The sequence below is a fragment of the Mesoplodon bidens genome (assembly GCF_964165515.1).
Source record: "Mesoplodon bidens genome assembly, chromosome: X".
NCBI classification, from domain to species: Eukaryota; Metazoa; Chordata; class Mammalia; order Artiodactyla; family Ziphiidae; genus Mesoplodon; species Mesoplodon bidens.
Genome location: NC_138163.1, coordinates 27,486,634 through 27,558,722, shown reverse-complemented (window position 1 = coordinate 27,558,722; position 72,089 = coordinate 27,486,634). Strand labels below are relative to the sequence as shown.

Genomic DNA, 72,089 nt, shown 5'->3' with positions numbered 1-72,089 from the left:
TGGAAATGACAGACATGTAAACAAAGCAGTGGAACTGAAACACGATAAATGCAACAAAAGGACTCTGTATAACATGTAGATGTAGCACAGAGAAAGGAGTTGTGGGATGGGGGAAATAGAAACAGTGAAGGTCCATTGAAGGACCTGCCGTTTGTTTGAGGATTTTTTGGTTTATTTGCTTCCAAAGCACTTTTTCATCTATCATTTCATTAATCTTTATAATGCATTGGGTTTTGAAGGATGAATAGAAGTCTTTTGAGCCAATAAGTGGGTGGAGTTTCAGTCAGAGGGAATAGCATGTGCCAGTAAAGAGTGACAGTAGAGAAGGCTGGAGAAGGAGGCAGACACAGAAGATGGTGGGCCCTGTACACCATCTTAAACAGTGTGGAGTTTATCCTGAGGTCAATGAGAAGGGTTTTTAAATAGGGAAGTGGCGTACTCATGTTTGTGTTTTAGAAAAGCTATATACTTTGGGTGGATATGCAAATAAACTAGAGTCAAAGGAGGAGACTCAAGACAGGAAGTCCAATGAAGAGGCTGTTACTTCAATTCACGAAAGAATGATGGTTATTGGAAAAGGAGAGGAGGCAATGGCTTCAGGCAGTAGTAACATCACTGTCTTTATCACTAAGACCATCTTGTCCCTTCATCATTATTCAACTTTATCAAAAGTAATTTGTGGAAGAAAATAATTTTTCTGAGTATTTGCAAACATATGAATGGATCATAACCCTGAAGTTCACGTGTGACTTAGTTATTTGGTGTCAACTCACATTTCCCATAGAAACAACAGCAGTCCTAAATCTCTGGCCATCCCAGAGAAATCGATTTAAAGTACAAAGTACTTGAAAAGCTTTATGTTTGCAGTGAAGTATAGTTGTTCTCTAATAACATTTGTCACATGAATAAACGAAAGAATGAAGGAATAAATGTATTAATATAATTTACTAACACAGGCAAAAATCTGTATTAGGTATTATCAGAGATGCAAAGATGTCTCAGATGTAGCTCTTGGCCGTGAGGGAAATGAAAAAAATGGTTCAGTTGGACAGCTCACCAAAGTGACACCTCCTCTCTAATGGCCAGCATGCTCATCGCTAAGGCTCAGCACGAAGTTTTATTAAAAGAAAATTCAATAAATGTTACGTAATCTTCAATACACAAAGAGTACTAACCTAAGAATCACACAAGGTGTCAGGTCTTTGATTTTAAGCTCATGAATTTTTCAAAAATGAAGTTTAATGAACAATACATAATTTGCACATGGTGAATAATTAAAACAGTATAACTAATCCTCCCTCCAATTCCAGACCAACAGTCCCTCTCTCCAGAGGCAACTATTGTAAGTTGTGGGTGCTTCAAGAAACTTTATGTGCTTATACCAGCATTTATATACATTTACATTTTTTCATATTTATACAAAAGTGATTGCACAATCCATAATAATTTCACAGAGCTTTTTAATTTAATATATTTTGGAGATCTTTCTGTATCTGCATGCATAGATCAATCTCATTCATTTTAACATTTACATTCTGCCTTGGCATATGAATAAGCCATTATTTATTTATTTTTGTTACAGAGCTTGTTTTCTAAGAAATAAAAACATTATAGATATGATGAAAATTCTTTTTGTCCCCAATCCCATTTCTCATGAGCTCCAGAGGCATCCACTGTGCTAAAGTTGCTGTGTGTCCTACATGTTCATGTTTTTATCCTACTATATATGAATGTATCTATAAATAATACATGATAATATTTTGTATATTTTAAATTTCACACAACTGGCATAACATTTTGCAACTTGCTTCCCCCCAACCCCCGCCACTTCACATTTGTTTCTTCAGACCTATCCTTGTTGATAGTTGTAGTTTTCGTTCACTCATTGTTGATTTATCTTGCTCCTAGTTATACTGAATACTGTGGGTTTGTTGGCTATCCCTTGTAGGCTATAAATAAAAGTCCTACAGTTGGAATTATTTTTCTCAAATCCTTGCTTTGACTTTGAACTGGATAGATTAATAAAAGGATGGAAGATTCTTATAAATTGAAAACCTGGAAACTTTTTGGTCTAGAAAAGGATGGACATTTATGTTAATAAATTTTAGCCAGTACAAACAATAAATATTCTTGAATATGTTGTTTTGTATTTCTTTAAGGTACCTGGGAGTTGAATTGCAGGCTCGGAGTATATTCATATTTTCATATTTACTAGGTATGACCAAATTGCTCTCTAAAGTGGATGTGCAAATACTTATTCCCACAGGTAGCATAAACAGTTATGTTTCCTCACATTCTTGCCTGCATTTGGTATTAGCAGATATTTTTATTTGTGGTAATCTGACGTAATAGTATCTCTGTGCTAATTTAATTTGCATTTCCCTGATTATTAGTGAGGATAAAAGAATGTTTTCATCTTTTTACTGGCCATTCAGGTTTTCTCTTTTGTGCATTGTCCAATAATATTTTGTCCATTGTTAATTTGGATTGTTGTTTAATAAATGTAGTCCTTTATGGAATCCATATCTGTCTGTTATATATTTGTTGCAAATATCTTCTCCAAGTCTGTCACTTGCCTATTAACTTTGTTTACTGCAATGTCTTATAGCATAGAAAGATGGAAGGTTTTATTTTTTTTGATATGGTTAAATTTATCAGTCATTTACAATTTGTACTTTTCATGCCTTATTCAAAAAATCCTTTCCTACCCCAATATCATTAGTATATTATTCTAAATTTCTTTAAAATTTTAAAAGTGTTTTAAAAAACATTGTTATTGAGTCCATCTTGAATTTATTTCTATATATGATGAAATATAGGAAATTAATTTTATTTGTTCCAATAGGAATAAGCAATTGTTTCTACACCACTTATTGAATAGTCCCTCATTTCCTCTCATGATCTACAATGTCAATTCTGTCACATACCAAGGTCCCTTATACAGCTGACCCTTGAACAACATGGGTCTGAATTGCACAGGTCTACTTATATGTGGATTTTTTCCAACAGTAAATACTACAGTACTACATTATCCGTGGTTGAATCCACAGATGTGGAACCAGGGATACGAAGGAACTGTGTGTATATGAAGGGTCAACTGTAAATTATACATGGATTTTCGACTGCAAGAAGGGTTGATGTCCCTAACCCATGCATTGTTCAAAGGTCAATTGTATTCTCAGCTTTGTGTCTGGGTCTCTCTTTTCTCCAACTGACCTGTTTGCCTCTCTCTATGCAAATACTACGCTATTTTAATTACTATAGTTTCTAAGTCTTGATATCTGTAGGATAAGTACTTCCTATTTATTCTTCTTCATAATTGTCTTGGATATTCTTTGTTAATTTTTCATATGAATTTTAGAATCAACTTGTTAAGTTTCATGGAAAATCCTGTTGGAAATTTGTTTGGAATTGCCTTGAACTGATAGATTAATTTTTGGAATTGTGGACATCTTTAAGTTAATGAATTGTTGTATATAGAAAAATGGTATATATCTCCTCTGATTAAAGTCTTCTTTTAAGTCCTTCAGTAGTGCTTACAATATTTTCCTAAAGAAAATGGGCATCTTTTGTTAGAGTTATACTTAGGTTAATAGTGTTGCTTGTTATTATGAATGGTAGCTTTATTTTAACTAGTTTTATATTTTATTTTTTTTAATTTTATTATTTATTTTTTTAAACATCTTTATTGGAGTATAATTGCTTTACAATGGTGTGTTAATTTCTGCTTTACACAAAGTGAATCAGTTACACATATACATATGTTCCCATATATCTTCCCTCTTGCATCTCCCTACCTCCCACCCTCCCTATCCCACCCCTCTAGGTGGTCACAAAGCACTGAGCTGATCTCCCTGTGCTATGCAGCTGCTGCCCACTAGCCATCTATTTTATGTTTGGTAGTGTACATATGTCCATGCCTCTCTCACTTTGTCACAGCTTACCCTTCCCCTTCCCCATATCCTCAAGTCCATTCTCTAGTAGGTCTGTGTCTTTATTCCCATCTTGCCCCTAGGTTCTTCATGACCTTTTTTTTTTCCTTAGATTCCATACATATGTGTTAGTGTACGGTATTTGTTTTTCTCTTTCTGACTTACTTCACTCTGTATGACAGACTCTGGGTCCATCCACCTCACTACAAATAACTCAATTTCGTTTCTTTTTATGGCTGAGTAATATTCCATTGTATATATGTGCCGCATCTTCTTTATCCATTCATCGGTTGATGGACAGTTAGGTTGCTTCCATGTCCTGGCTATTGTAAATAGAACTTCAATGAACATTTTGGTACATGACTCTTTTTGAATTATGGTTTTCTCAGGGTATATGCGCAGTAGTGGGAGAGATTACTACAAGCAACTCTATGCCAATAAAATGGACAACCTGGGAGAAATGGACAAATTCTTAGAAATGCACAACCTTCCAAGACTGAACCAGGAAGAAATGGAAAATATAAACACACTAATCACAAGCACTGAAATTGAGACTGTGATTAAGAATCTTCCAACAAACAAAAGCCCAGGACCAGATGGCTTCACATGCGAATTCTATCAAACATTTAGAGAAGAGCTAACACCTATCCTTCTCAAACTCTTCCAAAATATGGCAGAGGGAGAAACACACCCAAACTCATTCTACGAGTCCACCATCACCCTGATACCAAAACCAGACAAAGATGTCACAAAGAAAGAAAACTACAGGCCAACATCACTGATGAACATAGATGCAAAAATCCTCAACAAACTACTAGCAAACAGGATCCAACAGCACATTAAAAGGATCATACACCATGATCAAGTGGGGTTTATCCCAGGAATGCAAGGATTCTTCAATATACACAAATCAATCAATGTGATACACTATATTAACAAATGGAAGGAGAAAAACCATATGATCATCTCAATTGATCCACAGAAAGCTTTTTTTTTTTTTTTTTGCGGTACCCGGGCCTCTCACTGCTGCGGCCTCTCCCGCTGCAGAGCACAGGCTTCGGACGTGGAGGCTCAGCGGCCATGGCCCACAGGCCCAGCCGCTCCATGGCATGCGGGATGCTCCCAGACAGGGGCATAAACCCGCATCCCCCGCACCGGCACGTGGACTCTCAACAACTGTGCCACCAGGGAAGCCCCACAGAAAGCTTTTGACAAAATTCAACACCCATTTATGATAAAAACCCTGCAGAAAGTAGGCATAGAGGGAACTTTCCTCAACATAATCAAGGCCATATATGACAAACCCACAGCCAACATCGTCCTCAATGGTGAAAAACTGAAACCATTTCCACTAAGATCAGGAAGAAGACAAGGTGGCCCACTCTCACCACTACTATTCAACATAGTTTTGGAAGTTTTAGCCACAGCAATCAGAGAAGAAAAGGAAATAAAAGGAATCCAAATTGGAAAAGAAGAAGTAAAGCTGTCACTGTTTGCAGATGACATGATACTATACATAGAGAATCCTAAAGATGCTACCAGAAAACTACTAGAGCTAATCATTGAATTTGGTAAAGTAGCAGGATACAACATTAATGCACAGAAATCTCTGGCATTCCTATACACTAATGATGAAAAATCTGAAAGTGAAATTAAGAAAACAGTCCCATTTACCATTGCAACAAAAAGAATAAAATATCTAGGAATAAACTTACCAAAGGAGACAAAAGACCTGTATGCAGAAAATTATAAGACACTGATGACAGAAATTAAAGATGATACAAATAGATGGAGAGATATACCATGTTCTTAGATCGGAAGAATCAACGTTGTGAAAATGACTCTACTACTGAAAGCAATCTACAGATTCAGTGCAATCTCTATCAAACTACCACTGGCATTTTTCACAGAACTAGAACAAAAAATTTCACAATTTATATGGAAACACAAAAGGCCCCGAATAGCCAAAGCAATCTTGAAAATGAAAAACGGAGCTGGAGGAATCAGGCTCCCTGACTTCAGACTGTACTACAAAGCTACAGTAATCAAGACAGTATGGTACTGGCACAAAAACAGAAATATAGATCAATGGAAGAGGATAGAAAGCCCAGAGATAAACCCATGCACATATGGTCACCTTATCTTTGATAAAGGAGGCAAGAATATATAGTGGAGAAAAGACAGCCTCTTCAATAAGTGGTGCTGGGAAAACTGGACAGGTACATGTAATAGTATAAGATTAGAACACTCCCTAACACCATACACAAAAATAAACTCAAAATGGATTAAAGACCTAAATGTAAGGCCAGGCACTGTAAAACTCTTAGAGGAAAACATAGGCAGAACACTCTATGACATAAATCACAGCAAGATCCTTTTTGATCCACCTCCTAGAGAAATGGAAATAAAAACAAAAATAAACAAAAGGGACCTAATGAAACTTAAAAGCTTTTGCACAGCAAAGGAAACCATAAACAAGACCAAAAGACAACCCTCAGAGTGGGATAAAATATTTGCAAATAAAGCAACTGAGAAAGGATTAACCTCCAAAATTTACAAGCAGCTCATGCAGCTCAATATCAAAAAAGCAAACAACCCAATCCAAAAATGGGCTGAAGACCTAAATAGACATTTCTCCTAAGAAGATATACAGATTGCCAACAAACACATGAAAGAATGCTCAACGTCTTTAATCATTAGAGAAATGCAAATCAAAATTACAAGGAGATATCATCTCACAACGGTCAGAATGGCCATCATCAGAAAATCTAGAAACAATAAATGCTGGAGAGGTTGTGGAGAAAAGGGAACCCTCTTGCACTGTTGGTGAGAATGTAAATTGATACAGCCACTATGGAGAACAGTATGGAGGTTCCTTAAAATTCTAAAAATAGAACTACCATACAACTTAACTAGTTTTATTGGGGCATAATTTACAAACAGTAAAATTCACCAATTATGTGATGAATTTTGGCAAATGTATACAGTTGTGCAATGGTGACTATAATCAAGATGTGGAACATTTCCCTCACTCAAAAAAGTTTCCTCATGCCCTTTGAAGTGAATCTCCTCCACTCACACTGGGTCCTTGGCTACTGCTAATATATTTCTTTTCACAATAGTTTGTCTTTTTCTAGAATTTTATATAAGTGGAATTATTATATATGGTATATAGGCCTTTGTGCCTGACTTCTTTTACCCAGCATAATGTTTTTCAGATTCACCCATGTTTTTGTTTATATCAGTAGTTTCCTTTTTATTGCTGAGTAGTATTCTATTGTATGGATGTACCACAGCATATCCATTCACCAGCTCATGTTTGTGTCCATCTTTTGGCTATAATGAATAAAGCTATTATAAACATTCAGATGACAAGTCTTTGTGTGGACGTGTTCTCATTTCTCTTGGATAAATTCCTAGGGTGAGGTTGTTGGGTCATATAATACGTGTATGTTTAACTTCATAAAAATTGCCAATCTGTTTTATAAAATGGCTATACCATTTTTGCATTTCCACCAACAGTATATGCAAAGTTCTTAGAGTTGTCCCCCATCCTTAACAACACTTGATGTTATCAGTTTTCTTCATTTTAGCCAGTGAATGGTAACTATTAAAAAATTCTATTTTCTAATTGTTTTTGCTACTGTATAAGATTATTATTGAGTTTCTAAAAATATCTTCTTTGCAACAATATTTATGAATTCCCTTAATAGTTAAAATAATTTGTCTGAAAATTCTCTTTGGTTTTCTATGTAACCAATCAGGTAGTCTATGAATAATGATACTTTCTCCCATTCCAGTGCTTAAATCTATTTCTATTCTGTCTTACTGAATTGACAGTGATCTCTCCAATGCAATGTTAAATAGTAATTTGGAATGCAGTTATCCTTATCTTGTTCATCGCTCTGATGAAAATATTTCTAAAGCTTCTATATTAATCATAATGTTTATTGTAGGTTTTTGGTAGCTATTATTGTCAGATTAAACCTTTCCCTCTATTTTGATTTGTTTCAAGGGTTTTTTTTCCATAGAGAGTGGTTGAATTTCGTTTAATTTTTTAAATCTATTGAGATGAATACATATTATTTTCTCTTTAATCAGCTTTAGTAATGACTTGTAGTAATGGATTTTCTAAGGTTAGACTATCATTTAATGCCTGAAAACAAGCCCAATTGATTGTATAGTATTATTTTTATACATTTGTTGAGTTCAATTAATGAATATTTTAATTAGGACTTTTGAGATTTTTATCAAAAGTGAGGTTGGCATATAATTTTTGGTCTTTTAAACAAGCTTGTCTGGTTTTGGTTTCAAGGTTTTACTAACCTCATAAAATGGATTGGGTAGATTTTCCTGTTTTTTCTGTTCTCTGGAATATTTTATATAATGTAGAGATTTCCTGTTCTGTGATAGTTTGATGAACCTTAACTGTGAAAGAATGTGGGATTGGTGCCTTTGTTGGCAGAGAGGTTGGCTACTGATTGAACTTCTTCAGTGTCTAATGGCCTATTCATGTTTTCAACTTATTCTTGAATAAAATTTTGTTAATTTGGATTTTTCTACAGAATTTCTCATCTCATCAACGTTTTTATATTTATTGGCATAAAATATTTCATAACATACTCATTACTTTAAAAATCTAAAATGTTTAGTAATATCCCTATTATCATTGCTCATATTCATTATTCAGGTCTTGATTCTTTTTTACTTTTTCAATCTTATCAGAATACTGTCTATTTTATTAAGCTTTTAACAAATTAGGTTTTGGGTTTATTAAGCATTTTTATTTTTGTTTCCTATTTCATTAATTTCTGTTTTGATATTTATTTCCTTTCTTTTTCTTCTGGTTCGCTTCACAATTCTTTCTAACTTTTTGAGTTGAATGCTTAACATATTAACATTCAGCTATTTTGTTTCATATTGCATACATCACATTTTCTTATATCACATCAGTTACACTCTACAATTTGATATATGTCATTCAATAATAACTGTGTGTAATTTTAATTAAAATTTTTCTTTATTACATTTAGAAGGATTTTTGTCTAAATGTGTGGGGGTTTGGGGGGTATTTTTTATTAACTTCTATTTTATTGCATTTTTTTGAGAATGTTATTAATATGATATTGCTTATTTAGAATTTGAGACTTGCTTTGCTACTTGACTTGTGTTCCAGTTTTGTAAGTCTTTCAAATGTGACTGAAAATAATGTGTATCCTATATTTTGGGGGCCCAGGACTTGATATGTATGTGTGTTTGTGTATTAACTCAAACTTCATAATTGTGCTGTTTAATATCATATTCTTCCATATCTGCTTTATCAGTTTCTGAGAATGGTGTGTTAAAATTTCCCTTCTAGTAATAAGGATCTGTCAATTTTTCTCTTGTTCTGTCCAATTGCTTCATCTCTCAGACCCCCAGTTTCTCTGTCTGTAAAATGCAATGAGAAATTGTGTATAAAACAATAAGTTCTGGGGTTGTAGGCACTCAGTCATCCAGAGGTGCTCTTGCTTGGTTGTTATTACTATTTTACATAATACTGATATTAGTAAATCAAAGCCCTGCTCTCTCAATAAGTTCTCAAGAGGGCTTGGTTTTGGAGGGTGAGGCAGAATGAAGCCCAAACAAGGAACACTAAATCACGTTGATCAAGTCGTATTATCTAGGCAAGGCCAGTGACAATTAGGGGTCACCTCATTCACAAGGAAAGGCAGTTGCTTCTAGAATGTGCATCTCTTGGGAACTTTCTTCAAGTCACCAAAGGGACAATGGTCTCAGGGTGGAGTGAGCAATTATAGAGCAATGTAGGGACCAGACCTCAGTATCCTTCCTTCAGCTAAGCAGGGCTCCCGGGCATTGGAACCTCATGAAGTTCTTGAAGGAACACATGGCTACTGGTAAAGTCTTTAAAGATTCTAGACACTCCCAAGGGTCCCTTTCTTAAAATATGTTTCTAAAGAAGTTTTGGCAGTTTATGAGAATTGGTGTTTTCTGAGGTATCTGAGCAAGACGCTGAAGTGATTTTGGGGAAATCTCTCCTTCTCCTACCTGGGTCTAGTTTCAGGAGAAAGCCCTAAGAGCAGACCAGAGGGTGTGGTGACCCTCCACTCCCATCTTTACACTTTCTAAATGAATGGGATGGCAGGACATTTAAGGATATTTTCTTTCTTTCTTTACTCCCTTCTTCCTTCCCTCCCTCCCTCCCTTCCTTCCTTCTTTCTTTCCTCCCGTTCTTCCTTATCTTTATTTCTTTCTTCCCTCTGTGCCTCAGATATGTTAAGCAAGGGCTCAATCTAAAGAAAATGTGTTGCTACTGACTCAGTCTCCAGTGTTCATCTCTCAGTGCCTTGATGCCACATGTATATAGCACAAACCTAGGATTTTAAAAAAAGTGAAATGATCACTCTAATAGAGGTTGGAAAAGTAGTTTAACATGAAGGCTCTAAAATCAGACAGACTTGAGTTCAAAATTCTGATTCTATCCTATACTGTCTGTGTATGTGTAACTGAGCAAGCCACAAATCCTGATACTCCTGATAAAGTCAGGATAAAATCATGTTGTTGAACCCATGGAATATACAACACCAAGATGAACCCTGATATAAACTATGAACTTTGGATGATTATGATGTGTCAATGTAGGTTCATCAATTGGAACAAATGTACCGCTCTGGTGGGGAATGTTAATAATGGGGGAGGCTATGTATATGTAGGGGCAGAGGATATATGAAGACTTTCTGTACTTTTCCTTGAATTTTGCTGTGTACCCAAAACTTCTCTAAAAAATAAAGTATTAATAAAAAAAATTAAATCAGTTTGTTGTGAGGATTAAATGAGATAATCTGTGGATTTATCATAGTGTCTGGTATTTGCTAGGCTCACAATAAATGCTAGCTCCCTATTCCCTTCTTTTTTTTTTTTTTTTTTTTTGCAGTACCCGGGCCTCTCACTGCTGTGGCCTCTCCCGTTGCGGAGCACAGGCTCCGGACACACAGGCTCAACGGCCATGGCTCACGGGCCCAGCCGCTCCGCGGCATGTGGGATCTTCCCGGACTGGGGCACAAATCCATGTCCCCTGCATCGGCAGGCAGACTCTCAACCACTGTGCCACCAGGGAAGCCCCCTATTCCCTTCTTAATCTCATATCTAGTTAACTCTGCCCTGCTTTGAGCTCCACATAAACCCTCTTCAGCTACAGGCACATATTTGTTCACCCAGTGGGCGCTTGCTTTGCACAGCTCACTATTACTGGGAAAGTCAAATACAGATGTCATCCATTTCCCCAAAGAACTGTAATCTAGATGGAATACAACACACACACATCAAATCAATAGAAAGCAATGTATTTGCAAATGCTGAGTTATAATGCTGGGGTGGGGGGCGCAGGCAGAGGAATAAGAAAAGGTCAAACGGGAAGTAAATACTGGAGGGGAGGTAGACTATTGAAAAAGGAAAGGAGGGGGTGAATTAGTAATACCCCTTTGGCTTTTCAGAGGGTTCAGAAGTAGACACAAATGCCTATGGCAAAGCCCAGTGAAAAGTTCTTATTCTTCCCATGAACAACATTTCATTAATGCCAACTTGGCTCCAGGCACTGAGGTGGTTACATAGGTATGAGACACCTTGGTCTTCCCCTACAAGCATACAATCTAGTAGAGGAAGCAAGATATGGGTATAAGAAAAGTGGAATAGAATAAGGTAGTATAGGAGTATAGGATGATTGCATGCTGTAATCATTGGTTCTAAAGTTCCAAGGAAGGGGTGAACACTTTTGGTCAGCTCAGGAGGAAGGTCTTGATTAAAAATATGGGGAGTATCTTTCACTGCTGAAAAGTGAGGGTGTTTTGAATGAAGAAAATAGTAAGTGCAAAGGGGAGGATATGAAGTATGGGGGGAAGGGAAGAGGGGTTGTGAAAGATAAAGTTTGAGAGGTAAGATTCTGATTGTGGGGGATCTGTAAGTTAAAGGATTTGGACTTTATTCCGAACTTTATTCCGAGGACAATGAAAAGCCATTGAAGAGTTTAAAGTAGAACAGTGGATGTAGTCAGACTTCTGCTTAGAATAATCATAAGGCAGCAGTGTGGAGGATAAACTGGTCAGGGCAAGCCTGGAGGCAGTGAGACCAGTTAGGAGGCTACTGCAATAGTCCAGGCAAATGATAAAATAGAGAAAAGTCTGCTCTAGGACAGAGGAATTCCCAATAAAGAAGGTGTCAGAAAACAAGATCCTCCTCTATGTCTGGCTGCCTTTAGACTTGAAGCGACTACACTAGGTCACACTTGTTTAGACCTTGCCCAAACCTAACTTGACGACAAGTTTTGAGTCAGGAAGTAATTCCCTGATAGCTTCTTGTAATCAAGGCCTCACATTTGTTTGTTGTCTGGCCAATCTGAGTAGTGTGGACTGTAGACAGAGAACAGAGTAAAGCTAGAGTAAAGTTTTATGGAGGTCTTGGCCTCCATAAAATATGATTCTTACTACAACTGTAAGTATTCACTCACTCAAAGCCATCTTGGGTCAATTTAGGGAAATCAAAGCTCTATTTAGAACTTCCTCACATATGGTAGTAAGGAATTGTTTAGATGTTAGCAAGACCTACAAAGAAGGTATATCAGCCCTACCCAAACATCACCCCATTTTGTCAATAACCTTTGCTTCTAAATTTGCCTTCTACCCTGTTCCAGCCAAACCAGCCTTTTATGCATCTAGATTCTATTATCTCAGCCTTTGATTCCAAGATCCCCTCATTCCCTTCACTACGCATACATTCTTACCACTCCTCACTCTTCATAGATTTTATTCAAACCACCCACCTCGAAGCAGCCGCATAGCACAGGGAGATCAGCTCGGTGCTTTGTGACCACCTGGAGGGGTGGGATAGGGAGGGTGGGAGGGAGACGCAAAAGGGAGGGGATATGGGAACATATGTATATGTATAACTGATTAAATTTGTTATAAAGCAAAAAAAAAAATCCACCTCTTCCTAGAGGCTCTCTTATGGACCCAATCCATTCTGCTTCCTTTGCCTTGAGTCCCAGCCTCACAGCTTATATCCCTTGGTGCTTATTGATAGGCACCCCAGTAATCCAGGAAGTGATATAACAGAATGGAAAGGACATAAGCTCTTTGGACAGAGACCCGGATTCAACACCTGTATTAACCATTAATTAGCTGTGTTACCTTGAGTGAGTTACTTAATGCTTTTTAGCTATAGTATTCTCATCTGTAAAATGGGAGCAACAGTAGTACCTATATCACAGAGTTCTTAGGAGGATTATGAGGTAACTGCTTTGGCATTTATCACATAGAAAGGACTCAATAAATGTCAATTTAAATGAAAAGTCATAGTTCAGTTGCCTTTTGGGTGGGATCTTCTGTCTTCCATAAATTAATTGAAAGATGCCAAAAGTTAGTGACCATAGATTTCTTCCTTGTTATCCCTCTCCACCCCTGCATCTCGTATAGGGCTCTGTATAGAACGTGTTCATTAATTTAATGACCAGATCAGGCATAATACAAAGCCACAGATAAAGAATTGGCTATGGGAAAGGGAGTGGGTCTTAGGGGACAGAAACTAATATAAATTTGAGAGACCAGATTTAGCAGAAAGGGAAAAAAATTCGGAAACTTTGGACCCTGAAGGTTAATAGAGAGGGCAGCATCTTGCCTTATGCAGAAATGGTGTAAATTAGTAGAAAGGGAGTTTCAGAGTCAGGCAGTCCTGAATTGAAATCTAGTTTTCACTGCATTCAAGCTATATGACCTTGGACAAATCTCCAAATCACTCAGGGCCTCAGTTTCCTCATCTGTAAAATTAAGATAATAATATTTGACTTCCAGAGTTGTGGAGAGGATTCAAGGTCTAACCTATTTAAAATACCTAGAATAATGCTTGAGACTTGGTTGGTGGCCCAAAACACATCACCTACCTCTTCTTCCCTTCTCTGTCCTTCCTTTATTGCATTGAACATCATGGAAATCTGGGTATGGGGAGGGGGAAGAATTGTGAGGTCTTCCTGAGAACATTCCCAAATGTTTCCTTCACATCTTTGTTCCTCAAACTGTAGATCATGGGGTTGAGCATGGGGATGACCACTGTGTAAAATACAGAGACCAGCCTTTCCCTGCCTAGTAAGTACTCAAAGGTTGGGCACAAGTAAATGAATACCATGATTCCATAGTACAAACTGACATCAGTCAGGTGGGATGCAAAAGTGGAGAATGTCTTGTGTTCGCCCTGGGCTGAGGGGATTCTGATGATAGCCATGAAGACACATGTGTAGGAGACCAGGACTACTGTCAGGGACACAGACACATTAAAACCACCACAAACAGGAGAAGTTGAAGGACCTGTGTGTCAGAGCAGGAGAGCTTTAAAAGGGGAGAAATGTCACAGAAGTAATGAGTGATGACATGGGACTTACAGAAGGTCAGATGAAAGGCTGTGTTAGTGAGGAGCACTGTGTTCATTAGGCCTACTGCATAGCTGGCAGCCACTAGCTGCAAACAGAACCTTGGGAACATGATGATATGGTAGAGCAGAGGACTGAAGATGGCCACGTAGTGGTCATAGGCCATGGAGGCCAAGAGGAAGAACTCAGTGATAGCAAAGATCACAAAGCAGCTTGTCTGGACCACACAACCAGAGAAGGAGATGGTTTTGCAACCAGAGAAAAACCCCATCAACATTTTAGGGATGGTGATGGAGGAATAACAGAAATCAATAAAGGACAGGTTGCTGAAGAAGAAATACACGGGAGTGTGGAGTCGGGAGCTCACCACAATGAGAACAAGGAGGCCCAGGTTTCCAACTACTGTGACTGCATAGATGAGGAAGAAGAGGGCAAGGAGAATGGGCTGGAGCTGAAGCTCATTGGTGAAGCCCACAAGGAAGAATTCGCTCAACTCACTGGCATTGCCTGCTCCCATTGGGCCACTGCAGGTCTGAGGGAGGGATATGCATGAAAATAGGGAGACGTGTACAGCTCAAGTCCTTAAACAGACACCTGTAGGATCTGGTCCTGGCTACCTAGGGCATGACACACACAGTTGTGTGTGTCAACTGTGACAAATACTTCATCCTGGCTCACTTATTTCTTGCTACCCTCCAGCCTATTGTACACAAGGTTTAAAGGTATGAGAATGGAATTTAAAGTCAGAAGAATGGTTCTTAATCTCAAATTTTGCCACTTATTTTCTCTGTGACCCTGGGGGAGTGTCTTAACCTCTCCGAGTCTTCTTTGTAAACAGGGATAAAATACCAATCTTGTAAGAGTGGTTGTAAGGACTAAAGGTGATGGTAGGTGTATGTAAAATATCTAGCAAGGCATGGGAAGAAAGCAGGTACTCAGTGAATCCTAATTTTCTTCCTCCTTCTACATACTTCTTCTATCCTCAGCTAAAGTTTAACCTGAATATAAAGTCAAGGACACAAATCTTAGACATGGGAGGGACTCTACAAACTTACTAGTTCTTTCATTATCAGTTGTGTGTTTGAGGGACATCAGGGGATGAGTGGAGGGGGAATATAATATAAAACAATAAAATATAGAGGTAAGAGGGCAAGCTCCAGGGTCAATTATAGGAGGGTTAGAATCCAATACTATGTCTTACTAGCTGTGTGACCTTAGACAAGCTAGTTAACCTATCTGAGCTTCAGTTTCCTCACCTTTAATATGAGAGTACCAAAATTTTCCTACTTCATTAATTTACTGTGAAGATGAAATAATTTATGTAAAGCACTTAGCACAGTGTCTGGTGGACACTAGGCATGTGGTAGCTTTTTTAATGATTGGGAATCTCCTAGTTTGTCTGTTCAAACCACACAGAGGCCCCTTTTAGATTCTGCCATTTGCCTCCTTAAGAATCCTTCCCTAACTTAGCTCCTGTTACTACTCATTGTGTTGTGATTCTCCAGTGTGTTGAGGCAGTAAAAAGGGTGAGAACTATTACTCTAATACTGCTTTCAAGATCTAATACTGTTTTCAAGAGGGAGAAATCCAGAAATCAGGACATCAAAAAGGGGAATAATTTGCCCAAAGTTGTCCCGGGATTTGATGGAAGTGCCAGAACTTGAACCCAGGTGTCCTGTCTACAGTATTCCTTCCACTTGGGGTAGGTAACAGCCTCTGACCTCTCTTCTTTCAGAAACATGGAATCCATATCCCTATCAGAACACAGGGAGCAGCTTAGAAATCACACCGCTGAATTCTGCTTAGGGCCATTTCTATCCTTTCTCTTAGTCAGGAAGATTGACAATGCCTAACCGTACTTTATTTTAATATTGTTTTTCCTGTTAAGAGCTGAGACAGTGAAGGACAAATGATAGCATTGCACAGAGAATTTATATCAATGGACTTAGAGTCAGAATATCTGGGTTTGAGTTCTGATTCCATACTGTTTTTTGCTCTATAGAATTTGGTAAGTCCTTTCTGGGTCATAGTATCTTCACTTGTAAAATGGGCATAATAACACTCGCTCTTCTGTACTCACAAGATTACTGCAAAGATCCAAGGAGAGTCTCCAGGAAAATGCTTTGTAAAGATAAATATAGTCAGGGCAAATATTCAGAAAGCATGCACTGGGATAGCCATGTCAACTTTTAAAAAGTTCTATGACGATTGCTAAATTGCTGCTTTTGAGCCTCCTCCTCCCTGGGTGCTTCCCTGACACCTGCCAGCACACCTTGGCTTTCACAACACTGGCCTCCATGTTCTTGTGGGCTACAAGGGAGGCCCTGGAAGAGAAAAATAGATTATCCTCCAGCAACCTGTAAGTTAATGCTTGTTGCCCTTCGGCCCCTCCAAAGTTGTGGCTGCCTGCTTTTGGCTGGTGTTCCATTAAACTCACCTTTATGGCCATCTTTGGGAACTGAAATTTCCACGGTACATAGTACTGGTTGTTAAAATTTTAAATATTATCCTGAATATATTACTAAATACCATTAATAAAGTACCTAGTAAGTGCCACACATTATGCTGGGTGATTGACATAAATCACTTTACTTAATCTTCTTAACCACCTTAGCAAGTAACTACTATTATTAGCATTTCCACCTTACAAACCAGGCAACTGAGGCTTGGAGAATTTCAGTGCCTTGCTGAAGATCTCATAAGCTGTTAAGTGGCAGAATCTACATTCAAATATGGTTCTGCAATATTCTAATGCTATTGTTGTATCCATGTTGTCTTTTCTAAATATAGAGTCATACAATTAGAGATTGTTAGTTTTTTTCCCAAGGAATTTACAAATCCATCCTTTCTCTGTTATCATGCTAATCTTGGAAATAATCAAGATGGTTTCTCTTAATTTTATAGATGATGAATTGAAGCCACAAAAAGTTATGTACTTTGTTCTTGGACATGCATGCATTCATTCACTCAACTAATATTCATTGGATGCTTGGTGTGTTCCAGGCAATGTGACAGGCACTATGGGTATTCTCATGGGCTTTACAATCTAAAGGAAGAGATGGCCAACCAACTAACAAACAAACAAATACATAAATAATATCTGAATAATAAAATTATAAAGAAAACCAAACAAGCTAATTGAATAGAGAGAACTCAGAGTTTGGAAAGGCAACATTAGGTAGAGTGGAAGGTAAAACCTGCCTGAGGAGTTGATATTAGGAGCTAGAATCTGAAAGGAGAGAAGCTAGCCATACAAAGTCCAGAGTACACCCAGATGCTTAGTGACATTGTCAGGAATAGAACCTAGGTCTCCTAGATTCTACCAAGAGCTGCCGTCTCCAGGTGGAAGAAAGTTGACTAGGAATGACTGAATATGTGGGACATTCAAAGTTTAATCTGCAAGCACCCCTGTCCTTTATCACCCACCTTTATTCTTTGAATGTCTCTAGAAGTCACAAATATTCACCAGCCACTTTTCTGTTTCTGTACTCACTGAAAATGCTTCAGCTCAGCATCAGTGGTTGGGCTTTCTCCAGATGTTCCCTTGGCAAGCGCAGATAAGTTTGTGTGCCCACAACAGTAAAGCCTCTGGAACTAAGCTCCAAGTTATACTTCCCTCCCCACTTCCCCCTCCAGGCTTGGCCTTTTCTGTGTAATTGGAAGAATCATTAATATAGCAAAGTTTCTGTCTTTGTGACTGGTCTCCTGAGATGCTGAGGAAAGTAAGCTCAAGGACTGAGCAGCTGTGATGTCCAAGATGGCTGAAGCCGTAAGCAGAGCCATCCCCAATGGGGTGTTTTCACTGACTCATATTGAGAGTTGGGGGACCTGTAGTCACCACTGAGATGTTTTGGGAAGAGTTGGAAGAATCAACTTGTCTATGAGATATATTGTGTTATAAACTTTTTATCTAAAATACATTCTTAGTCATATTAAAAAGTCTTACCCACAATTAAAATACCAGTTGTTTCCCCAAACATATGGATTCTAGGAATTAAGGATAAATGACCAATACAGAAGATGGTAGTAAGAATATATTTCTCATTTTATGACCTGTCATATTACCTTGTTTACTCAACCTTTTACTCTGATTATAAACTATAAATTACTTTAAACATTAAAGAATTATTTAATTAGTTTTTATGTGGTCAGTAAAGTCTCTGAGTGCCACTCAGTGTTCTAATAACATACACTTGTACCTGAGATATATGTGGCAGCCAGCTGCCTTGTACCATACTGTTTCATTTCTTATCAGACTGGATTTGGTTCTATGCATTTGTTTTATTTTTTCTATTCAATAAATGTTTATTAAATATCTGTCATATGCTTTTCATTGTGTTAGGACCTGGGAATACAAAATCAATAGTAAATTAATAATATCCCCTGCATACACTCCATTCCCACTCCCTAATACATGCACACGTGTGGATGTGCTCACACACATACACACATAGTCTCTCATTTGGAAGGCAAAAGCAGCTTCAGTCTCCTTTGGTGCTGGCTCATTAGCAGCTTTTATAGAAAATACCAAGTTGTTATGTATTTTAAGTGCTAAAGCTATTGATTTTAAAGCAAGAAAATTGTTTAAAAAGTAGACTTTATAGACATGTCTCTTGTGGGCAGATTCATTTAATTCTGTTGCTTGGCTGTGCAGATTTTGTAGCCATTTAAAGGAGAAACTATTTTTTTCTTCAAGTTAAATTGTGGTACATTAGGTGATATTTGAACCAGTTCATGAGCTTCTGTTATGGCATGATGGGCTGACTCACGTATTGAAGAACGCTGCTCCCAAATTTAATTATCTTGGGGCATTACACCGCACAGGGTAAAATGAGCCATTTTGTTCATCACGACTGCAGCCTTTGCTGAAATGGAGGTTATGGGATAACAACTTAAAGGCTAACTCATTAATGCTCAAGGACGAATGAGGTAATGTGCCAGCAGACCAAATTGGAGCCTGAATGTTTTCATGTAGAGACCTGTATCTCTTTCCCATGTTGTGATATATTAATGGGGATGTCTTTATCCATTGTCACTGCCTGTAGACATTTGAATACCGTAGATGCAATACCTTCTGGGCACTCAGCCTTGCACACTAACTACTTCTCAAACTCCAAGTATCTCTCAATGGCTAGAAGCAAAACTGTGATGGTGCCATAAAATGCCTAATTTATAAGGATTTCTAACAATGGCATCAGTGTAGTCCCTGCTTTTTTTCTCATAGGTGTTTATTAGTGAGCATTGCACCATCCCTAACTATTTGATAGGGGCAATGGAGTAAATTAGTTCTCCAAATTGTGAAGGCTGTGGATTTATGCCTCACTGAAAGCACTTCCTTCCTTGCAATGCCAAAGTGAGTAACCTTTCTGACATTTCTCCATCTGTGCCATGCATTTCTGGAGGACATGAGGAATAGTCTTGATGATACCCAAATATGTTTCCCCTCTTTGTATTTTTTAAATATTTTACACAATTTTTAAATGTTACTTTCCATTTACAGTTATTGCAAAATATTGGCTATATTCCCCATGTTGTACAATATATCCTTGAGCCTGTCTTACACCCAATAGTTTGTGCCTCCCACTCCCCCACCCCTATGTTGCCCCTCTCCCCTCGCCCCCACTGGTAACCACTAGTTTGTTCTATATCTGTGAGTCTGATTCTTTTTTGTTATATTCATTAGCTTGTTGTAATTTTTAGATTTCACATATAAGTGATATCATAGAGTATTTGTCTTTCCGTCTGACTTATTTCACTTAGCATAATGCCCTCCACCTCCATCCATGTTGCTGCAAATGGCAAAATGTTATTCTTTTTGTGGCTGAGTAGTATTCCACTGCATATATATACCATGTCTTCTTTATCCATTCATCTGCTGATGGACACTTAGATTTCTTCCATATATTGGCTATTGTAAATAATGCTGCTATGAACATTGGGGTGCATGTACCTTTTTGAATTAATGTGTGTTTTTGTTTTTTCCGGATATATACCCAAGAGAGTGATTGCTGGGTCATATGGTAATTCTATTTTTAGCTTTTTGAGAAACATCCATACTGTTTTCCACGGTGGCTGCACCGATTTACATTCCCACCAACAGTGTATGAAGGTTCCCTTTTCTCTACATCCTTGCCAACATTTGTTATTTTTCGTCTTTTTGAAAATAGCCATTCTGACAGGTGTGAGGTGATATCTCATTGTGGTCTTGATTTGCATTTCCCTGATGATTAGGGATGTTGAGTATCTTTTCATGTTCCTGTTGGCCATCTGCATTTCCTCTGTGGAAAATTGTCTATTCAGTTCTTCTGCCCATTTGTTGATCAGGTTGTTTGTTTTTTTGATGTTGAGTTGTATGAGCGGTTTATATATGTTGGATATTAATCCCTTATCAGTCATATCATTTGGAAGTATTTTATCCCATTCAGTAGGTTGTCTTTTTACTTTCTCAATGGTTTCCTTTGCTGTGCAGAAACTTTTAAGTTTAATTAGGTTTCATTTGTTTATTTTTGCTTTTATTTCCTTTACTTCAGGAGACGGATCCAGAAAAGATATTGCTGTGATTTATGTTAAAAAGTGTTCTGCTCATATTTTCCTCTAGGAGTTTTATAGTATCTGGGATTACATTTAGGTCTTTAATCCATTTTGAGTTTATTTTTGTGTATGGTGTTAGAGAATGTTCTAATTTCATTCCTTTGAATGTAGCTGTCCAGTTTTCCCAGCACCACTTAATGAAGAGGCTGTCTTTTCTCCATTGTATATTCTTGCCTCCTTTGTCATAGATTAATTGACCATAAATGTGTGAGTTTATTTATGGGCTCTCTATCCTGTTCCATTGATCTATGTATCTATTTTTGTGCCAGTACCATACTGCTTTGATTATCATAGCTTTGTAGTATAGTTTGAAGTCAGGGAGCATGATTCCTCCAGCTCTGTTCTTCTTTCTCAAGATTGTTTTGGCTATGTAGGGTCTTTTGTGTTCCCATACAAATTTTAAAATTATTTGTTCTAGTTTTTGGCCATGCAGTGTGGCATGCAGGATCTTAGTTCCCTGACCAGGGATTCAACTCATGCCTCCTGCATTGGGAGTGCGGAGTCTTAACCACTGGACCACCAGGGAAGTCTTATTTGTGTCTTCCTTAATTTCTTTCTTCAGTGTCTTATAGTTTTTGGAGTACAGGTCTTTTGCCTCCTTAGGTAGGTTTATTCCTAGGTATTTTATTCTTTTTGATGTGATGGTAAAGGGGATTGTTTCTTAATTTCTCTTCCTGATACATCGTTGTTAGTGTATAGAAATGTAACAGATTTCTGTATATTAATTTTATATCATGAAACTTTACTGAATTCATTGGTGCACTCTAGTAGTTTTCTGGTGGCATCTTTAGAATTTTCTATGTATAGTATCATGTCATCTGCAAACAGTTAATTGTATTTCTAAATTCAAGCAATGAACAATTAGAAGTAAAAATTTTGAAAATATATGTATATCATTTTAAATGGGTCTAAAAAGGAAATTGCTAAGTATTAATATAACAAACTTGTATAGGATTTGTATGCTGAAAACTATAAAATTCTGATGAAAGATTTCAAGGAAGATATAAATGGTGAGACATACCATGAGCATGGATTGGAGGATTCAGTGTAATAAAGATGCCAGTTCTCCCCAAAGTAATCTATAAATTTAATGCAATAGCAATGAAAATCCCAGCAGAATTTTGTGGTTATTGTTACTATGGACAATAGGAATTTCTATATTCTAGATTTTATATAAAAGGAAAAAGAAAATAAAATAGCTAAAACAATTTTGAGAAAAAGAACAAAGTTGAAGGACTCACACGAACAGGTTTTAAGACTTTGAATAAATCTACAGTAATGAATACAGTATGCATTGGCAAAGGAATAGACCCTTGGATCAATGGACCAGATAGATAGTTGAGAAATAGACCCATGCAAATATGGCCATTTGGTCTTTGACAAAGGTATAAAAGCAATTCATTGGAGGAATTGTAGTCTTTTCATCAAATGGAACAAACGGCCATTCATATGGAAAAAAATAAAAATAAAAATGAACTCTGACCTCAAATTCACACCTGATACAAAAATTAACTCCAAATGGTGCATGGATATAAATATAAAATGTAAAGCTTTAAAGCTTATGGAAAACATAGGAGAAAACTTATATAATCTGAGTTTAAGCAAAAGTTCTTAGAAAGGAAATGAAAATCATGATATATAAAAGAAAAAAATAAATAAGTTCTTTGTTAAAATTAAGAACTTTTTCTCTGTAAAAGGTGCTTCCATGAAGATGAAAAGACAAAGACTTGGAGAAAATATTTGCAATTCATACATCCGACAAAGGACTTGTATCCAGGATATATAAATAACTCTGAAAACTCAACAGTAAAAAAACAATCCAATTAAAAAATGAGCAAAGGGCACAAGCAGACATTTCACTGAAGAGAATATACAGATAAAATAAGCACAGGAGAAGATATTTAACATCATTTGTCATTAGGCAGATGCAAATTAAAAACAAGATAACACTATACACCTATTAGAAATTCTTTTGGAATACTAGTCTGGTGAGAATGTGGAGCAACTGGAATTCTTATACGTTGTTCTTGGGAATGCAAAATGGTACAGCCACTCTAGAAAACTTATTGGAAGTTTCTTATCATGTTAAAAATGCACCTACCATATGACCAAAAAATTGTACTCTTGGTAATTTTTCTTAGAGAAATGAAAACTTATACTCAGATAAAAATTTATATACAATTGTTTATAACAGCTTTGTTCATAATAGTGAAAAATTGGAAACAATCTAAACATCCTTCAATGGATGAGTGGTAAAACAAACTGTGGTACAGCCATACAATGGAATACTAACTACTCAGCAAAACAAACAAAAAACATTTCTGCCCTGGAAGCTCTCCCAGGAAGCTCTTACAGTTTCAGACAAATGCATTTGGATGTAAATGGTTTACAGTCAACAGAATAAAGGCATTTGACTACATTACTAACTAAAGGGAGGTCAGGATGATTATGATTACCATGTTGTGGATTAAGACCTTCTAGTGGTGGAATGAAAGGACTTGGGAAATAGAGAAACATGAGCCAGAGATAAAGTCATTGGATATTTATGAAGTGCCTTCTGAGCTCATGCAGTGCACTATCCTAGCAATGGGGACTGGTGAACTTAAAATTTATTGTACAACAAGGAAATATGTAAGTGATTGCAGGAGGAAATTAGGTACCAGTCATGCAGGGGTTATAGATTAAATGCATTCATAACAAGTTGAATGTAAAGCGAATAGCCTACCATATAGAAAATCATATTTTCTCACTGACTTCCATTATGACTGGAGAGATGTAATATTTTTATTTTGCTTCAGCTAAAATAAACATCACATTTCAGGTTCCAAATGGTTGATTCAAAAAGCATGCTGCCTTTGTTGCTATATGTGAGGTTTAAGTCTTTCACAATCTCTGAAGTCCAAATGGTCAATCAAGCCACTTAAAATTTCAAGATCTTTTAAAGCACCCTATGAATGATATACCACCAAACAAATCCCTATTTAATGGACATACTCCCTGATATCAGGTTAGAAATATGTAGTGCAAGGAGCAGAAGCTTGGGAAACAAACAAAAAAGGTTACAGTCTCAGCACTACCACACCATCTGTGTTGACCTTGGGATATAACCTATCTGAACCTCAATTTCCTATATAAGGGACTTTGTTTCCATGGGATCATAATATGGGAACCAGCTATGCTATTGAAGCAGATAGTACAAGTTTGTACCTATATGAGTCATGTAGAAATTTCTGAGACTCATCAGAGACAAGAAAATAAGCCCTTATTTGTACATTAACACTTTAATAATAAAGATTTAAACACACCTATTACCTTCAAGCAAATATTTCATTAATGGTAGTGTATTAAAAGCAATGCCTTTGACATGAAATGTGTTACTTCATTGGACTTCATAAAATATATAGTCTACATCAAAGAACTATTGTAAAATGTTGTTTACTTTTAATGAACTAGACTAGTGATACCTCAAAACTTTTAATGAAAGTTTCATCTGAACAGGTGGAAAAGAATGATGGATGGAATTATGAATAAAATTCTATCAAAACGTTTTCTACAGATATTTGGTTTTGGCATGGAGATCACCTCACTGTAGAACCAGAAAACACCCTCTCTCTTCCCAGGAAGTAACCATGTCAGGATCATGGGGTGGAGGTAGGTGATTCCATAGCACAGGCTGAAAAGAATTGTATTGCAGTTAGTGAAATCAGGGAGTTCAAAGCTGGAAATCATGTTTTGGAAATCAGCTTGAACTTGGGAGGAATGGCCCCGAAGTGAGGAGAAGTGAGAACTGAAGAAGGAGGGCTGGAATATAAGAGATGGGAGGACTCCTGAGTTGATGGTCAGTTGAATCTCTTGGACTAGTGACAAGGGAGAAAAAAGGGCCACAGAGAGTGACAAAGTCATCACAGGTCATTCATGTTAAGAGAAAGAACGCTGTGATACACAAGATGCTTAAGATTCTCATTATGCTTTAGGACCTCAGAAAGAGAAGGGTAGTCCAGGCTTGGAAAACACCTTTGCTAGAAATTTGAGAATGGAGAAATTGAATGGCCAAAATCTAGGCAGAACTGAAAGATAAGTTGAGACTAACCCCCATGAGAGTGACCATGTCCAGGTTCCCCATCATGATGACAGTATACAAGACAATGAACAGTCCAAAGAGAGGGGTTAAACCAAAGGTAATGCTGAGGAAGATCAGTCATCCCTTGGAGAAGGAATTTTGCCACTACACTGGGATTTCTCTCCCATGGTTTCCAAAAGGCATCTAGGACAGAACTCCCAAGACACAGACTCAGCAATCTGGACAGGAATTTACACTGAGAGATCTTCTGGCGCAGTACCTTGCCTTCAGGTTGGTGAGGGTCTCAACTTGTGATTGTCAGTGCTAACCCTAATGTCTCTGTTCAACCTCAATGATCTTTTATGGCATAAAAAATGTTCTTTGCTCCACATTTATGGATTTTAAATTCCCTCTCTTAAGGGCTGGTTACCAAGTTATGGGAAAGGACAGTGAAATTGAGTGAAGCTAGAAAAGGAAGGCTGCAAAACCCAGGAGGCTGTAAAGAGAACAGGTATACTACATCTTCCACTCTTGCCTTTTTTCCTTGCTGTAACTTGCATCTTCGCATAGATAGCAAGAAAGGGGTCAGATCTAGGGCCCAATCTTGGTGTAGTTTTCACTTAATAACTGAAACCCAAAGGATAAGGACCCTGAGAATAAGTTTTGTTTCTGTTTCCCAATCGAGGAGCCAAGTTCTCACTGTGTCACTCCCTTCTCAATATACTCATGTGTCTTCCCAGTCTTACTGGATTAATTTCCCATTTCACAGCTTGGCATTTAAGGCTCTCTTTCTACAACACTTTTCCAATTATTTCCAGCCTTGGTTTTACTGTCTACGTTTATAAAACTTACAGTGGGCATTTCAACCAGTAACAATTGTATCCTCTCTCTGGCTGAAGTGTAAAAATTAAGTCATGAAGGATGAGACAGCACCATCTTTTTTTTTTTTAAACATCGTTATTGGAGTATAATTGCTTTACAATGGTGTGTTAGTTTCTGCTTTATAACAAAATGAATCAGCTATACTTATACATATATCTCCATATTTCCTCCCTCTTGCGTCTCCCTCCCACCCTCCCTATCCCACCCCTCTAGGTGGTCAAAAAGCACCGAGCTGATCTCCCTGTGCTATGTGGCTGCTTCCCACTAGCTATCTATTTGACATTTGGTTGTGTAGATATGTCCATGCCACTCTCTCAGTTCGTCCCAGCTTACCCTTCCCCTCCCCGTGTCCTCAAGTCCATTCTCTACGTCTGTGTCTTTATACCTGTCTTGCCCCTAGGTTCTTCACAACCATTTTTTTTTAGATTCCATATATATGTGTTAGCATACGGTATTTATTTTTCTCTTTCTGACCTATTTCACACTATATGACAGTCTCTAGGTCCATCCACCTCACAAGATAACTCAATTTTGTTTCTTATTATGGCTGAGTAATATTCCATTGTATATATGTGTCACATCTTCTTTATTCATTCATCTATCAATGGACACTTACGTTGCCTCCATGTCCTGGCTCTTGTAAATAGAGCTGCAATGAACATCGTGATACATGACTATTTTTGAATTATGGTTTCCTCAGGGTATCTGCCCAGTAGTGGGATTGCTGGGTCATATGGTAGAACTATTTTTGGTTTTTTAAGGAACCTCCATACTTTTCTCCATAGTGGCAGCACCAATTTACATTCCAACCAACAGTGCAGAAGGGTTCCCTTTTCTCCACACCCTCTCCAGCATTTCTTGCTTATAGATATTTTGATGATGGCCATTCTTACAGGTGTGAGGTGATACCTCATTGTAGTTTTGATTTGCATTTCTCTAATGATTAGTGATGTTGACCATCCTTTCATGTGTTCGTTGACAATCTGTGTATCTTCCTTGGAGAAATGTCCACCTAGGTCTTCTGCCCACTCTTGGATTGGGTTGCCTGCTTTTTTGATATTGAGCAGCATGAGCTGCTTGTAAATGTCGGAGATTAATCCATTGTCAGTTGCTTCATTTGCAAATATTTTCTCCCATTCTGAGGGCTGTCTTTTCGTCTTGTTTTCCTTTGCTGTGCAAAAGCTTTTAAGTTTCATTAGGTCCCATTTGTTTATTTTTGTTTTTATTTCCATTTCTCTAGAAGGTGGGTCAAAAAGGATCTTGCTGTGGTTTATGTCATAGAGTGTTCTTTATATGTTTTCCTCTAAGATTTTTATAGTGTTTGGCTTTACACTTAGGTCTTTAATCCATTTTGCATTTATTTTTGTGTATGGTGTTAGGGAGTGTTCTAATTTCATTCTTTTACATGTAGCTGCACAGTTTTCCCAGCACCACTTATTGAAGAGACTGTCTTTTCTCCATTGTATATTCTTGCCTCATTTATCAAAAATAAGGTTTATCTCTGGGCTTTCTATCCTGTTTCATTGACTTACATTTCTGTTTTTGTGCTAGTACCATACTGTCTTCATAACTGTAGCCATGTAGTATAGTCTGAAGTCTGGGAGCCTGATTCCTCCAGCTCCATTTTTCTTTCTCAAGATTGCTTTGGCTATTTGGGGTCTTTTGTGTTTCCATACAAATTGTGAAATTTTTTGTTCTAGTTCTGTGAAAAATGCTAGTGGTAGTTTGATAGGGATTGCATTGAATCTGTAGATTACTTTGGGTAGTATAGTGATTTTCACAGTGCTGATTCTTCCAATCCAAGAACATGGTATATCTCTCCATCCGTTTGTATCTTCTCAAATTTCTTTCATCAGTTTCTTATACTTTTCTGCATCCAGGTCTTTTGTCTCCTTAGGTAGGTTTACTCCTAGGTATTTTATTCTTTTTGTTGCAGTGGTAAATGGGAGGGTTTCCTTAATTTCTCTTTCAGATTTTTCATCATTAGTGTATAGGAATGCAAAGATTTCAGTGCATTAATTTTGTATCCTGCTACTTTACCAAATTAATTGATTAGCTCTAATAGTTTTCTGGTAGCATCTTTAGGATTCTCTATGTATAGTAGCATGTCATCTGCAAACAGTGACAGCTTTACTTCTTCTTTTCCGATTTGGATTCCTTTTATTTCTTTTTCTTCTCTAATTGCTGTGGCTAAACTTTCCAAAACTATGTTGAATAATAGTGACAGCACCATCTTGACACTGTTATGTAGTCCCTGGGATGTGTTGGGGAGCAGAGCCTGAGGGGAAAATAAAAGACCAGGATGTTGACTGATAATGCAATCTCTTTGTGATCAGACTGAGACACTGGACCCATAATGATGTCACAATGGGTATGCCTGGGTGTATATGGGTTTGCTTAACCCAACTTTTTGGGATATTCCAACTTCTCACTCTCTTTGAGTCCATTCCTGCCTCTGTGCCCTTATGCTGACCGATATGCTTATGTGCGTTTCTCTTCTTCTCAGTAGTCCAAGCTTCTTCTCTGTTAAGTTCCAGCTCAGAATGCTCTCTTTTAGAGGAAGCTTCTCTGATTGTTTCTTTCTCTGTATACCTATTTTCCTTCCTTACTCTCTCTGGAATCTTTTAACAATCACACATATGTTGCTACTACGAATAACTGAATTAAGGCCCTCAACTAGATACCAAGTCCCCCAAGGCAATCTGCCATGGCCTTTTTAGTCCTCTCTCCATCCAATTCCAGTCTCAAAATTTTATTCTTTCTTGGCATGCACAACTCCATTCCCTCTTGGAGGTTCTAATTCTCTCACCATTCTTTTTCAATATTTTGCTGGATACTCTTCTTCTACCCAAACTTTAATTGTTGGGATTCTTTCATTCACTCATTTGTATCTTAATTTGATTTACAGTTACACTATGACAGTCTGTGCATATTGTTCATGAATCTCTTCCCTTCCTTTCCCTTCCCTCCTCTCTCCTTTCCCTTCCCTCTCCCCTCATCCTCTTTCTCCTTGCCCTCCTCTCCTCTTAAAACATCAACTAACTTGAAAGTGCTGATGACCCCTATTCCATAACTTTAACCCAAATGTTTCTCTTCAGTTTCAGTCCTGTTTCTAGCTGCTTACTGGATGTTCTCTCCTAGATATCAGAGAATGTATCCCAAACCAAATATCTTCTACCTCTTTCAACTTGGCCTTCTCCTTGTATCTCTCATTTCCATTAATTGTCTAATGTTTTATCAATTCATCATCATCATTGGCTTTCTTATGATTACCTCCTATGTCTAATCAGTCACAAAACCTTACTAATTCAACTTCTCAGAAATCTCTCATATCTGTTTATCCCCATCCTTGCATGTGTCTACTGTTATTGCCTTAATTCTGGTCTTCATACTCTTTTATATGGGTTATTGTAATAGTAACTTTAGTTATCTTTCTTCCTAGCTCCCCCCAGTCCATCTTCCACCTGCTTCTAAAGTTATCTTGCTAAATGAATTTGACCATGTAATTCCTCTGCTTTGGAAATATTTATAATTCTCCACTGTATACAGTACAAAGTCCACCCAATTTGGCATAGCAGTTTCAGGCCAACACAATCTGGCCCCAAATCAGTTTTCCAGATGTACTTCCCATCATTCCCTCCATGTGCTCTACACTTCAGCTCCACTTAAGCTATAGTTCTCCAGCACATGAATATATAACATAATGTAAAATCCTCTATTTTAATCCTGATTACATTGTTTTAAGGTATTTATAAGTATCCTAAAGGCAAGGACTATGTATTATTCACCTTTGTAGTCTCAGTGCTGGGCATAAGTAGATCTCAATAAATATTACATAAACTCATGAATGAATGATAACCTGGATTTGAATTCCATTTCTTTTTTTTATTAGTTATCCATTTTATACATATTAGTGTATATATGTCAATCCCAATCTCCCAATTCATCACACCACCACCACCACCCCCTGCCACTTCCTGTGACTTTTGAGCAGTTATCTAAGCTTTCAGAGCCTTACTTTCCTCATCTGTAAACTGGGCATGGTAATAATTGCCATCCAGCCTTATAGATTTTGAAGGGAGTTTTCTTTTATGTGTCCCTTTTATGTCTTTTAACCTCTAAATTCTCAAGACCCTACCCTGGCTTTGGCAGACAGTGGCAGAAGCAACAAGAGGAGTGCTCTGGGGCCAAACCCTGAGCAGCAGCTGCAGTGGGCCTGCCTCACAGCTGCTGCCTAGGCTCTTGGGAACTTTGCATTGTTAACCCTTTGGGTGTAGTTCTTGAGAACCCTACAGATTATTTAACCTTTAACTTTTTGCTTCTTGGTTTCTGGATAACCAACACAGATTATTCACCTACCCAATCTGCTTCATATTTTCTGGGCAACCCTTCTCAAGCAGACCATGATTAGATAGATACAACACACCCACCAATGTCTCAGATGAAATGATTTCTTAAGCTTTCTCCATCTTGGTGGCTCTCTTGTAGACATGTTTCCCTTTTTCAGTTAACACAGTGCTCCAGGTATGGCTTGACCTGTATAAAGAACTGTTAAACTCAAACCTCTGTTCTTTTAGACATTCATATTGTATTATTGATAGCTCAACTTGCATGATTTTATTTAGCAACTGTGTCACACCCTTGCCTCACATCAGCCTGGGAGCAAGTGTAAAACCCCAGGGCATCTCTACACCAATTGCTGTCATGACAAATCATCCTGTATATGTGTACTTGATGTTCTGAATCTTTAAGGAGAACTGTGAAATTTTAATTAATTTCTATTCACCATTCCATTATCTTGATAATTGTTACTATCTTGATTCTATTATCCATCTTTTTCAGCTCTCATTCCTGTATTCCTCCCTTCTTATACCCAGCTTTGAGTCATCTGCCTGTTTGATCATTTGTCTGTGTCCTCATCCACATAATCTGTATATTTTTTTCTCCAATTCTTTACTGTGGGAAAATATACATAACTTAAAAATTTACCATTTTAAGTTTAAATGGTTGAACCATTTCAATTAACTATTTATTTATTTATTTATTACATATATATACTTATCAACTGAACGTGGCCCCCCAAAATTCATATGTTGAACTCCTAACCCCCAAAGTGATGGTATTAAGAGGTGGGGCTTTGGGGAGGTAATTAGGTCATGAGCGTGGAGTTGTTATGGATGGGATTAGTACCCTTATAAGAAGAGACAGGAAACTTTGCTCTCTTTCTATCTGCCCTCTACCATGTGAGTACACAATGGGAAGGTGGCCATCTACAAACAAGAAACAGGGCTCTTACCAGAACCTGAACATACTGGCACCCTAATTTTAAACTTCTCAGCCTCCAGAATTGTGGGTAATAAATTTCTTTTGTTTAAGCCACCCAGTGTGTGTGTGTGTGTGTGTGTGTGTGTGTGTATTTGCATGTATGTATGTATATTGAGTACTTACTACAGTTATATATGCCCAATACTGAAAAATTATGAAACATGATTCCAGTTTTTATGAAGCTAATAATTTCCTTGGGGAAGGTAACAGTTTATCTTTTTAACATATCACTATATTTCTAGGTTTTATTTCACCCATACTATAGCAATAGCTCTCTGCTCCTCGACAGTCTGCTCACTTATGGCCTTGGCCTTCCTGGATCCCCAGTGCATCCTCCAAATTATCATTAAAATGGTCTCTTAGAACTCTAAGCTCATTTTCTCAACCCTGGATGCACCTTAAAAACACCAAAGGACAATAAAAATGTTAAAATCTGGGTTTCAAAATAGATCAGTTAAGCAAGAGTTTCATGGGTAGGGCCTGAAAATCCATATTTTTGAAGATCCTCACATGATTCTGATGCACAATGAGGGTTGACAACCAGTGCTATAGACTGATTATGCAGCTCTTCTATTTGAAACTCTACCCTCTTGTGGTCACCTCTACTCAAGCTCCTTTGCATGGCTACAGTGACTTCCATGATCTGGCCTGGGATTCATCTCTTAACACTCTTCATGTCACTCTTCATAATTCAGAAATTTATTCTCTAAATTAGCAGTGCTGCTTCATAACGTTATACCTTTTCATGCACTGTATCCTCTGCTTGAAATATCTTTCCCTTCCTTATTTGTCAAAATATAATTCATCCTTCAAAACTTAAATGACACCTACTCCAGGAAGTTTTTCCTGAACGTACTGTCTCTGTAGCTGGTAAAAAATTTTATTGTTACTTATTATAAAAAATGAATTGTAAGCATTTGTTTATACATGTGTCCCCTATTCAACTGTAAAGTCATTGAGGGCTGGGAATGTGCGTTATTTACTTCTGTAGCCCCAAAACGTAGACACTAGATCTAGCACATAGTAGGTGCCCAATACATATCTGTGGACTGAGTTGATGAATGAATGAATGAATTTTTAAAAATGTTTCAACATCTCTAAGACCGAAAAATAAAGAAGAAATAATGACGTAGATTCAAAAGAAGGGGTTTGTCTGTTTAAAACACTCAGTGAGAGGATCTCTATCTTTGGGAAAAGGGATTTTGTCTGGAGAAAACTAGGCTGTACTAGGAAGGATAACTAATTCCATGTAGACAGGCAGCCAAGAACAGGCAGTGGCCAAAGTGTTGATGGATGACAGCTGGAAATATGGCTTGTGAACCAACTAAAAACGACACATCAATCTGAACTGCAAAATAAATCATTGAGACTCCAAAGGCTTTTATTCACTTTAAAATCTCACCCTCCGTGAACATTTAATAAGAACACTTCACATTGTTGTAGCACTTTGCCACTTCACACATTCACATACATAATCTCATTTAAACTTCCCAACAACCCTATAAGGACAGCATTATCAACCCTGGTTTAGGATGGAAAAACTGAGGCTCTAATAAATTCAGTAAATAGTCCAAGGTCACACAGATGATGAGTAGTAGATTCAGAACACAAATAGGCCTTGAGATAATAAAGGGAGGTAAAATAATAAAACCAAAAATATATATATAGGGAAAGTAAAGAAAGAAATCCACAATATATACTTTAAATTTCATTCTGGGGTCTATTAACCTCAAGTTTATTAATCTTTTCTCAGTGATGGTAAAGGAATTGGTCAGAGAAAGAGATGCTCCTAGGCTAAGATCAATTGACTATCTATGATGTACTAGGTATGGTGCAAGTCACTTTACATTTAATACCAATGATATCCTTATATGGTAGATATTATTAGCCACAGTTTAAAAATGGAGAAATTGAGACACAGAAAAATTAACTAATTTGCCTGAAGTTCTGTAAAAATGTTGAATCCTGTTCTAATTGACTCTAAAACCAGTGCAACTTAAATAACATTATGTAGTTAATTCCTATATGTTGGTTACACTTAAGAAAAATGTTTCATGAAAGAACTATTTGGAATATCTATTATCTTTTTAAGAAAGTAAGACAAAAAGTCAGAGGAAGAAAAGAACGGTGTTCTGAGCAAGGTTGAAATAATCATGAAAGTCAACCTGGAGGAAAAGTGGGACTTGAATTTTTTTTTAACATCTTTATTGGAGTATAATTGCTTTACAATTGTGTGTTAGTTTCTGCTTTATAACAAAGTGAATCAGCTATACATATACATATATCCCCATATCTCCTCCCTCTTGCATCTCCCTCCCATCTTCCCTATCCCACCCCTCTAGGTGGTCACAAAGCACCAAGCTGATCTCCTTGTGCTAAGCAGCTGCTTCCCACTAGCTATCTGTTTTACCTCTGGTAGTGTATATATGTCCATGCCACTCTCTCAGTTCGTCCCAGCTTACCCTTCCCATTCCCCATGTCCTCAAGTCCATTCTGTACATCTGCGTCTTTATTCCTGTCCTGTCCCTAGGTTCTTCAGAAGCTTTTTTTTTATATTCCATATATATGTGTTAGCATATGGTATTTGTTTTTCTCTTTCTGACTTACTTCACTCTGTATGACAGACTCTAGGTCCATCCACCTCACTACAAATAACTCAATTTCATTTCTTTTTATGGCTGAGTAATATTCCATTGTATATATGTGCCACATCCTTTATTCATTCATCTATCAATGGACACTTAGGTTGCTCCCATATCCACCCTGATACCAAAACCAGACAAAGATGTCACAAGGAAAGAAAACTACAGGCCAATATCACTGATGAACACAGATGCAAAAATCCTCAACAAAATACTAGCAAACAGAATCCAACAGCACATTAAAAGGATCATACACCATGATCAAGTGGGGTTTATCCCAGGAATGCAAGGATTCTTCAATATATGCAAATCAATCAATGTGATAAACCATATTAACAAATTGAAGGGGACTTGAATCTTGAGGGCTGGGTAAAGTTTGCAGTGCCAGCTAGGCAAGAAGGGCATTCCAGGAAGGAATAATGACATGGTTGAAGGTACTGAGGAGAGCGGCATCTGCTGGAGAGTCAGTAAAGAACCCAAGAGCATTGGGTGTAATAGTTTGCTACCATCGAAGAAATGCAGTATGTCCTAACCTTCATGGTTTGAGAAATACATTCTGCCCCCTGAAATTTTGGGGTTTGGGAGAAGTTACTTTCCTGGATACTAACAACAACTGAGGGCCTTTCTGGTACAAGGAAATTGAATTGTTGATTGCTGGACTGTGTTATGAAAGGGAACAAGCCACCGATTATCATCAGCTCCCTGCAGGGCCCTACTGGCACAACAGTGATAACTGGCAAATAGACCCTGAGATAAGAACAAGAGAAGAAATGAGAGATGAGATAAGTAAGCTTTAAAAAAAAGATCCAAAATAGGTATCTTTCATAGATTAGGTATTTTTTATTGAAAAAGTAATACAGGCACTTCATACAAAAAGTTTCAGAGTACAAAAGGGTATTACAATGAAAGCCAGTCTACTTCTGCACATACAAACATATGTATGTATATATATCTTTTTTTAATCAAAAAAGGAAAGACACGGTGTACTCCATTGTGATCCTTACTTTTTCTTTAATCTCAATAAGCTTTGAAAATCATTATGTTTTGAACTGAATGGATATTGTTTCAATATATGAATGTACACTATCTGATCCTATAATAATGGACATTTAACTTCGTCCCAATTTTTCACTGGTACAAATAATGCTGCAATGAATTTGTATATGTATACCTTTGCATACTTGTACAAGTATTTTCATAAAATAAACTTCTAAAATGAGAATTTTTGAGTCAAGGATAAATGCATTTTTCATATTCATAGATATTGCAAAATTATGCACACCAAAGAGGTTGCACCAATTTATAATCTCACCTACAAGGTATGAAATGCTCATGTCTCTACCCTTACCAACACTAGGCATTACTTAGCCTTTGATATTTTCCAATCTGATGGAGAGAAATGATGTTTCATTATCGTTTTAACTTATGTTGCTTTAATTATTAGTAAGGTTACACATATTTTTCTGTGCTTATTGGCCACGTGTAGTTGTTTTTCAGTGAACTGTGTATTTATGGCCTTTATTCATTTTTCTATTTATGTGTTTTCTCTTTTACCTATTGATTTGTAAAAGATCTTTACATATTAAATAACAGTCCACTGTGGATCAGGTGTATTGAAGATGTTTCTTCAGAATTGTTTTTCAACTTTACTGTATTTTCATGAAAAAAAATACATTTAAAATGTTGTATGTAGTTAGATTTATCAAACTTTTTGTTTTCTGGGTTTCGCATCTTCCTTAGAAAGGCCTTTCCACTTCAAGATTGCATATAATTTTTCCATGTCTTTTCCTGATACCTTTACACAATTGCCCCTTCCATTTGACTCCTTGATACTTCTGGAACTTATTTTTGGGTAAGAAGTTGAGAAATCTCTATTCTGTGGCATTAATTTATCGAGAGTAGTGTTGCCAGATTTAGCAAATAAAAATACAGGATGTCCTGTTAAATTTGATTTCAGATGAACAATGAATTTTTTAGTATAATCATATGCTAATTATTACACAGGACATATTTATCTGATTATTTGTTGTTTATCAGAAATTAAAAATTACTGTGCGTCTTCTGTTTATAGGCAATCCTAACTAAGAAGAAAGTGAGGAGTAGCTTAAAAGTATAAAATAAAGTTGTGTAGATTGATGATTAACACTTTCTGGTCAGTGGGAAGCCCTTAATACAGGCACTTAGACATTGGCTCGAGCAGAGCAATTACAATTCTGGGGTGTGAATTAAATGAGCTTGTTTTGTCTTCTGGGCTTTGGCTTGAAAAATGAAACCTCTTAAATAAAATGCAAGGGGCTCAATGGATTTGAAGGGTTTTTTGGCTTTCCGACTCATCTTTAAAAGAAAAATCAGCTTAATAGAAATTGAAAGGATTATGTTATATTTGTGTCATACTTTGACAATTTTGATATATAGGCTTTCTCGTAAGATTAGTGTTTCAAGTTCAAATTATTGGTAAAGTTGCCAAATTGATTTTATCATTTGGAGTTGGTAGGGAAATGTCATTCTTATTAATCACTTTAGATAATGTTTAAGTGGAATTCTTTGTGATAGATTCAGTCTTTTATTTTTTAAGTGACCAAGTGAATTGTATCTGAAATTTGGAATGTCTGTAATTCATGAACATTTGCTTACCTAGTTCTTTACTAAAAATTAACCTTACTTTTAGAACAAGCTCCTTTACTTGCTCCTGTGGTATGTGAAGAAAAGCATTGGGTCTGGAGTTAGAAGACCAATTAAAGACCCAGATCTACATTTTGTTATCAAGGTGCTATAAAAGTTAAATGGTTAACACCTTTGATCCACCAATTTCCTCATCTATAAAGTGGGCATAGTAATCCCTATATCATAGCAATTAAGAATGAAATGAGATGCACAGGCAAAGTGCACTGTGCACAGTGCACAGGCATGGCACTTTATAGGTATTCAATAAATGTCCATTTATTTGTCGATACCTAGACATTAAAAATTATATATATTTGGAAAATCATTTCCATTGATGTTTCTCTAGAAAGTGGAATTTTGTTTAGCATGTGATTTCTCTTTAAAGACTGATGAGTTTTCTATTCTCACAAATATGGGGAAAACCAGATAAATATAAAGATCTAATTTTAGAATGCTCAGTATGAAACAAAGAAAACCCACAAAATATATATGTACCAATGGGGTTCCTTCTGTAAATTTACTGAATTGCAATAATATTGTTTGCCTTTGTTTTATAAAAAATAAGATCTTAATAAGATCCTCTTACCTAACTAAGGAGAAAAAACCACCAGCAAGACTTGGGGTGGGGGTGGAGTGAGCCCAGTGACTTTTCTATTGTGCACCTTTGAAATAAGCCTATGCTTGGACACATCAAGTCACAGATGGAGGGCATTTGGTTTCTGCTACATTTTTTCTCATTGGAAATTTGTCAAGGATTTGTTGTATGCTGTGGAATGGTTAGATGTGGGAAAAGAGCCCAAGCACTGTGGCTGGCCCCAGGATTTTTGGATGAGTGTTGATGATCTGTAGGAGTAGGAAGGCTGCTGGTGAGAATGTGTGATATCCAAGAGACACCCAGGGAAAGGTAATGAAGAACAAGGCTTCCCAGAAACAGGATTTTGAATGATAATCCCATAGATTATCTGTTGTCACTTTCTCCAACATAGGCTGTACTCCCAATTATAGTCAGCAGCCCTGGGTAGGAGTTAGAAGACCTGGGTTCTAGTCATTAATTCTCTATGTGTTCTGCAGCAAGTAATTTCAACTTTCTGGGCCTTAGATTCTTCATCTGTAGAACTGAGGTGGTATGTGTGTGGGGTGTGGGTGGGGATAGCTTAACTATCTCCAGGTCTGGTGTAACAAGAAAATGAGAGAACAGATTTGAGTGTTCTTTGAAAAGGCAAGAAGTGTTATGTAAATACAACTGTAGATATTATTTGTCATCATTTACAGTGATAGCAATGATAATTTGATAATCAAAAGTAACCAGACATTCTTCTTGATTTAGATAAAGTGTGAAGATAGCCTTGGGTAGCATCAAAACCTGGGATTTCTTGGGAAACTTCAGGAGCAGCAAACTGTTCCTTCATCACCTCTTCTTCACCCCTTTTCTCCAGTCAGCTCATGGCCCAGTACAGGTCAAGGAGTCTCTCTTTTTTAGTACCTCTGATAAGGATATAGTTATCCTCATATCAATACCTAGATGTATACTAAAGCTCTACTGAGAGGGGACATTATAGAAGTTTAAAGCCATTAACTTTTCAATTTAATTTGAAAATAAAACTCTACTTCACAATGAAGAGTCATCTGACTTAGGACAATGAAAGGAAAGTCACGTCATCAATCAAATAAGAGCTTGGGCCAACATATTATTTCCAAAGTTTTCTTCCAGCTTTGATATTTAAACTAAGAGTCCTTGTGACAAAATCTCAGCTACCTTTCCAATCTAATCTCCCCCTGCTCCCAGTCTCTCATTGTAAGCTAAGTCATTTCCTTTGCCTTCCCTTCCCAACCTTGTCCCAGTTGCCCTCCCTCAGCATTTTAATGCACTTTCTTCCAAAAGTAATTTTCATCCCTTTCCTTTTCACCTAGCTAAGCCTATCGAGCCTGAGTTATCAATGATGAAAAAACGGACTACTGACCTGGCAATGTATTAGGTGCTTTATCTATGTAAATTCTAATCTTTACATAAACAATTTTGAGGTGCACTTTAGTCTTCCCCATTTACAGGAAAGGAAGCTGAAGCTCAGAAACTTCAAGTAACTTGCTCGAGATCACACAACTAGTGGCAAAGTTAGGGTTTGAGTTAAAATCTGTCAGCCTCCATAGTTGTCCCTTCAAGTTCAAGACCCACCTGCCCCAGGCCCAAGACCTTCACCTTCCTCAGACACCCTCCAGGTCTTCAAATCAAGCCATACATTTAATACTATCTTGCAGTAGACTTATTTTAGTTCATAACTTCTCTTTCCAATTCCTTTTTGAGTTCCCTAAGAGAAAGGACCATAGCTGATTCAGATCTCTATACCCAGTGGCCAGTTCTGCGATTTGCACACAGAAGGAGCTTAATAAATATTTGTTGATGAGTGGACCTCAGATTAATTTTCTGTTTTAAACTTGTTTAAGTATTGTTGAATATGTTTTTATCAGTGAAAGGAAACTGTAGCTAAGGTAATTTGTGAGCTGAAGCCATTGTTACCTCTGTTGCTAAGGGAAGTCAGTTACCCTGGGATACTAATTAACTGCAGCTATCGTGGAAATTAAGCCAGCAGCCCACAGCGGGTTCAGAGAGCTGATGGGAGTAGGGAAGCTAGAAGGTGTCAAGTAAGAAAGTATCTTTTCTGATTTCAGGAAAAGAGACTAAGGGAGGGGGTAGCTTGTACACTTTCAGCATCATCACACCTCTGTGAAGCTTTTCTCTTCCTTAGTGGGCAGAGTTTGTTCCCTATAATTAGCTCAAACAGTGGAGGCAAGGTGAATAGACAGCCTATGGCTGAGATCAACAATTTGGTTTTTGCTAACCATTGAGGGATAAGCATCTGGGGGTAGGGGGCTTTGATGTAAAAGCAACTCCAAGTCTGAATAAAAAGTACCTGTTGGAAGAGACTTTTGACTGTAAGTTATGATTCCAGTTGAGCTGATGAAGGGAAAGCAAGAGATCAATAAGAAAAGGTAACAGACTCTACATAGGGCATCTATTGCATTTAAGAGAATTATCTACTCTGATGTCTAAACTGGAGTTCAACAGTTTTAATAAAGAGATTTATAATTCTAGAAAATGTCTGAACAACATACCCAGAGCTCAAATTTTTGGACTCGGCCTCAAGTTGCTCTAACAGACTAGTTCCATCTAGTGATAGTGTACCTAAATTGCAGTTTGTTTTTCTGAGAAAATGAAAACGTGGCCTTTACAAGTGGCCACTGCAGCACTGAAGTCATGAAATTATTCAACAGCTGAGCACTGGCTTCAGGAGAGGCCCAGGGCTAGGGATGGTGACGCATGTCTGGGGAAGGGAAAGTGAGTGCTTTGCATATTGGCTAAGTGAGACAATAATAAAACTTTGGATTAACAGCAGGAGGTGAGAGCAACAGGCCTCCAAATAATATTTAGAGACCAAAGCAGGTGGGATTCACTCCTTCCCTACTGACTCATGCTGTTAAAAGATCTGTACAAGAGCTCTGCTAAGTGAGAGAGCCACAAGAAGGTGAGAGAAAAAAAAATTTCAGGGCGGATTCTGACCAGAAGGACAAGAAAACACAATGAAATCCAGCAGCAACATGGTACCCCTCCTTTTAATGAAGTAAATTTGATAAGGTAATTGTCCAAGTTCACCAGAGTGACACAGAGTTTTTCTTAACTCCACACTCACACAGTCAAATGCATGCTGAGTTAAACACCTTCCACTCTGAGCATCCAAAGCATGGTGGACGAAGGTACAGGTCTGACAGTCCCCAACCAGGGCTATTCTGTACTAGGAATCAGTGGAGCAACCACACCCTTTAATGCCAGAGATGTGGAAATAGCCGGGGTGGATCAGGCCTTCTGTATTTCAAATAAAGGTGAGTTTCAGACCTCATCCTGTGGGCAGAGTTCACCAAGCTCACCGGTCTGCAAGTGTAGGCTTTGGGCTGCTGCACTCGTATCTGGGGACCTAGACCCTGAACACATTCTCCAGACTTCACAAACATCTTCCTCATCCCACTGATCTCAAATTTCCCATTGTTATAGCCTGAACCCACCAGGGGGAATTGGTAACATTTAAACAAGAACTGTTTTAAACTTTTTCAAAGATTTCTGTTTAAGAAGTATCTTGCTTTGAAAGTGATGCTGTCTCCTACCAAAAACAGTTGGTAGAAATTCTTTTGCTAAAGCAGTTTGTAGTCGTTCCCCTGGGTGTGTGTCTTCTATTAAGGCAATGATCTGAGAATCCTTGCTACAAAAGCCTGAACAAAATGCTAAATCCCTTCAAACATCCCTGGACAGGCAGATATATTGGTGGTCAGCTGCAGAGGGCAGCTTGGAAACTGAAGTCAATCTGCTTTAGCCTCTGTGCTTTAGCAGCATTTTCTTAAATTGCTCTGCTCTGTTGCTGGTTGTTATAAGGCACCTTCTGTTGAAAGGGAAATTTGTGCATGTAAACCCCAAGAAACACCTAACACAGATCCCTGGAATCATAAATTCACATCAAAGCGGGGAACAGAAAGGAGAAAATTTTGTAGATGGAAAGAATTCCCCCTTTTACCTTGCAAAAGTCATCAGGTAGGACCTTGACTTAAGCTGGTACAAAATAATGATTCATTTATCAGGACTGAAGTGAAAACTCCTGAGAGCCAGAAGGGATTCCTTGGGGAGAGAAAAGGGATGGTGACTGCCATGTTGCATAACTCCAGGGGGCACCACTTAACAAGTGGAAGGATGTGGAGAAGGCTCCAAAGAATGGTCCCCTGGTAGCAAATGAAACAGGTGGCTTAGAGGAGCTCTAGGAAACAAGTTGAAACCAGAGTAGGATAGCAAGTGGCTCTGGATAATAAAATCAGTTAGCACTGAGAGTGTAGGTATCTGTATGGAGCTCTAGCTCTGCAGGAGTCTAGGCAAATGAATCCAGCAGAGGACAAAAAAAGCCAGCCCAGTTCCAGGTACTGATACATTGCTAGGGAAGGTAGAGGTGTTAATTAATAGAGGGTCAACATGGGAACTTGGGGCACCAGGCTATAAGTCTGACTTATAACAGGAGAGACAGGAGAGTAAAGCAAGACTGGAATGGAAGAACTGAAATTGCTGCTAGGATTTCTGCTAGAAGTAGCAACAGTTCAGAAAAGAGTGAAGGAGAGTTTGCAGTTGGGGAATTTAGTTGCTTGCACTGGAGGAGCTGTAAAAGGTCCAGAGGTTGGGAGCTTACTAGTCTAACCCTAAGTGTATTCCTCAAAATCCTGTTCTGCTTCACACAAACAAATTTGAAAACCTGGACTTTTAAATTTTATTTTCTACAACAATAAAAATTACCAAAACTTACTCCCAGGACACATAGATAGAAAATATAACCAAACAAATTACCATATAAGAAACTGAGAAAATTGTCAAAGAGCAATTCTTCCCCAAAAGCACCAGGCCCAAAATTATTTCATGGGTAAATTCTACCAGATTTTTAAAAAATACATTTAAAAAAAAATTAGGACACTTAAATTTACCAAAAATTTGCAGAGATAGGACAGAGAGTTCTGAAATACTCCATACCATTCTTCCCTTATTTTTATTACCTTACATTAGTATTGTATATTTGTTAAAGAAACAATATTGATGCATTACCAATTAAAGTCCATATTTTATTCAGATTTATTAGTTTTCACCTAATGTCCTTTTTCTTTTTATTTATTTATTTATTTATTTTTATTTTTTTATTTTTTTATTTTTTTTATTAGTTTCTGCTTTATAACAAAGTGAATCAGTCATACATATACATCTGTTCCCACATCCCTTCCCTCATGCATCTCCCTCCCTCCCACCCTCCCCATCCCACCCCTCCAGGCGGTCACAAAGCACCGAGCTGATCTCCCTGTGCTCTGCGGCTGCTTCCCACTGTGACAAAGCGAAAGAGAGGCATGGACATATATACACTACCAAACGTAAGGTAGATAGATAGTGGGAACCTAATGTCCTTTTTCTGTCCCATGATGTCCCAGCCAGGATCCCACATTACATATAGTCACCATGTCTCCTTAAGTTCCTCTTGGCTGTGATGGTTTCTCAGACTTTCCTTGTTTTTGATGGTCTTGGTTGTTTGGAGGAGTACATGTCAAGTATATTGTAGAATATCCCTGAATTGGGATTTCTCTGAAGTTTTTCTCATGATTAGACTGGGTTTATAGACTTTGGGGAAGAAGACCATAGAGGTAAAGTGCCATTCAAGTTATGTCATATTAAGTGAGCATGTTATCATCATGACTTATCACCGTAGATGTTAACCTTGATTACCCAGCCGAGGTAGTATTTGTCTGGTTTCTCTACTGCAAAGTTAGTCCTCTCACTCCCACCTTTTCATACTATACTCTTTGGAAGGAAGTCACTATGTGTAGCCCATGCTTGAGGAGTGAGGAATATCCTGAGGGTGAAGTATCTATTGAAATTATTCAGAATTCTTCTGCACAGATGATTCACCATCTCTCCCTCATAGGATGATTTAGTCAATCCTTTATTTACATGATATTTATTTCATGGATATGTACTTCAAATTTTGGGTTATAATCCAATACTATTTTATTTTGCTGTTAAATTATTCCAGCTTTGGCCATTGGGAGCTCTTTTAGTTAGCGTCTTTGTCCATTTGACGTACTTCCATCATTTTAGGGATTTTTTTCATGCTTTCCTACTTTCTGGCACTAGAAGCTTTAAGTTCATTTTGTAAATTCCTGCCCCAGTCCTAGAATCTGCAGTTTCTCCAAGGAATCCTGATTCCTTTCACTGGAGAACAGTATTAAAAACCAATGTCTGGGTGGTAGGTGTGCTTGTTGCTACAGGAGTGTCATTGCTTCTAGGCCCTCTCACCTTAAAGAGAAAGCAAATATATGTATGTATACTGACCTGTGTATGTACACATATCTATAAATATTTCTATATGTAACCAGCTGTAACTAAACAAAACATGAGTGCATACCAATGTCTCTGACTCTAATTCATTAGTACATGGGTCACTCCAGCCTCTTTTACTTGCTTTTCTGTAAATTTCCACTCCAGTGGTGAGAAACCTGTTTAGCACTATCCACCATCCACTTAATTAATTGTTGAATGCCGGCATACATGTATAACAATTATCAGAATTTGTAACCTGTACTCCCATGGGACAAAACTTTACTAACTAAAATACAAGGCTTATGTACATTTCCTTTTGCCTTTATTCTTACAGACTCCACTCATTTCCAAACTTACTTATGTCAGCCTCTTTCTCCCACACTCCTTTCAGTGAAGTTGTTTCATATATTGATAATAGGTTTAGATTCTCTTGTCATAGTCTGCATTCTTTGCTGTGGACCTCTGACCTCCTAAATGATTTTTTCATTTGCATACATTAAGGTTCACTCTGTGTCGTAAAGTTTTACAGGTTTTGACAAATGCATAGTGTCATGTATCCACCATTACAGTATCACACAAAATAGTTTCACCACCTTTATAAATCCCCTGTGCTTCACCTGTTAACACTCTCCATGGTCTTTCCCTATGTCCCCAGAAACCCTGCCAAATACTGATCTTTTAAACATTTATACATTTGCCTTTTCCAGAATGTCATACAGCTGGAATCACACAATATGTAGACTTTCCAGATTGGCATTTTTCTACTTAGAAAATATGCATTTAAGATTCATCTATGTGTTTTTGTGGCTTGATATCTCATTTCTTTTTATAGCTGAATAATATTCCATTGTATGAATGTACCACTGTTTATCCATTCACTTATTGAAGGATATGTAAGTATCTTGCAATTTTTAGCAATTGTGAATAATCTGACTTCTTTCAAGGTTTTCTTTGTCCTTGGTTTTCTGAAGTTTTAATATGATATGTCTAGGTGTAGATTTATTTGTTTGTTTTGACATTTCTTCTGCTTGGTATTCTCTGAATTCCTGGATCTGTCCTTTGTGCCTGTCATATATTTTGGAGGGTCTCTGCTGTTATCACTTCAAATTGCTTCTTCTCTTCCATTCTCTTTTCTCCTTCTGGTATTCCAATTGTGCCTACATTACACCCTTTGAAATTGTCCCACAGTTCTTGTATGCTCTGTTCTGTTTTAAAATATTTTTTTCTCTCCTTTCATTTCAGTTTAGGAAGTTTCTACTGACCTGTCTTCAAGCTAACTGATTCTTTCCTCAGTTTTAGTCTATGAATGAGATTATCAAAGTAATTCTTTATCTCTGCTACAGTGTTTTTTCATTTCTAGCATTTCCTTTTGATTCTTTTTTAGAATTTCTATCTTTCTGATTATATTACCTATCTATTTTTGCATGTTGTCTATTTTTTCCATTTAAGTCCTTAGCATATTAATTCATAGTTATTTTAAATTCCCTGTCTGGTAATTCCAACATTCATACCATATCTGAGTCTGGCTCTGATGCTTGATTTGTCTCTTTGGACTGTGTATTTCCTTGACTTTCAGCATGTCATGCAATTTTTTGTTGAAAGCCAGACATGTAGCAGGTAATAAGAACTGAGGTATATTAGTAAAATTATTTATGTTAATCTGCCTAGGAGTTGGACTGAATTTTATGGTTGCTGTAGGTATAGGTGCCAGAGGCCTCACATTCCTCCAGTGTCCTTGTTTTTGTCTCCTCCGTTGATTTGAGATTTCCATAAGTACTCTTCCTCAGGGAGAGTCTGTGATTTGCAGCTCTTTCAGATGTAATCTACTGTTATTATATTGGCACCTTTTTGGTATGGTGGTAAGGTATAGGGAAAGGGGTTATATAGTGTTGTATAATCTTACTATTAAATTTCAGTCTTCTAGTGGGTCTGTTCTCTAGGCTGTGACCTTCACAAGTGTTTCTTCAGTGGTATAGCTTCCCTCTGTTTGGTGAGACAGGAAAGTTAGAAGGGACTGGAGTGATGGAAATGCCCTTCTCCCAGCTGGTATAAGGCTCTGGTAAAGTATTATGCCTTGTATAGTAGGCATTTGTTATGGAGAATGCTCACAGCATATTTCATAAGGATTACTTTTCCCCTCCCCCAGTCACAACCACAAGGGGATCTTTCTCAGTTCTTCACCTTAAAAATCTATTGGGGTTCCTGTAAGTAAAATCCATAAAAGTGTGGCCCCCCAGGAGTTTCTTACTTTTGAACTAGAACATACTGGTCCAAACTTAGCCTCAATCAATTTGTCAAAATTACCATTTAAGTATTCCTACCAATTTATGGCTCTAGCAGCTTCTACTCCAGGTAAGTAGATCTGGGCTTTGACTCTGAATTCACCTGTTTCTCCAGATTTTGGGGTGGCAGTTTGCCTTGAAACCTCAGTTTTCTGATGAGTCTCAGAAGAGTCAGTGGTTTTCAGTTTATTCAGCTATTTCTTGTTGTTAGGACAGAAGTGATGACTTCCAAGCTCTTTACATATTGGAGCTAAAACTGGAAGTCTCCAATTCTATCAGATTTTAAAGAAACAAAGTACGTTAATGCTGTTTAATGTGCCATAGAACAAGAGAGAGAAGAAAAGTTTCCAAACAGATACAAAAAACCTGATAAAAGAAAACTATAATCAATTGCCAATTCTTAACACCAATGGGAAAAAAAAAAACAAATTAAATGTCAACAATTAGAAGCCATCAGTCCATTAAAAGAAAAAGACACCAAGACAGTGAGTTTAAACCAGAAATGCATGAAAGATTCAATATTAGGAAATCTATTAATAAAGTTAAACATGCAAATTTGTCAAAGAAAAATCTTATAATCATTTCCAAATACAACATGTCTTTTAATAAAATTCAATGGCCATGCCTGATTAATAAAAGCAAACTATTAATAAAACAGGACAAAATGAACAGAAGAATAATAATAAAGAAATAAAGTGAGAATGAGAAAAATAATTAGCATATTGCTAAATGGTATAGTGATACTAGAAGTGTTACTATTTGTCAGAAATAAGGCAGAGACGTCCACTATTATCTCTATTACTTAACATTATTTGAGAACTTTCTAGAGCAAATAGCTAAGAGTGAGAAGAAACAGACATCAACTTTGAAAAGGAGGAGTTAATTTTTTTTAATTTTCCACAGATGATATGACTGTATACCTTAAATCAACAACACAAATACATGTAAATTATTAAAAACAGTAAGAACATCCTTCTTCCTTTTCTTTTCCCTTGGAGATGATGTGGCTGAGATTTAGAAGGTGACAAGGCTGAGGAGCCAGTGGGCTGAGGAAATCACCAGCCAGGAAATTGATTATATATAAGAATATTGAACATATCAGTAAACATATTGAGAATAATGAGAGCTAGGTATCTCACTGTCGGAGAAGGGATTTACAAATACGGAAAGGGGAAGGCTAGAAAGAGTCCTGGGATGTTGTATTTGAATTGGAGATATTGATGGGTATTAATCACAGGCATACACAGAAAAATAAATATAGATGTATGTGGGGAGTGAGTGTGTTGTGTACACACATGTACATGTATGTACAAAAATATTTCCTAGCTCTGTCTACTAGAGGGCACTGAATGCACAGATCTTGGTTTATAATTATCACCCTTATTTAAAAGGAACCAAGGCTCCTTGGAAAATGACCGATTATGGGACCAGAGCAGGAAAAGTACAAGATGATCCTGGAACATCTTATTGTATTTGACACATAAGGAGGCAATCAAAGAATGAAGGGGATGTGTCAAAAGGACACTGGATCAAGCCTGAAAGGACTCCCACTAGCCAAATATAGGATAATTTGAGTATCAAAATAAATAATGATAGTGAACGACTACAACCAAATAAATATAGGAATCCATAAGTCCATATAAATACAAAAGATTAATGAGTTATTAAAACGGAGGAGAAATAAAAGTTCTTCTTTAGAGTAGAATGTAAGCTAATGAATGCATAAGGAATAATGTAAAGAGAAAATCATTATTTGAGAATTACCATAGTAGCAGTTAAGTTAGGCAGGAATCATCAAGGCAAGTTAGTGGGTGTTTGATTGAAGAACGGGATAGTGAAATAGCCTCAGAGTATCTCCTCAAAAAAGGCAAAAATTATAAGGGGAAGAATGATGACTCTAAGATGGAGAAACTGGAAGACACCATCTTATGCAAGTAAAGAAGACTACCATCATCACTGGTGGAAAAGAATTGCCATCATTGCCCCTTGATGCACTGTTTAAAGCATATTATCATTTCTGTGTTCTTTCTGCCAGGGTTGTATGGCTTGAATTTGAACAGGAGTAATTACCAAATAGACCCAGGTTGAGGGACGTCATACAAAATGGAAGACGTGTACTTATTAAACTGTCAAGGTCATAAAAACAAGAAAAGATTGAGAAAATGTTCTAGACTGTGGAGACTATAAATAAATGAAGACTAAAAGTAACATGTGATCCTGGATTGGATCTTGGACCAGAAAATAAAAAGGCATAGCTGTACACTTGGCAAAATTTGAAAAGGATCTGTAATTTGGATGGTAGTGCTGTATTAATGTTGATTTGTTGATTCTGATGGTCTTATTTGTGACTATGAGAGATAACATACTTGCTTCTGAGAAGTACACACTGGAGTTATTTGGGATGATTGGGCATATATCTGAACTTTGCTATCAAACCAATTGGTTTATAAAAAAGAGTAATAAAAAAAGAGTAATGATTGTGTGTGTGTTCATATGTGTGGTTGTGTGTGTCTACAGAGAAAGGGAGAAATGGAACCAATATGCTAAAATGTTAGCCACTGAGTAATATGGGTGAAGGAGATACAGGAGTTCTTTGTTCTTTCAACTTATTAGTAAGGTTGAAATATTTCACAAAAATACTGAATCACCATGCTGTACTCCTGAAACTAACACAATATTATAAATCAACTATACTTCAATTTAAAAAAAAGAAATGAAAAAATAAATCCACCATGCAACTTTGTAATTTAGACCTGAGAAGGTCATTAAAATAAATATCCTATAAGATAGAAAAAAATAAGAACTATAAATATTGCTAAATCACCTTTTCTAAAGCAGAGAAAGTATTATCAAGCATTCTGTATTAAGATTTATAATATTGTTCAAAATTAATCCAAACTTATAGTTTATTTACTTAAGAATAAACATATTTTATTCTTTAAAAAATAGGAGAGATCAATAAGACCAATAACACAAAAGTAAAATTAAAAAATGCAAGTGTTCATATGTAAACACATTTTTAAACTTTTTAATTTTTTAAACACATTTTTAAAATGTCATGAAAGAAAACATATCATTTACAATTGTAACTATAAGAGCAAACAAAAAAAAGAAAAACAAATATCGTATACTAACGCATATATGTGGAATCTGAAAAAATTGGTAGAGACAATCTTATTTACAAAGCAGAAATAGAGACACAGACGTGGAGAACAAACGTATGGATACCAAGGGGGAAAGGGGTGGAGTGGGATGAACTGGGAGATTGGGATTGACATATATACACTACTGATACTATGTATAAAATAGATAATTAATGAGAACCTACTGTATAGCACAGGGAACTCAACTCAATGCTATGGTGACCTAAATGAGAAGGAAATCCAGAAAAGAGGAAATATATGTATACGTATAGCCGATTCACTTTGCTGTACAGTATAAACTAACACAATATTGTAAAGCAGCTATACTCCAATAAAAAATAAAAAATAAATGCTATTGAATAAATAGAGCATAGCAATTTAAAAATGTAAGCATACTATATTTTGAAAAATTATATCCTTTGCAGGTATTTAAACATATGATGAAAAACTTTAGATGTCAACCTAAAATTTTTAAAACCACTAACTTAAGTTTTTTCTATTCTCTCCTTTGTACTATAACTATTTGTTTTCAAACTTTATCCCCTTTATGAGTATGCAGGTGAGTGAGGATAGGGATCAAGTTTTCTAAGCTTTGTATCTTTTACAAAACTTTAATAAAGTGTCTTGTTCATAAAAAAGAAATAGACTCTAGGAATAGACATAACTAGAAATGTATAGGGAGCACATAAAGAAAATATAAAACACTGCGTTGGGTCATAAAAGTTAAATGAATGGGATGACATACTTTGTTGTTTAAATTCACCTATAATGTTAACATGATCCTATTATAACACTAACAGGATTTTTTTTAACTTTATTTTTTAGAGCATTTTTAAGTTTATGACATTTACAACATTGGGAGGTAGTTACAGAAATTTCCCAGATACCCCTTGCCTCCACACATGCATACCTGACACCTTTATCAACATCACTCACCAGAATGATACTTTTTCTTAAACCAAGGATGAACCCACATTGACACATGATTATCAGCCAAAGCCCTAACGGTTTACCTTAGGGTTCACTCTTGGTGTTGTACATTCTCTGTGTTTGGACAAATGCATAGTGACATATCCATCACTATAGGAATTTTTTAATTAATCAAGCTTATTTTAAAATTCCTCTGGGAAAAAAATCATTGAAGAATAAACAAGGCCTTTCTGCAAAAGAATAATAATGAAATGGAACTGGCATATAACATCTTATGCATTATAAAGTAAAGAGGCCCAAATCATACTGGAATTTGGTATATTGAAAAGACGGCATGTAAAATCAGTAAGAAGAAGAAGAGATGATTCAATTAATAAATAGTGCTGAGACAAATGTGTTTCCCACTAGAAAAAAAAGAAGAGTTGGCTCCTGATCTCATGCCATAAATCAAAAAAAAAAAAAGGTGGATCAAAGATGCAAATTAAAAAATTAAGACAAAGTACTAGAAGAAAATATAGGAGCTCTTGTCTTTCATTTCAGAGTAGAGAAGACCTTTCTAAGTATGGCACACACCAAGAAGCCATAAAAGAAAAGACAGGTAAATTAACTATTCAAATCTTTATGAATTTTTGCTTCTGGAAAAATAGAATCTATTCAATTTTTCTAACTTACCCGGCTAAGTACAGATAAAAACCTTGGATATTATGTATAAAACAACCATTAAAATATTGAAAGTGGAGGGAACAAGACATAGGCCTGGGACCTCAGGACCCAAGGAATGGCATGGAGGAGAGTTCCCTAAGTATTCGTTTTTCTTCATATTCCCAGACTAGGTAATGGAGAACCTGGAAATCTGGAAGCACCAATGGGAACTGATAAAAAAAAAAAGAAAATAAAGAAATAAGAAAAGCCTGCTCTCTCTAACTAAAGGGCCAGAAAAGGGGCAACCTAACAAAACAGAAATTTTTAGACAATAAGTGTTCTACTCTGACTACACACCACAGAAAATCTTTGGCCCCATCCACACTCTTGCCAGCAAATGTTAATGAAGAGTGTAGACTTGCACCTTCCTCAGGCTATGAAGTATCTTGACACCCTTATCAGGGTGGTGTCAGAGTGGGTATTTGGGACATTCACCCACACTTGGCAGTAATGAGACATCCTCTCATCCACAATATCCATGGAAACCACAAGGGGAGCAGGAAGGAGATGCCCCTCCCTCTTGCAGTCAGTGTGGTATCACAGTAGGCCTAGTAGAGAAATCAAACTCCCACACCTGACCAGTGACCATCAGTAATGAAAATCTCATCTGCACCCTGCCCTGTATCAATAGAGACCAAATGGGAACATCAGCAATATCAGAAAACTAGAGCAATATCTGAGGAAGCTTACTAAAACCCAACATTTAAATAAACTCCAGAGTATCATAACATAACAAAAATATCCGAGTTTTAACCAAAAATCATACCAAGAGCCAGAAAAATCTCAACTTCAATGAAAAAAGACAACTAACAGATACCAACCTTAAGATGACAGAGATCTGAGAATTAAAAGCACTCATCATAATAATGCTTCAACAGAAAATTACAAACACACTTGAAACAAATGAAAAAATTAGGAAGTCTCAACCAAAAATAGAAAGTCTCAGCAAAGAAATTGAAGATATAAAGAAGAACTAAATGGAAATATTAAAACTGAAAAATACAATAACTGAAATAAAAAACTAAATAGATAAGATCAGCAGAAGAATGAACAGAACATAGGAAATAATCAGTGAACTTGAAGATAGAAAAGTTAAAATTACGCAATTTGAACAACAGAGAAAAAATAGAGGTTTAAAAAATGAACAGACTCTCAGGAACATGTGGGACTATAACAAAATAACTATCATTCATGTCACTGTATTCTCATAAGAATTGAGAAAGATGATGGGAATAAAAAGTTTGAAGCTTAAGGTAAAAAGTAAAAAAAAAAGTGTTTAAAGGTATAATGGCTAAGAATTTCCCAAATTTGGCAGAAGACCAACAGATTCATGAAGCTGAGCAAATCATAAACACCAAAAATATTCATGCCAAGACACATCATGATTAAATTCCTGAAAATTAAAAACAAAGAAAAAGTGTGTAGGCTGCCAGAGAAAAACACCTTATCAGTAGGGAGAAGGCTATTAAAATGATAAGGAATTCCTCATCAGAACTGATGGAGGACAGAAGAAAATGGCAAAATATTTTTCAAATGCTGAAAGAAAAGAACTGTCAGCTCAGAATCATACATCCAGTGAAAATGTCCTTCAGGAAAGAAGGAGAAATCAAGATATTCTCAAATGAAGGAACACTAAGAATTTTTCACTAGTAGATCTACCCTAAGAACAGCTAAAGAGAAGTTCTCTGAACAGAATGGAAATGATAAATGAAGGAATCTTGGAATATTAGGGAAGAAGGAAGAACAATGGAGAGAGAAAATATATGAGCAAATATAATTTTAACACTGCCTAATATGGTTTTCAAAGCATGTAGAGAAAATGTTTAAGACAATTATATAGTAAGTGGAGGACGGTAAAGAGATGGAAAAGGAAGTAAGTTTTCTAGTCTTCATTTAAATAGGTAAAATGTTGATACCAGTAGACTGGCATAAGTTATACATATATATAATGCAATAATTCCTGCAAATAGTAAAAAAAGCTATACAATGAGACACTCTCAAAAACATTATATATAAGTGTCCATCATCGGATGAATGGATAAAGAAGATGTGGCACATATATACAATGGAATATTACTCAGCCATAAAAAGAAACGAAATTGAGCTATTTGTAATGAGGTGGATAGACCTAGAGTCTGTCATACAGAGTGAAGTAAGTCAGAAAGAGAAAGACAAATACTGTATGCTAACACATATATATGGAATTTAAGAAAAAAATATCATGAAGAACCTAGGGGTAAGCCAGGAATAAAGACACAGACCTACTTGAGAATGGACTGGAGGATATGGGGAGGGGGGAGGGTAAGCTGTGACAAAGTGAGAGAGAGGCATGGACATATATACAGTACCAAACGTAAGGTAGATAGCTAGTGGGAAGCAGCCGCATAGCACAGGGAGATCAGCTTGGTGCTTTGTGACCGCCTGGAGGGGTGGGATAGGGAGGGTGGGAGGGAGGGAGACGCAAGAGGGAAGGGATATGGGAACAGATGTATATGTATAACTGATTCACTTTGTTATAAAGCAGAAACTAATAAAAAAATATATACATGTAAAAAAAAATCAACCCCCCCCAACAGACATATGCAGAACATTCCATCCAACAGCAACACAATACACATTCTTCTCAAGCGCCCATGAAGCATTACCCAGGATAAATCACATGTGAGGTCACAAAACAAGCCTTAACAAATTTAAGAAGACTGGAATCATACCAAGTATCTTTTCTGACCATAATGGAATGAAACTAGAAATCAATAGCAGAAGGAAAAATGGAAAATTTATAAACATGTGGAACTAAACAACACATTCTTGAATAACCAATAGGTCATAAAAGAAATCAAAAGGGAAATTAGAAAATATGTTGAGACAAATAAAAACAAGACACAAGATAGCATACCAAAACTTATATGATGCAGCAAAACAAAACAAAGAGGGAAGTTTAATGCAATAAATGTATATATTAAAAAAGAAAGCTCCCAAATAAACCACCTAACTTTACAGCTCAAGGAACTGAAAAAAGAACAAACTAAGCCCAAAGTTAGCAGAAGGTAGGAAATAATAAAGATAGATTAGAGCAAAAATAAACAAACTAAAGAATAGAAAAACAATAGAAAAATCAACAAAATTAAGAATTGATTTTTTTTATTTAACAAATATAATTTTTTAAAAGCTCAAAGAAATCGACAAACCATTAGCTACACTAAGAAAAAAAAATAGAGATGACTCAAATAATAACCAGAAATGAAAGAACCATTACAACTAATGCCACAGAAATAAAACATATTATAAGAGACTATTACAAACAATTATGTGACAACTGGATAATCTAGAAGAGAAGAATAAATTCTGAGAAACATACAATCTACCAAAACCAAATCATGAAGAAACAGAAAATCTGAAGGGACCTATGACTAGTAAGGAGGTTGCATCAATAGTCAAAAACTTCCTTAAAAAGAAAAGCCAAGTACAAACAGCTTCACTGGTCAATTCTACCAAATATTTAAAGGATTAATGTCAATCCTTCTCAAACTCTTCCAAAACATTGAGGTGAAGGGAACACTTCCAAACTGATTTTATAAGTGTATCATAAGTATACACTTATACCAAAACCTGGAAAAAAGCTAGAAGAAAAGAAAATTACAGGCCAATAACCCCAATGAATATAGATGCAAATATCAGGAAAATACTAGCTAATCTAACTCAACAGCACATTAAAAGGATCATACACTATGACCTACTGGGATTTATCCCTGGGAAGCAAGGATGGTTCAACATATGAAAATCAATCAACAACATACACCATATCAACAAAACAAGAGATAAAAATCACACGATCACCTCAGGAGATGCAGAAAAATATTTGACAAAATTTAAAACTCATGAGAAAAACACTCAACAAACTAGGAATAGAAGAAATTACCTCGACTTAATAAAGGTCATATATAAAAAGCCCTTAGCTAACATCATTCTTAATGGTGGAAAACTGAGAGCTTTTTCTCTAAGATTGGAACAAGGCAAGACTTCCCACTCTCACTACTTCTATTCAACATAGTTTTGGAAGTCCTAGTCACAGCAATCAGAAAATAAAAAGAGATAAAAGGCATCCATACTGGAAAGGAAGAATTAAAGCTGTCACTATTTGCAGATGATATCATACTATGTATAGAAAATCCTAAAGACTCCACTAAAAAACTACTAGAACTACTAAATGAATTCAGTAAAGTTGCAGGGTACAAAATAAATATACAGAAATCTGTTGTGTTCCTATATACTAATAATGAACTATCAGAAAGAGAAAATTTTAAAAACAATCTCATTTATAATTGCATCAAATAAAATATCTAGGAATAAATTTAACCAAGGAAGTAAAAGATCTGTATATTGAAAACTACAAGATATTAACAAAAAAAAAATTGAAGTGAACAGAAATAAATGGAAAGATATACTGTGCTCATGGATCGGAAAAATTAATATTGTTAAAACGGCCATATTATCCAAAGCAATCTACAGATTCAATGCACCCTCTATCAAAATTCCAATAGTATTTTTCACAGAAATAGAACAAACAATCCTAAAATTTGTGTGGAACAACAAACTACCCTGAATAGCCAAGGCAGTCTTGAGAAAGAACAAACTTGTGAAAGAACAAAACACTCCCTGATTTCAAACCATATTATAAAGTTATTATAATTAAAACAGTATGGTATTGGCATAAAAGCAGACACATAAATCAACGAAACATAATGGAAAGCCCAGAAATAAACCCACACATATATGGTCAATTAATTTACAACAAAGAAGCCAAGAGTATACAGTGGAGAACGGACATTCTCTTTAATAAATGGTGCTGGAAAATTCGACAGCCACACGCAAAGGAATGAAACTGGACCACTATTTTACACCATACAAAAAAAAGTTAACTAAAAATGGATGAAATACTTGAATGTAAAACCTGAAACCATTAAATTTCAAGAATAAAACATAGATCGTAAGCTTCTTGACTTAGGTCTTGGTGATGATTTTTTTAACCTAATACCAAAAGCAAAAATGACAAAAGCAAAAATAACAAGTGCAACTACATCATTTTAAAAGCTTCTGCACAAGGAAGGAAACCAGCAAAAAAATGAAAAGACAGCCTACTGAATAGGATTAAAACACATATATTTGATAAAGGACTAATATCCCCAATATATAAAGAACTCATACAACTTAATAGCAAAAAAAAAATCTGATTTAAAAAAATAGGAAGAAGATCTGAATAGACATTTTTCCAAAGATGACATAGAGATGGCCAACAGGAACATGACCAGATGGTCAACATCATTAATCATCAGGGAAATGCAAATCAAAACCGCAAGGATATATCACCTCACACCTCTCAGAACGGCTATTATCAGAAAGAGAATATATAACAAGTGCTGGTGAGAATGTGGAGAAAAGGGAGCACTAATATACTGTTGGTGGGAATGTAAATTGGTACAACGATTATGAAAAACAGTATGGAGGGTCCTCAAAAAATTAGAATAGAACTACCATGTAATTTAGCAATTCCACTTCTGGGTATTTACCCAAAGAAAATGAAAACACTAATTCTAAAAGAAATATGCACCCCATGTTCATTGTAGCATTGTTTACAGTAGCTAAGATATGGCAACAAACTAAGTGTTCACTGAGGGATGAATGGATAAGGAAATTATATATATATATATATATCATATATATATATACATATATATATAATGGAATATTATTCAGCCATAAAAGAATGATATGCTACCATTTACCACAATGCGCAAGGATCTCAAGGACATTACTATAAATGAAATAAGCCAGAGAGAGAAAGACAAATACTGTATGATGTCTCTTATATGTGGAATCCAAAATTTAAAAAAAAAAGGTCATAGATACAGAGAATGGATTTACAGTTATAAGAGGTGAGCGGTGAGAGGTGAGAAAAATGGGTGAACTGATTTTTTTTAGTTTAAATAAACTGAATATTTTTAATGATTTACAATATAAAATAAAGAATCTGAATCATAAAACAAGACACTATTTTATTTATTTATTTTTAAATATTTTAATTTTTTTAAACTTTTTTTTATTGGAGTATAATTGCTTTAAAATGGGGTGTCATGTTCTGCTTTATAACAAAGTGAATCAGCTATACATATACATATATCCCCATATCTCCTCCCTCTTGCGTCTCCTTCCCACACTCCCTGTGCCACCCTTCTAGGTGGCCACAAAGCACCCAGCTGAGCTCCTTGTGCTATGTGGCTGCTTCCCACTAGCTATCTATTTTACATTTGGTAGTATATATAAGTGCATGCCACTCTCTCACTTCGTCCCAGCTTACACTTCCCCCTCCCCGTGTCCTCAAGTTCATTCTCTACATCTGAGTCTTTATTCCTGTCCTGCCCCTGGGTTCTTCAGAACCATTTTGTTTGTTTGTTTTTAGATTCCATATATGTGTTAGCATACGGTATTTGTTTCACTCTTTCTGACTTACTTCACTCTGTATGACAGACTCTAGGTCCATCCACTTCACTACAAATAACTCAGTTTTGTTTCTTTTTATGGCTGAGTAATATTCCATTGATTATATGTGCCACATCTTCTTTATCCATCCATCTGCCGATGGACACTTAAGTTGCTTCCATATCCTGGCTATTGTAAATAGAGCTGCAATAAACATTGTGGTATATGACTCTTTTTGAATTATGGTTTCTTCAGGGTATATGCCCAGTAGTGGGGCATGGTAGTTCTATTTTTAGTTTTTCAGGGAACCTCCATACTGTTCTCCATAGTGGCTGTATCAATTTGCATTCCCACCAACAGTGCAAGAGGGTCCCCTTTTCTCCACACCCTCTCCAGCATTTATTGTTTGTAGATTTTTGGATGATGGCCATTCTGACTGGGGTGAGGTGATACCTCATTGTAGTTTTGATTTGTATTCCTCTAACGATTAGTGATGTTGAGCATACTTTCATGTGTTTGTTGGCAATCTGTGTATCTCCTTTGGAGAAATGTCTATTTACGGCTTCTGCCCAACTTTGGATTGGGTTGTTTGATTTTTGATATTGAGCTGCATGAGCTGCTTGTAAAATTTGGAGATAAATCCTTTGTCAGTTGCTTCATTGGAAAATATTTTCTCCCATTCTGAGGGCTGTCTTTTCGTCTTGTTTATGCTTTCCTTTGCTGTGCAAAAGCTTTTAAGTTTCATTAGGTCCCATTTGTTTATTTTTGCTTTTATTTCCATTTCTCTAGGAGGTGGGTCAAAAAGAATCTTGCTGTGATTTATGTCATAGACTGTTCTGCCAATGTTTTCTTCTAAGGGTTTTATAGTGCCTGGCCTTACATTTAGGTCTTTTATCCATTTTGAGTTTATTTTTGTGTATGGTGTTACGGAGGGTTCTAATTTCATTCTTTTACATGTAGATGTCCAGTGTTCCCAGCACCACTTATTGAAGAGGCTGTCTTTTCTCCATTGTATATTCTTGCCTCCTTTATCAAAAATAAGGTGACCATAAGTGCGTGGGTTTATCTCTGGGCTTTCTATCCTGTTCCATTGATCTATATTTCTGTTTTTGTGCCAGTACCATACAGTATTGGTTACTGTAGCTCTGTAGTATAGTCTGATGTCCAGGAGACTGATTCCTCCAACTCCGTTTTTCTTTCTCAAGATTGCTTTGGCTATTCATGGTCTTTTGTATTTCTGTACAAATTGTGAAATTTTTTGTTCTAGTTCTGTGAAAAATGCCATTGGTAGTTTGATACGGATTGCACTGAATCTGTAGATTGCTTTGGGTAGTAGAGTCATTTTCACAAGTTGATTCTTCCAATCCAAGAACATGGTATATCTCTCCATCTGTTTGTATCATCTTTAATTTCTTTCATCAGTGTCTTATAGTTTTCTGCATACAGGTCTTTCATCTCCCTAGGTATGTTTATTCCTAGGTATTTTATTCTTTTTGTGGCAGTGGTGAATGGGAGTGTTTCCTTAACTTCTCTTTCAGATTTCTCATCATTACTGTATAGGAATGCGAGAGATTGCACTGCATTAATTTTGTATCTTGCTACTTTACCAAATTCATTGATTAGCTCTAGTAGTTTTCTGGTAGCATCTTTAGGATACTCTATGCATAGTATCATGTCATCTGCAAACAGAGACAGCTTTACTTCTTCTTTTCCAATGCAGATTCCTTTTATTTCTTTTTCCTCTCTGATTGTTGTAGCTAAAACTTCCAAAATTTTGCTGAATAATAGTGGTGAGACTGGACAAGTTTGCCTTGCTCCCGATCTTACAGGAAATGGTTTCAGTTTTTCACCATTGAGAATGATGTTGGCTGTGGGTTTGTCATACATGGCCTTTATTAGGTTGAGGTAGTTCCCTCTATGTCTACTTTGTGGCAGGTTTTTATCTAAAATGGGTGTTGAATTTTGTCAAAAGCTTTTTCTGCATCTATTGAGATAAACATATGGTTTTTCTCCTTCAATTTGTTATTATGGTTTATCACCTTGATTGATTTGTATATATTGAAGAATCCTTGCATTCCTGGGATAAACCCCTCTTGATCATGGTGTATGATCATTTTAATGTGCTTTTGGATTCTGTTTGCTAGTATTTAGTTGAGGATTTTTGCATCTATGTTCATCAGTGATATTGGCCTGTAGTTTTCTTTCTTTGTGACATCTTTGTCTGGCTTTGGTATCAGGGTGATGGTGGCCTCATAGAATGAGTTTGAGAGTGTATATATACACTAATATATATAAAATAGATAATCAGCAGGGACCTACTATATAGCACAGAGAACTAGTCTCAATACTTTCTAATAACCTATAAGGGAAGAGAATCTGAAAAAGGCCATATATATATGTATATATTTACATAACTATATCTATATATATGTATAACTGAATCCCTGTGCTGTACACCTGAAACTATAATGATATTGATATTATAAATCAACTATATGTCAATAAAAATAGAAGACATATTCAAAAATTCTTGTCAGTCCAATCAAAAAGGTCAAAGTCTGTGCCACCATCCCTTGAACTTAGTTGGAGCTTTGCAACTGCTTTAATGAATAGAATAGAGCAGAAATGATGGTGCATGACTTCCAAGGCTAGGTTAGAAAAGATCATGCAGCATCTACCAGTTTCTCTTAGGACAATTGCTCTAGTAGCATTTAGTTACCATGCATGTAGTCTGGCTATCATGAAGCCACCATAATGGGGGTAGGGGGGGAAGAAGCTGGAAGAAAAACATAGGAGAGAAAGAGAGAGAGAAAAAAAAACAGAGAGAAACAGAGAAAGGCAGCTAGACAAAGATGGAGAGAGATATGTCTGAGAAGGAATTGGTCCTTGTCCCCAGATGCCAGACATATTAAGTGATGAAGCCTGTAGCTATAAAAGTATTCCACCCCAAATTACCATCTGATTGCAACCACATGAGGGATCCTAAGTGAGAATTCCTACCTGAGTCCAGTCCACCCCAGATTCATGATCAAAATAAATGATTTTTATTGTTTTCTCACTCTTTTGAGGCTTTTTCTTGTGCCAAATAGATAACTGGAATAGCTGATATAGAACATTCTCTAAAATATAATTTTATGTGAAAAAAGTAAGGTGCAGAACAGTGTGTACAGTGAAATAATTTTTACATTTTTCAAAGGCATGTTTTAATGTATTTATAACATGGAAGGATGAATAAAGATGAATAAGAATAGTTGCTCCTTCAGAGGAAAACTGGAGGACTGAAGATTGTAGATAAGAGGGAAACTTTTTACTCTATACCACTTATTACCATTTAAAAATGTTTTACCATATGTATGTGATATTTTAAAATTTTACCTCGTATCATTTATGAAGCAGAAATAGGATTGTTTAGGAGTAGAACTCACTTTTTAAAAATTTATTTATTGTTAGTTATTTGTTTATTTCGGCTGTGCTGGGTCTTAGTTGTGGCACGTGGGATCTTCGTTGTGGCATGAGGGATCTTTTAGTTGTTGCATGAGGCCTTCTTAGTTGTGGCATGCTTGTGGGATCTAGTTCCCAGACCAGGGATCGAACCTGGGCCCCCTGCATTGGGAGCGCAGAGTCTTACCTACTGGACCACCATGGAAGTCCCAGAACTCACTTTTATGAAGCAAACGTTCCATTATTTCCTTCTGGTTAGTAATGCCAGTCACAGGGAATCTTTCTATGGCTCCTAAAAAGACACTGTTTATACTAACACCTAGTTAGAAATAGATAGGCTGATCTTTCTCTTAAGTAACCACCTTATATAGATATAATTCACATATTTAGATGCAACAAAACTATTTAAGTTGCACAATTAAATGATTTTTACTATATTAACAGAGTTGTACAACTGTCACCACAATCAATTTTAGAATATTTTCATCATCTTCCCCAAAATCCTTGTACCCATTAGCAGTTACTCCTGATTCTCCTCTCCTCCAGCCCCTGGCAACCACTAGTATATATTTTGTCTCCATAGATTTACCCATTCAGAGCATTGCATATAAATGGAATCATAGAGTATATGGTCTTTTATGACTGGTTTCTTTCACTTAGCATAATGATTTCAAGATTCACTCATGTTGTAGTATGTATCAGTACTTCCATCCTTCTTATAGCTGAATAATATTCCTTTGTTTGGATGTATCACATGTATTCACTCATTCATTGATGGACACTTGGATAGTTGCAACTTTTTGGCTACAGTAGATAATGTTTCTATGAAACTTTATGTATAAGTTTTTGTGTGGACATATATTTTCATTTTTCTTGGGTATATACTTAGGAGTGAAAATTCTGTGTCATATGGTAACTCTATGTTTAACTTTTTGAGGAACTGTCTGACTATTTTAAACAGTGGCGACACCATTTTGCATTCCCGCCAGCAGTTTATGAAGTTTACAATTTCTCCACATCCTTGCTAATAAACTGATTCGTAGAAGAAGTGACAAGGGCATAGACACAGAATAAAGATATGAGGAAGAGATGTGGTGAGGGGATCAGGACAGAGACAAGGGAACAGACAAAGCAGGTAGAAAGGCTGGTGGCCTCAAAGAATCCAAGCCTTCAAGAAGATATTAAGCTTGTCTGGATTTAAAATCCCTGATCTTCCAATTGTATTATATTTCTATGTGAGACACAAAAGGTGGAAATGAGAAAAACGTTAGGTTAGAGAAAGAAGATAGGAAAACACTTAATGAGATCATTCTTCCTCTATGGAGACAGAAATAACAAAGTCCCAATTTAGGCGCTGGACATGCAAAGTCATATCTGATCCTTGAAGAAAGGATAGTTCATTCTTTATCCTGGATTGAAGCTATGCTCTTGCATCTGCCACCACCTTGCCACTATCACCTCTAATCAGGTACAAAGGAGCAGCAACATCTCATCCAGGGTCTTGCTTCTCCATATTTGGGATTCCCCATCACTTGGGCTCCATGGTTTAGAAGATGACTTAATTGTATTCTTGGAGCCTGAGACCAGAACATTACAGGCTTAATGGGTGTTGTTAGATATTACAAGTGGTGTTTTTGACTTGTGAGTAAGGAAATGAAAGTTACACCCTTCACATACGAAGAATTTTAATTCCACTACCCACTATATCTTTTTAATGGAATGCAGTTGCAAACCTTCCCAAATTGCTTCTTGTTTTTTCAACAGTGTAAATGAAGATCTACTGCCTGACGTTCTCCGTAGGTGTAAGTTTTACTACTAATGGCAAATTTTTCTTGAATACTTTTTATGTACATTATCTTATTGAGGTCCCACAATAATCTAGACAGGAAGAAACTGTGATTACCTTTAGGTTTTACATGAGAAAACTGAGGTTATGTTGCTTTTGGCTTGATCAGAGGTTCAAGTTAAAGATGAGTGAATATTGTTGGATAAACACAAGAACTCCTAGCTCTAAAGAAAATGCCTACTGGAGGTGGGTGGAGGGGAGGGTGGGTGGAGGGTTTTCAATGCTGGCAATTATCAAGTAGAAAGGGAGACAGTCGTCTATCCAGATGGTTTAGACTAATGATTCTCAACATGTTCCATGTTATGACACACCAATTTTGTCTAATTTTACTAATTCCCCAAAGCAATATGTGGGTTCTTAAAAGTAATTAAAGTAGAATTAAATATTATGTTAATTAAACATGCCTTTAAATGAATTTAAATGATGTAAATTGGTTTTACCCCTTGGGATAACTGCAAATTGCCTATACTGATTTTGTGACAACTCTGAGTAAGAACCAAAACTAGAGGACCAAACCAGAATATCTCTCAGATCCCTGAATTTGTATCTTAGGAGGTTTATTTCAGATGCCTTTTGGGAACTATGGAAGAAAGTTTCAGTGTTATGGCAAAGTTCATTCTCCTAGAGCTGACTGATCCTCCTCAGATTTACTTTTATTTTAACTCTTCTCTTGGGCTACTCATCCTCCTCTATACTATCACTATAGTACCAAAACTGGCTGTCATCTTCACTGGGGTAAGTCCCCTTTTATCTCTCTGTCCTGCTTAGATTTCTTTACTCACTGTGCCCATGGCCAGCATCCTGTCCAACTTGTTTTCCAAGCACCAAGGGCCATCAACTCCAGTGTCCTTATCAGCTCTTATGCTTTACACTCTATTCTGCAACTTCCACTACTGACCACTTCTTTTGTGATACTCCTCCTTTGATTAAACTGCTATGCCTTCCTCCTTATCCTCTGTGACTCTGAAGCCTTTAATTTCCTCTGCACTGCATTCACAAACAGCCGTCTTCCTTACCATCCTCAGAAGGCTCTCAGCTCCAGGGCAAGTACAAGTCCTTCTTGTACTGGCTTCCCATCTGACTGCTCTTAGCCTAGGTTATAGAACCAGGGCATTCACCTGCTTCTCCCCTGACATCCTTGGGATGAACACTCAGTGGCTGGCACAGGCTGGTTTCAGTGTTCTACACTGAAATAATATGCATGTTCAACTCCACAATTTAAGGGAAAATGTCTAGTAAAATCTTTTAGAATATCAGCTTTTTCTCTTTTCCACCTGTTCAAATAAAAGTATCATTTAAAGCCTTTGTGTTCACATGAGATTTTATCATAGGAGATAATTCTTCTTCCTAGTAACTTCATTTAGCCAAGGCTCATATGAATTAAACAAAATGTAGTCACATTCAAATTGTGTATTCCATCTCTTGCTTTGAGCACATTGATAGAAGCTAGAAGTCCTTCTTGTCAGTCTTTTCAAAGTTCTTTGTTAACAATTAGTCATGAGAGTTCATCTATACAGTGGGTATTATGCAGCCATTAAACTCAAGAGGAAGAATACTTATCGACATGCATATTTATCTAACATATTTTAAGTGAAAAGGACATGGCACAAAATAGTATTACATTATTATTCCACTAGAAATACATTTATAGACACACACATACACACACATGTATGCATGTATTAAAAAGCATAACACTAAAAGGACATATAACAAAGTACTGATGGTTGTCTCCAGATGCTGATTTATATTCCTCTTATTTCTCCGTATTTTCCCATTTCTCAATAATGTGCATGCCACTCTTTTATAATCAGGAAAAAAGTAATTTTAGATAATTCAATTAGTTATCAAGGTCAATCAGCATGTGTGGAAAAGGTGGCAGTTCTTACTGAAGAGAAATTAACACCTTTATTGTTGTTTCGAATTGAGGTTATATTTTTTAAGGTAGGAACACATCTCTAAATTTAAAATGTAAGTTAGTGGGAACTTATTGAGCTCTAAATAGTCATTTCACATATCCCTTTTCAAGAAAAACATAAAGTAAAACCAACTTATATTTGACTTTTTCTTTAAGTACTTAAAGATACTTAAGTATCTCTCACCTCTCTCCCCATTCTCTTCTTTATGCTTCTATACTGCCTAGAATACGTTTGTGTACACCATGAATACTTAGAAAATATTTGTTGATGGACTTGTTTATTTCTGTTTTCCATTAATCCCAGCCGAGCCATGTTCTCAGAATTCTACAAAATGGATTCTGCCTCTTCAGAAGCCTGATATCTGCTCCTACTGCCCCTGTTTAGTGCTCTGGGTCCCAGAACTCCACTTGTGCAGTGTGAGACAGACCTCAGCTGGTTCCATGCTCCAGGATTTCTCCCCTTGCAGGGATTGTGGGTTTGCTCCAGCCAGTCCCCCTGATCCACAGAGGCTTGACCAGGAGGCCACTCAATATCCAGGAGGCCAGATGGGGACATTCCTCCCTGAATGGGACACCCCTGACCACATCCTCAAGGAAACCCAAGTGGCTGACAGAAGAAGTGTCGGCTCCGGGCCAAAGGAGTCCCTGAGATGTCCTTGGCTTGGACAATAGCTAAGAACCACATAGCCAGCTGGACTGCGTGGCTCAGCCTTTGCGGGCTGTAGGATCCTGTCACTGGGACCCCCAGCACCACCCTCCCCACAATATCGGAGCATTTGCTCAGGCCCCCCATTCAGCCGGAGGACTGGCTCTGGCTGAGTTCAGTGTGGCTGAGAACTGTCTCAGCAGGGTCCTTCAGTCAGAGAGACCAAGACCAAATGCTTCTCTGAGCACCGCCACCTGGAGCAGTGCTGGGGAGGGAGACCCAGGCCGGAATAGCTGGAGAAGCCCACCCCCCAAGTGTAGCTGAGTGCAGCCCACCCTGTGTGCATGCGGGGCGGGGATGGAGGGCTTGGAGACGTGCTGAGAGCTCCCTGGAAAGCAAGGCTTAGCTTCTCCTGCAACTTTGAGTGGCAGATGCAGAGAGGGGTCAGTGATTATTCTCTTATAGCATCTGAGGGGACAGAGTTGCTGCCTTAACTTATAGAGGCCTCCCTCCACCCACCATCCCTCATCCCCTCACTGGGAGGGGCCTTGCTCCCTCTGGAAGGGCTGGCCTAGGCCCCACTGGTTTCACACCTAGTTCTGACTCCATGACTGTCCATGTCCCTAAGGGCTGGAGCTGCAGCAGCAAGACTGAGATAGGAACGCCAGAGATTGCCTTGGAGAGTCTCTTCCATTAGCCCTATAATTAAGAACCACTATTTATAAGACAATAAGGATATCCTCTTCTTGAAAGCTAGTTGGAGAAGCAGCAGAACTAGATGTGAGGTCCCTGAGGCTGAGTTTGGTAGTTTTGAGATCCAGTATGGTACAGCCTAACACTAACTCAAATGGGTCCTGAGTCTGTAAAAGAAGAAACTCTAAACCGTACCACTGACAGCTGGCTGGGCTCACTCAGTTTGTATAAATCTAGTGGACTTCCCCTTAAGCCTGAGAAGTCACTGGAGACTAAGTCTGGTTATATGCTGTGCAAGCTGGGTAAATACCATTTGGAACACAGGCCTATAGCAGATCCAGAGTAAACAAAACCTGATGCCTGTATTGAATACCCGAAAATTGTAGAACCCTACAATAAGGATAAGGATATTCTTATTATCCTTATTTTACAGATAAGAAAACTGAGATAGGAAAGTTAAGTAACTTGTCTAAGGTCAAAGAATTAGAAAGTGAGGGAGGTGGGCCTCGAAGTCTGGCAGTCTGAATCAGAGCTTGTGCTCTTAACCACTACATTATACTGCCTGACAAAGATAAAAGAAATCCTTCTCCCTAAGCAGAACTGGCTTCATGGACATGTGATCAGTGCAGTGGTACAGCACCCTGAGCTTAGAAGAGCCTTGTACTTGGGGTTTAATGCCACTGTCTTAATTTTAATAATTTGAATTTGTGCTTTGTAAGTGAAAACCAAAATGTGATAGAATAATTGAGTAGGCACTTGAAGCTTGGAGTCTCAGCTAGCACATAGTCCCATCTTTCACTGCTTCTTCACCTCCCTGGGACAGATTATTGATTGCCACTTCCCTGTCCATTAATACTCAGGGCCCCACCCAGCCTCTTCTTCTCTGTCTCACCCAGTGACTGCTGCAACCCTCCACTCTCAGGGATCTGGGCATGGGCCCAGGGAGGATTGGGGTCAGGTACACATGCCCTGCAACATCTCAGGGTTGGACGTGATGACAGCCAGCCATCCTGGCCCCAGGGTGGTAATGCCATTGCACATTTGGCAGATCACCCAGCAGGGCTCATTGCCCACCCTGATCCAGGTACCTAGTGTATCCTGGTGTAGAGGTTGCAATACCCTTGATGGTCACCTGTCCACCATGGGTTGGGGCAGCTGACCCATGGGAAGAGGATATGCCTGGTTCTACCTACTCACTCCTGACCAGGGTACAATGCATCTGTCCAGCAGGTAGGAGGAGGACCCAGCAGCCAGTGGGCCCCGCACATGTGCATCAGATCACAGGGCGGGGTCACAGGGCACTTGTGAGGCTATACACTTGCCCCACAAGTATCCCTGTGCCTGAGAGGGTATGACATTAAATGGAAAATTTTAAGCACCATGAGAGGTTGACAGAAACACTCCAGTAGAAAGGAAAAAAACTTTCTATCTGAATACCTTTAACAGCACTTTTTCTTGCTTTTTTTTTTTTTTTTTTTTAAAGCGAATTCTCAGATCCTACCCCAGCTCCACTGACTTAGGAATTCTGGGGCGGGACATGGCACTATGTGTTTTTTTTAATTTATTTATTTATTTACTTATTTAGGGCTGTGTTGGGTCTTCGTTTCTGTGTGAGGGCTTTCCCTAGTTGCGGCAAGCGGGGGCCACTCCCCATCACGGTGCGCGGGCCTCTCACCATCGCGGCCTCTCTTGTTGCGGAGCACAGGCTCCAGACGCGCAGGCTCAGCAGTGGTGGCTCACGGGCCTACTCGCTCCGCGGCATGTGGGATCCTCCCAGACCAGGGCTCGAACCCGTGTCCCCTGCATTGGCAGGCAGACTCTCAACCACTGCGCCACCAGGGAAGCCCCTTTCTTGCTTTTTGAACAGGGACTTCACATTAACATTTTGCACTGGGGCTACAAATTATATAGCCAGTTCTGACTGTAAGGACTGTCTATTACTAAAGTATTTTGTTATCCCCTGAGATCTACCATTCCCTGTGTAGAAATGATGAAGCTGATGAGGTTTGAACTGTCTCTAGTCTTGCTGGGGCTGTTTAGAGAATAGGGGACACTTCTACTTGCCAAGGAAGAAGCCCATTTCGTCCCAAACTCCCAGCTGTGTTAAGTATCTCACATCATGAGAGGGGTTTAGGAGGATGTGGTAGTAGACAGTATTCTGTGGTAGGAATCAGGAGACCTGAATTCCAAATCTGCCTCTCCCTCTGACTAGCCGAGAATGCTGCTCTCCCTTGGGGACACTGTGTGTCTTCATATGTGAAAAGAGCAGTTTCAATTAACCTAGCGTTTTCAGACTGTCATTGAGTTTCTAGAGCAGTGCCTCAGAGAGGGAGAGGTGAGTGCTAGGCAATGGGGCTATAGGCACCCCACACTTTTCCAGCCAAATCTGTTCCACTTTTGTTTTATATTTTTTTGTTCTGCATTGGAATTCACTTAAAGAAATAATTCCAATGCTTAAAAAATTAAAACCCGTAATTCTCAATGATCTCTATGGGCCCTTATACCTCTGAGTTCTGATTGTGAGAGTCTTTAACCTTGAATCCTACAAAAAGGATGATCTTTATTCCAGGAAGAAATGTATGATATGCATGGGCTGGTTACCATAGAAGAAGAGAAATCCAGGGAGGACAAGGGGTTAAAGGGCAAAGGCCTGGGTGGTATAGAACTAAAAGATAAGGGCAATGAAGAAGAGGTTCAGGTTCCCTACTGTGGGTTGAGTGTTAACAGGAAACATCCATAAAACCAGGAGATTCAGCTAGATGATCATGTCTCAAGAGGTAAGATTTTCTACCTCTCCTCCATTACATGGTAGAATGTAACAATGTCTTGTGGATAAAATGAACTGAATAAGGAAAAGGGTTAGCTGGGAGTGAACTTCAACTCTGCTAATGTTTTTTGAGCCTTTACCGGGTACCAAACTTTAGGCTAGACTTAGGGTGGAAGATAAAAAAAATTAACCAAATATGGCTCCATCTTTCCAAAAGTGTTTCAACACAGGTGAGCAAAACAGAAATTCTGAAAAATGCACAGAGTATTTTATAAGGCCAAGCATCATAATGGTAAAATAGAGGTGCAAAGTACAATGGGAAAACAGTGTATGAATACTCACTTCCATCTGAAATGTCAAGAAAAGTTATCTGGAAATGAAGATTGGATTTAAGTTTGGACTTTATAAATGAATAGGACTTGGACGAGCAGGACCTGAAGGTCTTCACATGCCAAATTTAGAAGTTTGGAATATGTGTTATAGGCAAAGAGAAACATGGAAAAGTTGTAAGCAGTGCGGAGGTTAGGAGAAGGCTGATCTGGTTGGATTTACATTTAAACCACTGGGCTTGTTATGTGAAAAGTAAATTTAATAGGATCCAGGGTGGATTCATAGAGAGGAGATAAAAGACTATTTTGCTAATCCAGGCAAGAAAGGAGTGTGCCATGATCCAGCACAGTGCCAGTGGCAGTGAAAAAGAAACTAATACAAGAGGCATTTGGGAGGGAGAATTGACAGGATTTGGTAATTGATTAAATACAGGGAGCTACAGGGCAGGGAAGTAACAAGGACTCACTCAGATTTTGGGCTTAAGAAACTGGGTGATGCCATTCACTCAGGGTACAAGGAAAGAGCAGAGCAGGTTTAGAAGAGTTCAGTTTCTGAACGTTAAGTTTGAAGTGCCTAAGGAACTTTCAAGTGGAGGTTCTACTTGGTAACTAGATATAATGATCTGGAGCTCTAAGGGGACTGGTTTTCACACAGCTACCAAATAAACCACATTCCCTCACAACTGGGTTTTAGGAGTCCTTGGCAGATGGCTACTAAGGTTAGACAGTTTCTGGGAATAGAGGCAGAGGCAAAACCATTCTTGAGGCCCCAAAATTGCATCTAACCTAGATGTAGCTAAATACTACTTTCTATTTTCCTTGCAGCTTGAGCCACTCAATTACTTTTCCCCAACTAGCTGTTTGATATTGGTCACTTTCTCTTCTCTTGGCCTTGATTTCCTCATCTATAAAAGTAAGATATTAAGGTTTTATATTCTTCAGATATAGGATTGTTTGTTTTTATGGATAGCCTGTTCAACATATTTAGATAAGATAGCAATATCCATGCATTTCGTGCATCTTTACAAATTCTGAGGACTAGCCATGGACTAATAAATTAACTGGGGTTCTACTTACACTTGTGTTTCATATTGGAAGTATATTCAGAAATACTAATGGATTTGGCTCAGATCCATTCAAACTTTGCATAAAAAAAAACCCATCGCTGCAATTCAGGCCTGGAATTTTCATTAATAAATGATCCATTGTTCCTTGCAAAGGATCTTCAAATCCTAGTCTAGCTAGTGAAAACAATCTCTTGTTTGGCTGAGTACTGTTCTCTTTAAGATTTATCCCTGTAGGGCTTCCCTAGTGGCACAGTGGTTGAGAGTCCGCCTGCCGATGCAGGGGACACGGGTTCGTGCCCCGGTCCGGGAAGATCCCACATGCCGCGGAGCGGGTGGGCCCATGAGCCATGGCCGCTGAGCCTGCGCGTCCGGAGCCTGTGCTCCACAACGGGAGAGGCCACAACAGTGAGAGGCCCGCGTACCACAAAAAAAAAAAAAAAAAAAAAGATTTATCCCTGTAAATCTCAATAATTGCACATGTGAATTCATATATAGACTTACATTTTACAGCTTCACTGTGGCAGATATCATAGAGCATTTGGAAAACACACATCTAGGAATATTCTGAGTCCTTATGAAAGATATGGATTTAACTTAATTCAGCCTAAGGGATATCAAGGAAATCCTCTATATAAGTACATGAGTGGTAAAGCAAAGGAATTAATGTTCTCTTCTATAACTTATAGTCAAATTACATTGTTGTCTAACCTTGTTATCTTGGAATTAACTCATGACTAGTGTTATACTCGTTCACAACTCAGACTGACATATTCATACCCACATATATTATTTCCTCCTCTTAAAGTATTTCTTATCAGTTGTTTCAGAAAATACACATCATTTTGTCCATATAATTTCTTCCTATCATATTGCTGTTTATCTAAGCATCTACACCTAAACACTTAGCCAGAGCAATTCAATTATTCTTAAAAGGCTTTATTCGCAGGTAAGGAAAACACTGTGAATAGAACTATGAGCAAGTCTTCATAGAATATATTACATTTTGGAGACACAGAATGGGAGATTAGGGACTTTTTTTCAATATTTTCTGTAGAGCAACTTTCACTTCCTGGTTTCTCAAACAATAGATGAGAGGATTTAACACTGGGATCACCATTGCATAAAACACTGAGACCATCTGACTTCCTGCCTGGGATCCACGTTGAGAGGGCTGCAAGTAGGTGTACATAGTTGTTCCATAGTATAGGCCAACAGCAGTCAAGTGGGAAGCACAGGTAAAGAAAGCTTTTTGCCTGCCAGAAGCTGAGGGAATTCTCAGGATAGTCATGAGGACAGACAGGCAGGAGACAAGGATTACCATAATGGAGGTGATCAGGGTGAATCCTCCACAGCCAGCAATCAAGATCTGGGTGACCCAGTGGTCTGAGCAAGCCAGTGCCAACAGTAGAGGGTTGTCACAGAAGTGAGGAAGGACATGTGGTTGACAGAACGATAGTTGTGTGATGGAAGTTGTCACAGAAACCACGTTAACTAATCCACCAAGGTAGCATCCTGCTACCAATTCGAGACGACGGACTCTAGACATGGTGATGTGGTAGAGCAGTGGGTGACAAATGGCAGTATAGTGGTCATAGGCCATGGAAGCCAAAATGTTGCATTCAGCGGAGGCAAAGATTATGGACAAGCCCATTTGAGTCACACATGCAAGGAAAGAGACAGCCTGCAACTTAGATAACAAATTTGCTAAAGTCTCTGGGATCATGACAGAAGAAAAACAGACATCAAGAAAGGACAGATTAGAGAGGAAAAAATACATGGGGGTGTGGAGGCAGGGACTGACTCTGATCAGGACTACCAGGCCTAGATTCCCCAACACAGTGACAATATAAACAATAAGGAAGACTCCAAATAGCAGGATCCCAAGCTGAGGGTTATCTGTCATGCCCAGAAGGATGAGGTCAATCACTGTAGATGAATTCTCCATCAATACAAGCTGGGTATTATCCTTGATGAGGTAAGAGTGCTTTTGACATGCTTTAAGTGAGGAAATAATAGAAAACTGGATGATACGGGTAAAACAGTCCCACTCAAAACACATGAAACCACAGCACTCTCCAACCCTTCCCTGCGTCTACAATCTCACTTGAAACACCTTCCCAAATAGTATCACTATTTCCCAAGCATAACATTGGGAAAGTAATGATAGGAGAAAAAAGGGGAAGGAAAATGAGGTAAAGAAAATTCAGAAAGCAAAAGGAACACAGCAGTAAGAAAGTAAAGGCCTAGGATGCAAAAGACACTTAATATTTGTTGAAGGAATAAATGAAGTAGAAAGAAAAACATGTCATCAGGAGATGTTCTTTACTAATACATATATCACAACATTGTAAATCAATTATACCCCAATAAAAATGTTTTAAAAAATAAAAGAGATTGGCTCGGTGCTTTGTGGCCGCCTGGAGGGGTGGGATGGGGAGGGTGGGAGGGAGGGAGA

General features: G+C 37.4%; 1 protein-coding gene across 1 annotated transcript; it reads right to left on the bottom strand.

Moving 5' to 3' along the window:
* Positions 1-13,904: 13,904 nt before the first annotated feature.
* On the bottom strand, positions 13,905-71,579 carry LOC308609295 (olfactory receptor 5G9-like; the record flags this gene model as incomplete). Its single annotated transcript, XM_081222991.1, has 4 exons — positions 13,905-14,062; positions 14,248-14,878; positions 40,432-40,556; positions 70,667-71,579. The coding sequence occupies 4 exons, from the start codon at positions 71,577-71,579 to the stop codon at positions 13,905-13,907; spliced, it is 1,827 nt and encodes a 608-aa protein (XP_081079117.1).
* Positions 71,580-72,089: the final 510 nt, after the last annotated feature.